General features: G+C 41.7%; 1 protein-coding gene and 1 pseudogene across 2 annotated transcripts; one reads left to right on the forward strand and one right to left on the reverse strand.

Moving 5' to 3' along the window:
• Positions 1-6373: 6373 nt before the first annotated feature.
• Positions 6374-32025, forward strand: PGCKA1 (PDCD10 and GCKIII kinases associated 1). Its single transcript, XM_079699095.1, has 4 exons — positions 6374-6404; positions 13427-13476; positions 29194-29247; positions 30286-32025. Exons 3-4 carry the CDS (start codon positions 29216-29218, stop codon positions 31211-31213), a joined length of 960 nt encoding a protein of 319 aa, XP_079555221.1. The 5' UTR covers positions 6374-6404; positions 13427-13476; positions 29194-29215; the 3' UTR covers positions 31214-32025.
• Positions 32026-42564: 10539 nt separating this feature from the next.
• On the reverse strand, positions 42565-44737 carry LOC307057666 (lysophospholipase-like protein 1; annotated as a pseudogene). Its single transcript has 2 exons — positions 44732-44737; positions 42565-43293 (listed from the first exon to the last, which is right to left on the reverse strand). The product of its transcript is annotated as a lysophospholipase-like protein 1 (transcript).
• Between the last annotated feature and the right edge of the window lie 14760 nt (positions 44738-59497).

The raw sequence follows: 59497 nt of genomic DNA on the forward strand, positions 1-59497 counted from the left end.
AAATAAATGAAAAAGAAATGAAGGAAACAATAGCAAAGATCAATAAAACTAAAAGCTGGTTCTTTGAGAAGATAAACAAAATTGACAAACCATTAGCCAGACTCATCAAGAAAAGAAGGGAGAAGACTCAAATCAATAGAATTAGAAATGAAAAAGGAGAAGTAACAACTGACACTGCAGAAATACAAAAGATCATGAGAGATTACTATAAGCAACTCTATGCCAATAAAATGGACAGCCTGGAAGAAATGGACAAATTCTTAGAAATGCACAACCTACCAAGACTGACTCAGGAAGAAATAGAAAATATGAATAGACCAATCACAAGCACTGAAATTGAAACTGTGATTAAAAATCTTCCATCAAACAAAAGCCCAGGACCAGATGGCTTCACAGGCGAATTCTATCAAACATTTAGAGAAGAGCTAACACCCATCCTTCTCAAACTCTTCCAAACAATATCAGAGGAAGGAACACTCCCAAACTCATTCTACGAGGCCACCATCACCTTGATACCAAAACCAGGCAAGGATGTCACAAAGAAAGAAAACTACAGGCCAATATCACTGATGAACATAGATGCAAAAATCCTCAACAAAATACTAGCAAACAGAATCCAACAGCACATTAAAAGGATCATACACCATGATCAAGTGGGGTTTATTCCAGGAATGCAAGGATTCTTCAATATACGCAAATCAATCAATGTGATACACCATATTAACAAGTTGAAGGAGAAAAACCATATGATCATCTCAATAGATGCAGAGAAAGCTTTCGACAAAATTCAACACCCATTTATGATAAAAACCCTGCAGAAAGCAGGCATAGAGGGAACTTTCCTCAACATAATAAAGGCCATATATGACAAACCCACAGCCAACATTGTCCTCAATGGTGAAAAACTGAAACCATTTCCACTAAGATCAGGAACAAGACAAGGCTGCCCACTCTCACCACTCTTATTCAACCTAGTTTTGGAAGTTTTAGCCACAGCAATCAGAGAATAAAGGAAATAAAAGGAATCCAAATTGGAAAAGAAGAAGTAAAGCTGTCACTGTTTGCAGATGACATGATACTATACATAGAGAATCCTAAAGATGCTACCGAAAAACTACTAGAGCTAATCAATGAATTTGGTAAAGTAGCAGGATACAAAATTAATGCACAGAAATCTCTGGCATTCCTGTACACTAATGATGAAAAATCTGAAAATGAAATCAAGAAAACACTCCCATTTACCATTGCAACAAAAAGAATAAAATATCTAGGAATAAACCTACCTAAGGAGACAAAAGACCTGTATGCAGAAAATTATAAGACACTGATGAAAGAAATTAAAGAGGATACAAATAGATGGAGAGATATACCATGCTCCTGGATTGGAAGAATCAATATTGTGAAAATGACTCTACTACCCAAAGCAATCTACAGATTCAATGCAATCCCTATCAAACTACCACTGGCATTTTTCCCAGAACTAGAACAAAAAATTTCAAAATTTGTTTGGAAAAACAAAAGACCCCGAATAGCCAAAGCAATCTTGAGAACGAAAAACGGAGCTGGAGGAATCAGGCTCCCTGACTTCAGACTATACTACAAAGCTACAGTAATTAAGACAGTGTGGTACTGGCATAAAAACAGAAAGATAGATCAGTGGATCAGGATAGAAAGCCCAGAGATAAACCCACGCACATATGGCCAACTTATCTATGATAAAGGAGGCAGGAATGTACAGTGGAGAAAGGACAGCCTCTTCAATAAGTGGTGCTGGGAAAACTGGACAGGGACATGTAAAAGTATGAGATTAGATCATTCCCTAACACCATACACAAAAATAAGCTCAAAATGGATTAAAGACCTAAATGTAAGGCCAGAAACTATCAAACTCTTAGAGGAAAACATAGGTAGAACACTCTATGACATAAATCACAGCAAGATCCTTTTGGACCCACCTCCTAGAGAAATGGAACTAAAAACAAAGATAAACAAATGGGACCTAATGAAACTTCAAAGCTTTTGCACAGCAAAGGAAACCATAAACAAGACCAAAAGACAACCCTCAGAATGGGAGAAAATATTTGCAAATGAAGCAACTGACAAAGGATTAATCTCCAAAATTTATAAACAGCTCATGCAGCTCAATAGCAAAAAAACAAACAACCCAATCCAAAAATGGGCAGAAGACTTAAATAGGCATTTCTCCAAAGAAGATATACAGACTGCCAACAAACACATGAAAGAATGCTCAACATCATTAATCATTAGAGAAATGCAAATCAAAACTACAATGAGATATCATCTCACACCAGTCAGAATGGCCATCATCAAGAAATCTAGAAACAATAAATGCTGGAGAGGGTGTGGAGAAAAGGGAACACTCTTGCACTGCTGGTGGGAATGTGAATTGGTACAGCCACTATGGAGAACAGTATGGAGGTTCCTTAAAAAACTAAAAATAGAACTACCATATGACCCAGCAATACCACTACTAGGCATATACCCTGAGAAAACCATAATTCAAAAAGAGACATGTACCAAAATGTTCATTGCAGCTCTATTCACAATAGCCCGGAGCTGGAAACAACCTAAGTGTCCATCATCGGATGAATGGATAAAGAAGATGTGGCACATATATACAATGGAATATTACTCAGCCATAAAAAGGAACGAAACTGAGCTATTTGTAATGAGGTGGATAGACCTAGAGTCTGTCATACAGAGTGAAGTAAGTCAGAAAGAGAAAGACAAATACCGTATGCTAACACATATATATGGAATTTAAAAAAAAAAAATGTCATGAAGAACCTAGGGGTAAAACGGGAATAAAGACACAGACCTACTTGAGAACGGACTTGAGGATATGGGGAGGGTGAAGGGTAAGCTGTGACAAAGCGAAAGAGAGGCATGGACATATATACACTACCAAACGTAAGGTAGATAGATAGTGGGAAGCAGCCGCAGAGCACAGGGAGATCAGCTCGGTGCTTTGTGACCGCCTGGAGGGGTGGGATAGGGAGGGTGGGAGGGAGGGAGACGCAATAGGGAAGGGATGTGGGAACAGATGTGTATGTATGACTGATTCACTTTGTTATAAAGCAGAAACTAATAAAAAATAAATAAATAAATTTAAAAAGAAAAAAAAAAAAAAAAAGGGGAAAAAAGCAGGACGTGAAGTTGTTTATATATTGTGTAAAACAGGTATGCAGTTCTTGGATTGGAAGAGTAAACACTGTGAAAATGACTATACTACCCAAAGCAATCTACAGATTCAATGCAATCCCTATCAAACTACCACTGGCATTTTTCACAGAACTAGAAAAAAAAATTTCACAATTTGTATAGAAACACAAAAGACCCCGAATAGCCAAAGCAATCTTGAGAAAGAAACGTGGAGCTAGAGGAATCAGGCTCCCTGACTTCAGACTATACTATAAAACTACAGTAATCAAGACAATATGGTACTGGTGCAAAAATAGAAATATAGATCAATGGAACAGGATAGAAAGCCCAGAGATACACCCACGCACATACGGTCACCTTATCTTCGATAAAGGAGGCAAGAATATACAGTGGAGAAAAGACAGCCTCTTCAATAAGTGGTGCTGAGAAAACTGGACAGCTACATGTAAAAGAATGAAATTAGAACACTCCCTAACACCATACACAAAAATAAACTCAAAATGGATTAAAGACCTAAATGTAAGGCCAGACACTGTAAAACTCTTAGAGGAAAACATAGGCAGAACACTCTGTGACATAAATCACAGCAAGATCCTTTTTGACCCACTTCCTAGAGAAATGGAAATAAAAATAAAAATAAACAAATGGGACCTCATGAAACTTAAAAGTTTTTGCACAGCAAGGAAACCATAAACAAGATGAAAAGACAACCCTCAGAATGGGAGAAAATATTTGCAAATGAAGCAACTGACAAAGGATTAATCTCCAAAATTTACAAGCAGCTTATGCAGTTCAATATCAAAAAAACAAACAACCCAATCCAAAAATGGGCAGAAGACCTAAATAGACATTTCTCCAAAGAAGACATACAGATTGCCAACAAACACATGAAAGAATGCTCAACATCATTAATCATTAGAGAAATGCAAATCAAAACTACAGTGAGATATCATCTCACACCAGTCAGAATGGCCATCATCAAAAAATCTAGAAATAATAAATGCTGGAGAGGGTGTGGAGAAAAGGGAACCCTCTTGCACTGTTGGTGGGAATGTAAATTGATACAGCCACTAGGGAGAACAGTATGGAGCTTCCTTAAAAAACTAAAAATAGAACTACCATACGACCCAGCATTCCCACTACTGGGCATATACCCTGAGAAAACCATAATTCAAAAAGCGTCATGTATCAAAATGTTCATTGCAGCTCTATTTACAGTAGCCAGGACATGGAAGCAACCTAAGTGTCCATCAACAGATGAATGGATAAAGAGGATGTGGCACATATATACAATGGAATATTACTCAGCCATAAAAAGAAACGAAATTGAGTTATTTGTAGTGAGGTGGATGGACCTAGAGTCTGTCATACAGAGTGAAGTAAGTCTGAAAGAGAAAAACAAATACCGTATGCTGACACATATGTATGGAATCTAAAAAAAAAAAAAAAGGTCATGAAGAACCTAGGGGCAAGACGGGAATAAAGACACAGACCTACTAGAGAATGGACTTGAGGATACGGGGAGGGGGAAGGGTAAGCTGAGACAAAGTGAGAGAGTGGCATGGACATATATACACTACCAAAAGTAAAATAGATAGCTAGTGGGAAGCAGCCGCATAGCACAGGGAGATTAACTTGGTGCTTTGTGACCACCTAGAGCGGTGGGATAGGGAAGGTGGGAGGGAGGGAGACGCAAGAGGGAAGAGATATGGGGACATATGTATATGTATAACTGATTCACTTTGTTATAAAGCAGAAACTAACACACCATTGTAAAGCAATTATACTCCAATAAAGATGTTAAAAAAAAACAGGTATGCAGATGGACATAAACTAAAACAAATCCTGGGAAGAAAACTGAACATCTAACACAGGTTAGATTGCTATGATTACAGCTGGCTTTTTTCTTCCCTTTTCCCAAACTTTGTATGTATTTGTGCATGTTTGTGTATAATCACATCTATTTTATATATATGTATTTTACATATAAATATGTACACATACAAACATCTTTTTTTTTAATGAGAAAAGATCTTTAAGCATTTGGCAAACATTGGAGATATTTATGAGCAGAGCAGCTACAAAAGAAAAAAAAAGTTTTTATACTTAAAAAAAGTACTTAGACTTTGTACCAAGGACTAAACTTTAAAATCCATCAATAGATGAGTGAATTTTACACTTTATACTGCAGATGACCGTGCTTTACTGAAGTAACTAGGGTCGTTCTTTTTTTCCCCGTAGAGATTCTAGATATCAATCACAGTTTTGTTTTCCCTTGGTTTAAATGGCATTCCTCTTTGATCATTACTTCGCACTGGGAAAAGATATTTCCTTGTGCAAAGTAGTGGTTAGCTTCTTAGAACCTCAGACAACAAAGGGCCCCTGTGTGAGGATGCAGGAATTCGTCTTGGAATACAGGGAAGGCACCCAGCTGAATCGTATCCAAGGAAGATGCTGCAAAGCTTGCAAAGCTAGTTCGGAGAAAGGAGCCCAGCTGGAGATCTTTTCTTTCTATTCAGATATTGGCCCTGCTTGAGGGGTGGGGGTGGGGGGAAGCCCATAAAAGGAAACCCGAAAACAAGCCTGAATGCATTTACAAATTACAAGGAAAAGTTAATTCTAGCAAGCAGCGTTGGTGCCAACTCAGGCTTATCATGTTTAGAATTTAACTCCACTTGGGGAGAAACTTTGTTTTTCTTCTCATGGAAGTTAAAGAAGGCAACAGAGATGGCCTGTATGGTGTAAGTTCTGAATGAAAAGTTGTCTGTGGCGTCAGTCACAGGCTGGCTCAGTTCCCCTCGGCCACCTCTACTCTCGGCCCACTGTGAGTCCCACGTGTTGCTGCCAGTTATTGTAAACTGCGAATCTCATCAAGCCGGGCCCTGAGCATGGCATTCGCAGCCCTCGTCTACCTAACTCCTGGGGGTTTATGTGTGACCATCTTTTCCACCACCCACAAGCCTCTTCCCCTCCAGCCACCTTCTCATGCCCTTCAACTTCCCCTCGACCTTGGGAGGGTTTATAGAACAACACGTAGTACCTGCGGGTGGACGCTGGCATGTCCTGGGCTTTGGGTAAATGCCAGTACCCTTCCCCCTTCTTCCCTTTGCCCTTCTTTGAACTTAAATTCCTCTTCCTCTCATAGGTACTAAAGTTCCTGGTCAATGATAGATCCTTCCTCAGAAGCCAGGAATCAGGGCAGTGATGAGAAGAAATGAGAGGTGAGGAGAGTCAGCCCTCTTCTTCATTGAGGACCCCTCTTCACCTGTAGATTAAGAATGACGAGAAGAATAGCAACTGCCATTTTTGTGCTTCTCCCACCGGCTTATCCAGATTCATGCATTATCTATAAACCTCGCATCTGAAAAAACAAAGGCCCAGAGAGGTTGAGAGATTTGCTTGAGGCCACACAGCTATAAGTAGTGGAGCTAAAATTCAAACTCAGGAGTTTCTGAGTTCTCCAGGACTCTTCCCTCTTTTCACGGCACAGAAGTGCTTTCCCAAAGGCTCAAAGACTATTAGTCACCAGCAGCACTTGCCCCCAACATCTGTGGTCAAACAGTATCAGGACATGTAAGAAAGACCCGTTTCTAGTTCCACCGGTGGCTCCAATTGAAAACTAAACTTGGAGTAAAAATTCCACTCCGTGTACAGATAACTAGTTAAATATCAAACTCAGCAAGGCTCTACTTACTAATAGACCCATGGAATGTGATCCCTTCAGGGGTTTGATGTACTTGAAAACACTATAAAAATCACCATTTAAGAACCTGTAGACCAGTACCATCTAACAGAATTTTCTGTGATGAGAAAAATGTTCTGTGTCTACCCTGTCTGATACGATAGCCACTAGCTGCATGTGGCTTTCAAGCACTTGAAATGTGGCTGGCTGGTGTAACCAGGAACTGAACTTTTAATGTACTTAAGTTTTAGTAATTTAAATAGCCACCTATGGCTAGTAGTTACCATATTGGGCTGTGTGGCTCTAGAGTATTCTGACAGGTTGATTGCTGGTCCCCACATTGTCATGATGCTTTGCCTCTAAGCTCTATTATGTCACTGGGTCATAATTATTTGTTTTTGTTTTGTCCACCCCACTAGGCTGTAAGCAGTCATCCTCCTAAATCATCTCTTTTTAGCACATGACCTGGCCCACAGTACTAGGCACTAAATAATTAATGTAGGTTAGATAAACGGATGGGAGTCAGCTTTTTTCAAAAGCATCATTGTTATTGCTTGCTATCATCTGGTTTACCCTTTCTCATGACTTTGCTCTTAGGACTAAATTGGTTCCCAAATCTTCAGATAAAGCCCGGACTGCTTACTTGTGAGCGCAACTTTCTTTCCTCAAAAGAAATCACTTCTTTCACTGATTATTTTGGTTTTTTGCCTCAGTTTCTCTAAATGAATGTTTCTATTACCATTTCTTGATTTTTTTTTTTTTTTTTTTTTTAGTGTTTCAGACATTATATCTCCCAGTGTGGTAAAAGATGGTTCAGCTTCCATCCCCTGTCCCACCACATGTAAGAAATGTTCCCACTCCCTACTGAACGCCCCCCTCCAGTTTTAGTTAGATGAATAACTAGTATTTATTATAACTGTGTAAATGCAGTTCACAGCTAAGCCAGGTAGGGAATTATAATTATATTTCCTTTCCTGAACATCTTTTTCTCTGGAGGTAACAAATGACTCGTTTTTTTCATCTGTTCAGTATTCTACATCCTTACCACTGATTTGACCCCAAAGTCTTTCCCTATTGTATATATCTTTCTCTGTGGGACACTTCAGTGATTCTATCAATTTCATCTCTTAAAAGAAAACTGCCCAGAGCCTTCTCATCTTCTCCAGTCAGAATGAGCTGTCCTCCAGGCTGTGCACATTGCTGGCATTCTGGGATCTCCCATCACCATCTTCCTGGGGGTTACTTTTGTCTCTCTCCTGTGTTTAATGCCCTATTTCCTGTATTCCTTGCCTTCCGCTCTTGGTTTACTACCTCATTTGTTTGTTACATCTTCTAATAGCCTCCTTCCCAGGAAGGGAAGGTATATGAATGGTAAAATTTTTGAGACCTTTCTTATCTGAAAATGTCTTTATGGTACCCTCTCACTTCATTGGTAGTTTGGCCAAGTTTAGATAATGTGTGTGTGTGTGTGTGTGTGTGTGTGTGTGTGTGTTTAAGAAGTCTAAAACCATTCTGATCCCCAGCTCTTTGTATATGATCAGTTTTTTCTTTCTTGAAGCCTGTAGGAGCTTTACTTTTATGTCAGTTCTATTTAATTCTTCATGTCTTTATCTCCTTTGCGAATTTATGAGATTTCCTCATGTTTCTCTTCTAGACTCTCCATTGAAATATTCATTTTTGCTGTCTTGTTTTAATTCCCAAGAACGTTTTATTGTTGTTCTCTCATTTTTTTATTGAAATATAGTTGATTTACAGTGTTTCAGGTGTATATTCAGTTATACGTGTGTGTGTATGTGTGTATGTGTATATATATATATACTTTTTTAGATTCTTTTCCATCATAGGTTATTACAACATACTGAATATAGTTCCCTGTGCTATACAGTAGGTCCCTGTTGTTTATCTGTTTTATATATAGTAGTCTGTGTCTGTTAATCCCAAATTCCAAATTTATCCCTCCCCTCCCTTTCTCCTTTGGTTTGTTTTCTATGTCTATGAGTCATTTTCTGTTTTGTAAATAAGTTCATTTGTATCATTTTTTTTTAGATTCCACATATAAGTGATATCATATGATATTTGTCTTTGTCTGACATTTCACATATAAGCAGTATCATATGATATTTGTCTTTCTCTGTCTGGCTTACTTCACTTAGTATGATAATCTCTAGGTCCATCCATGTTGCTGCAAATGGCATTATTTCATTTTTTATGGTTGAATAGTATTCCACTGTATGTATGTACCACATCTTCTTTATCCATTCCTCTTTCGATGGACATTTAGGTTGCTTCCATGTCTTAGCTATTGTAAACAGTGCTGCAGTGAGCATTGGGGTGCATGTATCTTTTCGAGTTAGAGTATTCTCCAGATATATGCTCAAGAGTGGGATTGCTGATCACATGGTAACTCTATTTCTGGTTTTTTAAGGAACCTCCATACTGTTCTCCATGATGGCTGCACCAATTTATGTTCCTACCAACAGTGTAAGAGGGTTTCCTTTTCTCTGCACCCTCTCCTCCGCTGAAGTCTTGAACCCCTCAAAGTCATCCACGGGGGTTGGGATCAACTATTTCCACACTCTTGTGTATGTTGATATCTTGACATCTTCCCGTGGATCACAAATGTTCTTAATGGCATCTAGAATGGTGAATCCTTCGCAGACTTTTCAATTGACTGTGCCCAGATCCATCAGAGCAATCACTATCTATAGTAGTTATAGCAGCCTTTCAAGTCATATTTCTTAAATAATAAGACTAGAAAGTCAAAATTACTTTTTGATCCGTGGGCTGCCGAGTGGATGTTGTGTTAGAAGACATGAAAACAACCTTAATCTCATTGTCCATCTCCATCAGAGCTCTTGGGTGACCAGGTGCATTGTCAATGAGCAATAATGTTTTGAAAGGAATCTTTTTTTCAGATCAGTAGGCCTCAACAGTGGGCTTAATATAGTCAGCAAACCATATTGTAAACAGATGTGCTGTCATCCAGGCTCTGTTGTTCCATGTATAAAGCACAGGCAGAGTAGATTGAGCATAACTTTTGAGGGCCCTAGGATTTTCGGAATGGTAAATGAGCATTGGCTTCACCTTAAAGTCACCAGCTGCATTAGCCACTAATAAGGGGGGCAGCCTGTCCTTTGAAGCTTTGGAGCCAAGCGTTGACTGCTCTCTAGCTATGAAAGTCTTAAACGGCATCTTCTTCCAATGTAAGGCTGTTTCATCTATGTTAAAAATCTGGTGTTTAGTGTAGCCACCTTCATTAAGTGTCTTGGCTAGATCTTCTGGATAACTTGCTGCAGCTTCTACATCAACACTTGCTGCTTCTCCTTGCACTTTTATGTTTTGGAGAAGGCTTCTTTCCTAAACCTCATGAACCAGCCTCTGCCAGCTTCAGACTTTTCTTCTGCAGCTTCCTCACCTCTCTCAGCCTTCACAGAATTGAAGAGAATTAGAGCCTTGCCTTGGGTTAGGCTTTGGCTTAAGGGACTGTTGTGGCTGATTTGATCTTCCACTCAGACCACTACAACTTTCTCCATATCAGCCATAAGCCTGTTTCACTTTCTTATCATTCATGTGTTCACTGGAGTAGCATTTTTAATTTCCTTCAAGAACTTTTCCTTTGCATTTACAACTTGGCTAACTGGTGCAAGAAGCCTAGCTTTCAGCCTATCTGAGCTTCTGGCATGCCTGCCTCGCTAAGCTTAGTTATTTCTAGCTTTTGATTTAAAGTGAGAGACGTGTGACTCTTCCCTTCACTTGAACACTTAGGGACCACTGTAAGGTTATTAACTGGCCTAATTTCAATATTGTTGTGTCTCAGGGAGTGGGGAGGCCTGAAAAGGGGAGAATGGGGAACAGCCGGTTGGTGGAACGGTCAGAACACACAAACATTTATCAATTAAGTTCGCTGTCTCACATGGCTGCGGTTTGTGGCACTGCAAAACAGTTACAATAGTAACATCAAAGATCACTGTAACAAATATAATAATAATGACAACATTTGAAATAATGTGAGAATTACCAAAATGTGACACAAAGTGAGCAAATGCTGTTGGAAAAATGGTGCCGATAGACTTGCTCAACGCAGGGTTGCCACAAACCTTCAACTTGTAAAAACAAAACAAAACAGAAAAACATGCAATAGTTACGAAGCACAGTAAAACGAGGTGTACTGGGACTTCCCTGGTGGTCCAGTGGTAAAGAATCCGCCTTACAATGCAGGGGATACACGTTCGATCCCTGGTCAGGAAACTGAGATCCCACATGCCACAGGGCATCTAAGCCCGTGCACCACAACTGCTGAGCTTGCATGCCTCAACTAGAGAGCCTGCATGCCACACACTACAGAGCCCATGCACTCTGGAACCCGCGCACCACAACTACAGAGCCCACGCATCCTGGAGCCCGTGTGCCACAACTAGAGAGAGAAAACCCGCACGCCACAACTAGAGAGAAGCCCATGCACGGCAATGAAGAGCCCGCGCACTGCAACAGAAGATCCCATGTGCCACAACTAAGACCCAATGCAGCCAAAAATAAATAAATAAATAATAATAATAAAACGAGGTGTACCTACACTGTAATCCAAGGCAGAAAGTGATCAGAGCTGTCCAAACAGTTAAAGATTCTGTGGAAATTAAAAGAATGGAGTAATTACCTTTAGGTGGGATTTTTTTAAAATCTTCATGGAGTTTTGAAGGATCAGTAGAATTCTGCAAAATACAATGGGCATGGAGGCATGCCAACTGGAGGGAACAATATGTGCAAAGTTATAGAAATAAGAAAAAGTTTATATAGACATGTTTAGAAAACAGTGAAAAATCCAGGTTGGCTGGAAATAGTAGTGGCTAGAGGAGTTTCAGGGATAATCTAGGAAGGCCAATTGGTTCCATATTGTGGCAGGTCTTGAATGCTTAGCTGGGGACATTAAAGATTGGTAGGCAATGCAGAGCCAGTTAAGGCTTCTTAAAGGGAAGTGACTTGTTGAGAGCTATTCTTTGCATGCCTGGCTCCATCTCATTCTTTGAGTCCCAGTTTAAATGCTCCCTCTTCAAAGGTCCATCCCTCACTCTAAGGAGGTTCTCACCTGCAACTCCAAATTGCCACATCCTGTTGGTTTCCTACAAAACACGTGTAGGAAAGTTGTAATATCTGTCTACCAACCACATGGCAAGTTCCAAGTTCTTTAAACACCAGCCAATCCAGAATATTCACTCTCCCACACATAGGGCTGGTCATTCTGTAGGGCACACAGCATGATGTCCCATTCACTGCAGTTCAGTGGTGCCTGACACACAGTAGGGGTTGAATTATCTGCTGACTAAATAATACCCCATCCTTTCCTGACTTCTCTTTGTCACATTCCCTCTGCCTAGAAGGCCCTCCCTCCACACTTCACCATCATCATTTTTCTATCTGCCACAGTTCTTTCCACCTTTCTATGAATGCCTAGTTCAGGTGCTGTCAGCCCAGTTACACAACCTCCCAATCCTGAACCCCCTCAGCTCTTGTGTTCCTTTGATGGCATTATGTGCACCCTGCCTAATATTTTAGTGATTTGTAACCTACCTTTTCTTGTCTCCTTGACCTTCCCAATAGATGGCTAGCTCCCTGAAGGCCTGGACTTTGTCTTTCTTGTGTCTTCCTTTTCAAATAATATTTGAGTTGAATTATAAGTACTTGGTAAAAAGAATAACATTCATGTGACATTTGAGCAATGTATTAGATTTTAAGGAATTATTAAACAGTAAGAAGTAATACTGAGTGAAAAGACATTGCTGACAGAAAATGAAATTGAATTTCCAAAAGGATATAACCATTCTAATGTTATATGATAAATTTAAGGCAGAATTCATTATCCCAAAAGGTTGTTTACTTGGGAGTGGGCTAAGAGCATTTCTCTAAAAAGTTTTGTCTATGTATAGTGAATTATTCTAATAATCACAGAGAAGTTGGTAAAAATCTGAACATTTGCTTTACTTTCTTAAATTCTATACCTTGTTATTTTCATTATAAACAAAGCTATTTTCTAAATTAAGTATTTTATTGAAATAGTATGCATATATTCATTGAAACTGATTGTTTGATATGTCTCCAAGAAGTAAATTCCTTGAATTATTTTTCTGCTTAGTTGAAACTTTACCCATCAGAGAAGAGGTGTATTGTCATGTAATGTTTATCAACAGCAATAACTAACAATAGCTTCTGGTTATTGAACAATTCCAACATGCCTAGCATGTGATAAGCAGCTTTCCTGTTGTGCCATTTAAATCTCACTATAATATGTTATAGATGAAACACTGACATTTGGGTAAATTGTTAATTGATCATTAATTGAGTATCAGGGGCTGGGCTGCAAACTCAGGCTGGCAAATTTCAAAGCCCTTGGCTGCCTGGGCTAAATGTTCTAGGCCAGGAATTCTGTTCCCACACATCACTGCCTGGGCCCCTCGGGAAATGCTTTCTACTTTGGCTTTCAAGATGCAACTTGGCTGTGAAAAGGAGGCGACTTGTAGACCTCAGTTTTCAACTTTCTTTTTTTTTTTTTTTTTTTTTTGGTTGCAGGAAGAGAAGTTAAACTTCTAGAGAAACCTAATGGACAATCTCCACAACAGGTAAGCTGTTCTTTTTTTTATGCTTTGGGAAGAAAGTCTATTCTTTCCACTTTCCATTACATTTTATATTATTCAGTCTTCCACTACAGTTCTTATTACCTGAAACATTAAAGCCAGTAGACAGAGCAATCCCCAAAGTCTATTCTTTCTGACTCATTCAGGTTTGAGTAGAATTCTGTTATTTCCTTTTTACTTTTGTCGTTTAGGGGATACAGTTTTAAAATGGGACAAATGGTATGACCCATACAAGGCTTCACACTGAAAGGTTTACAATATGGGGCTGAATCAAGAAGGCTGAGTGTTACCTTGTTTGAACTCAGCTAGAAACGTGCACCTCAGGCCACTCCAATTTTTCACCATTCTGCACATGCCCAAAAATGACCCTCCAAACACAGCAGTTATTCATCTGGGACTTACAATTAAATTTTAGCCAGTAGATAAATTCACAACTATGGAATTCACAAATAATGAGGACCAATTGTACACATAAAGCACATGGATTAACACCTGGTACATAGGAAGCTCTGTGTAAGTTTGCTGTTTTTATCATCATCTTCATTATTCTATGTTATTAAATATCCTGAGGGTCTTAGACACCTTTGAAAACTTTTAGGCCCAGGGAAATGATAAGATGCAGATTTATGTCTTAGATCATGTGACTTCCATGGGGCAAATGTATTATTTTAGAAGACACAGGTGGATGCAGGAGACAAGAGGATTTTGCAATAAATTCAGGTAAGAAAAAAGTGATAATGTTTTAGGACAAGGCAAGGGTAGTGCACATGTAGAGAAAAGAGTGGGCTTACTAAGAAAGAGACTGTAAGTGGTAGCATCCCTTGGAATGTGTTCCGGAACCCCACCAGCCCCATTATCTGCTCACCTGTGACCACAAGTCTTCTCCAATCTTTTCCCAAGATTACTCAGGTACTCCTTGCCTTATGTAACATGTTGCGTGACATAGTTTAATCTCATACTTTTAATACTCTATTAGTCATGTATTTATATGTCTGTCTTCCTTGCTAGACTGTGAACTCTTTTCAGCTCCCTGGAATCGAGTTCAGTACCTGTACATAATAGGTGCTCAGGAAACATTTGATGCATGAATGATGGATGGTGAGCCCTTTAACAAACTGCAGAGATCTCTACCTCTTTGTGTCCTAGTTACTAGCAGAGTGTCTTGTCCTCAGTTAAGTGCTCAGGGATATTTGAGACCTCAGAACCATGCTCAGTCTTTTCAAGTGCAAAAACTATTTTTACTGTACTTGAGAGAAACATTGGTGATCCAATTCTGCACATATAGGGTTTTCTGCAAACATGGGGCAATCTGTTTTTTCTTGTCCTCTGACCAGTCCATGCTTCCAGCCTTGGGTCCAAAAGCACATTTATAAAATAAGGTGGTTGGGTGGTAGGATGTTCTCTAAGATTCGCTGAGGTTTGGGCATCTAGGATACTGGGAATTACCCAGAACTACTTCATTGCAGGCATCCAGCCCTGTGCTGTGCTTGCTTTTAAAGCTATCATTATTTATAGCTTTACAAGACCGTATTATATAAACGTCTCTCCACGTCGCCTCCTCTGCAACTTCCTCATCATTTCCAGAACTTAACTTTTTCTAAGTGCTTCAGGTTTCTTCCAGGCTTCTCCCACCTCCCAGATAAGGCTACTTATCAACGTTGGAGACATACTGTGTGTTGGAGACACGCCTAATTCCCATGCGGTTTCAGGGAGAATTTGGTCAGAACATAACCCATTTCTATTCACAGTGTCTGAAAGTCATTAAGCCAGTGGTTACATAATATTCTCATAGACGATGGCCATGAAGATGAGAGCAGCCCACATTTACTAAGAACCTACTACTTGCCAGTCATACTTTGCCAAGCCCATCACATGGGTAAGCCATGTGATTCTCATAGGAACCCTGCACAATTAGATGTTACTGTTTCCCCTGTCTAATGGTTGGCAAAGCTGAGATTCAGAGAAGTTAAGCAGCTTACTCAAGGTCATCCAGCTTAGAACAGGCCAGTCCAGATTTTGACTCCAGAGCCCACTCCAGACTGTCTTCTGTGTCCTGGATCTTAAAATTCTTCCTCCTCTTCTTCTAAACCCATATATGATTTTATACATTTACTTTGACCAGTCCTTCTGTTAACGTGGCCATAAAAATGAAATCAATCATGCACTAATGCAAAAGTGTCTCAGATGTTTTTAAGCAGATTCCCTACTAAAGATTGGTGACTCTGAGCTTCCAATCAGCCAGAGTCAAGATCAGCCCACCAAGCTAAGTTGAGATGAGTTTTCAGATGATACGGTTACTATGGTGGTCAAGAGTATGAAGGAAGGGGGCCACTGAATCCCACATGAAAAAGACATAGAACTGCACATGTTAAGTGAAAACACGTCATCTACACTTCAAATTTTTTAAATCCTCTTCTCAAATAAACTCTGTTTGTACCATCTGAAGATTCTCCAAAGTGTACTTGTTCATATTCCCTGAAACTAAAAAACACCCAGAAGGTCATGGCCTGCCCCCATCTTCAGTTGAGTCTGAATCTTGGTGCTGTGGTCATTTATCCCTGATAATGGTCTGGTTTGGTTTGGTTTTCAATGATATGGTATATTGGTTCATCAGTGAACAAGATTCTACCCAAGTAGTAGAATTCAGGGTAAATACCTAAGCCCGTATCATTGATGATAAATTGTCATTTTAAGTGAGATTGTGTACGTGATTAGTTGAGCTCTCTATAACGTCTCTTTCACTTCAGAGCTGTCTGTGATAATTTGCATGACTTCCTCAAGGCATACTTCAAAAGCAATTGATAAGCACATGGTGATATCTGGATTACCAACTCTAAGAGTTTTAGATATTTGTCTTAAACTGTTGAATTAGAGACTCACTGAAGGATTTAGGGGCATATTAAAAACAAACTTCCTGCCACTACATTGATAATGGGGAATGGGTTAATACGGCCAGGTGCCCATGTGAATAATAGGAGATACCCTTCGTATTTTAGCAGACATGAGGAACACCAAAACATATATTAACTGCTGTCACCCACATGCGTGAATGATGTTGAGTACTTTCACAAGATTACTAAAAATAGTGCGAAGGTCCATGTGTCCCCTATACTTTCTCCAGTGGCAGTTTTAGAATATATATAGGAAGAGTTTAAGAGCTTGGAAGGGAAGATAGGAGACTTGTCTGAAAGTTACATTACACAGCAAACAGACTGATTTGGGGTGGGAAAGGGAAGAGAACTTGATGGAGTTGATGGAGGGGCTAAAGTCCCTTCCCCAGCCACTGTGGACATCCCCTCCCCTGTCAGGTATGCAACAAGCAGCAACCTATACAATAGATAATACCAATTTTTACAGAGTCCAATACTGTTATTGTATATTACTTAATAACTTAGCTAGAAAGCCTTTGACCGGGATATAATTTGTATTAGGCAAGGTCCAGCCAGGAATGGGAACTCTTCCTTTCAGACAGAGGGACATTATAATAGTGGGTTATGTGGGTATTGGAAGAGCTGGGAAACCAAATGAGATGGTGAGACAACACGGAGATGGTCAAGGCAGGGAGACATTACCACCCCAGGATGAGACACAGAACCAGATGCTGGGGCAATGGCTGGAGCCATTGTGAGGCACCATGGTTCTCCCTGGCACCGTGGAGGGTGGGGCTCTTGGGCATCTATTGCTGTGGAGGAGATCTGGCCACTACCAGGATGAACAGCATACTGTCCAAAGTAGAGAGAAAGGGAAACATACCCTGACATCCCCCTTCCTCCCCCTCTAGTCTTCCACCAGCACCTTCCACTGGTGAGACTACCCAGATCCAGAGGGCAAGGGTTCGTCAGCATTACAGTGCCTTGAGAAACTGAGTGAGCTCTAAGAGCAGACAGGCAGTGGACCAGCCCAATGTCTTGGGTTTGTTTCATCTGTTCCTCAGTTAGTAAACATTTAGGTTGTCCAGATTGATCCCCTATTATTGGACACGTGGTTTAACTTTTTCCTGTCATAACACCCATAGAGAAGGATAAAAGAACATAAATTTAAAAATGTTAAAAAGGAAATTCTGAAAAACAGACAAAATTTTTAGAAACTTAACAGGATTGTAAACTGCACCAATTGGGAGTGCAGTTGGCAGTAGTGACTACAGGTATTAGTTTCGGCCAACTTGGTTTGGGCTGTATCATCAGCCACCAAAAGGGGCCAGTGGTAATTGTAGCCACCTCACTGTTGCCAGGAACTGCCCAAGCCACAAGCCTTCTTAGGGTGTTAATCCTTCCCCTTTAAGTAGAGCTCACCTAGACCAACCAGCAACATAGCAAAACAAAGAGCCCTGCCTGCCTTCATTTCCATAAAGCTGTAAAGCAGGAACTCTCAAAGTGTGGTCCCCAGAGGGCAGCGTTAGCACCCTGGGAGCTTGTTAGAAATGCGAGTTATTGCCTGCACAGACCCAGGAGGATGCCTTATGGACCCCGTCACCCACATGCGTGAATGATGTTGAGTACTTTCACAAGATTACTAAAAATAGTGCGAAGGTCCATGTATCCCCTATACTTTCTCCAGTGGCAGTTTTAGAATATATATAGGAAGAGTTTAAGAGCTTGGAAGGGAAGATAGGAGACTTATGGACCCCGTGCCCTCTGCCTCTCAAAGTGCTCACCAGGATCCCCGCCCCTGTCACCCATACACCCTAGTCTTTATTCAATAATGAGCTGCATCTCATCTGATCCAGACAGGAGCCTACTCCCAGGAATTTACAGTCCAGAGAATAGGGGCATAGCTTCTCAAACTTTCCCTAGAACTGTTCCCACCAAGAGTACAGGAAGAAGGAACTGGTCTAGAGGGCTGACCATAAGCTACCAACAGAATTTGAAATTTTCTGCAGAGCAGAAATTGAGACACAGAAGTAGAGAAAAAACGTATGGACACCAAGGAGGGAAAGCGGCTGGGGGTGGGGGTGGGGTGGGATGAACTGGGAGACTGGGATTGACATGTACACACTGATGTGTATAAAATGGAGGACTAATAAGAACCTGCTGTATAAAAAAATAAATAAAATTAAATTAAAAAATAAATGTATATGAAATTGCAAAGAGCTAAAAATATCCAAAAACATCTTTTAAGGAAACAAGATAGAAGAACTTTCTCTGTTATTACATATTGCAGACCTAGAGTAATAAGAACAGTTGTTTTGGCAAAAGTAGATCAATGACACAGAATAGAGAGCTTAGTATCAGCACTAAGTATAAATGGATACTTGACTTTTTACACAAATATTACTGCAGGTAAGTGTAAAAAACTCACAAAATTTAAATAAACTATGCAGGCATAATTGCTATCAATAGTTTTTTAAAGTAAACAACAACAACAACAACAACAAAAAGATGAATGATAACTCTATTCAACAACCCTCACAGAATTTCTCTTATTCCCTATCTTCTTCTATTCTGTTATAGCTACTGTCACGTGCTTATATCAGGTTTTTTTCCCTTCTTTACATTCACTTTCCTCTCTCTAAAAAAAAAAAAAAAAGCCTTCTGTTTAATTCTAATAATTCATGCAAATTTTGCCTTTTCAAACACAATATTCTGAATTTATTTTAAATTAAAAATAATGAGCTTCTTCCACAAAAACTTTCAAATTGGGCCGTATTTATTTTATAGCTTATCTTTACCTCCTAGTTCATGGCCACTTACCCTCATCCAGAAGATGGGGCCCCAAGACCAGCTCACACCATGGGCAGCCCACGGGGCCTGGGGCAGCACAAGAATGTCCATAGGGAAGGAGCAGTGAAACGGGCAGGCCCAGCAGCATCAGAGCTAACACGGGAGAAACTGAACCCCTCCACAGCCCATAGGCTCTATCCTCCGGAAGCCTCTTCCACAGAATTATTGTCCAGAAAGACAGATCCCATTTGTGTGAAAAGAGGCATCTATAGAATTGCCAGAGTTTTTTGACCCCGCCATGGTCTGGCCAGACTACAGAATAAATCCCATGCCCAGCCAGAGCTGGAGGAAACCCTGCCATAAGGTGGTGCCATGGCCACCAGGACTTAACACAATAATTGTCCGAATATTTACCACATCACCTACTCCCTAACTTCACCACATGGCAAAGCACCTACACTATTTGTGCCTTTAATTCTGTGTTTGAGGCCTTTCCCATACCAAGTCCATCCCTTGAAATTAAATTAAATAACCACTATATACTGCCATCTGGTGGCCAATAGATGAAACCACACCTATGAAATTCTATCAGAGCCCAAATCAAGAGGATCCAATTCCCTTTTGCAAAAGCTAATGGATCACAAGCTGCTCCTTATTGTGTAATGCAGTGGACTCAGAAAACAACAAAACCTACAAGAGGTATTATATTAATATAATATGAAATATATAAATATTATATAAGTAGTATATAATCAGGCAGTAATAATAATGAAAACAATAACAACAGCATTAATAATAGCCACACTGTACCACTTTCTAACTTTTATGTCCATTTACTTATCTATAAAATACTCGCTTCAAACCTTTGTGCAGTGTTGGTGGGACTGTAAATTGGTGCAGCCACTATGGAAAACAGTATGGAAGATCCTCAAAAAATTTAAAATAGAGCTACCATATGACCCAGCAATTCCACTCCTGGGTGTATATCCAAAAAAGAAAATAAAACGCTAATTTGAAAAGATCTATGCACCACAATGTTCATAGCGGCACTGTTTACAATAACCAAGATATGGAAACAACCTAAGTGTCCATCAACAGAAGAATGGATAAAGAAGGTGTGATATATATAATGGAATATTATTCAGCCATAAAAAAGAATGAAATTTACATTTACTCATTTACAACAACATGGATGAACGTAGAGAGTATGATGCTTAGTGAAAAGTCAGAGAAAGACAAATACTGATATATAAATATGATATCATATGACAAATATATATGATATCATGTATATGTGGAATCTAAAAAGTAAAACAAACAAATATAGCAAAACAGAAACAGACTCACAGATACAGAAAACAAACTAGTGGTTACCAGTGGGGAGAAGGAAGGGGGGAGGGGAAAGACAATGGTATGGGATTAAAACTATTATGTATAAAATAGATAAGCAATGAGGATATATTGTACAGCACAGGGAAATATAACCATTATTTTGTGATAACTTTAAATGGAGTACAATCTATAAAATATTGAATCACTACACTGTACACCTGAAGCTAATGTAATATTGCAAATCAACTACTCTTCAATTAAAAAAATAATAGGGAATTCCCTAGTGGTCCAGTGGTTGGGACTCGGCGCTTTCACTGCCATGGCCTGGGTTCATTCCCTGGTCAGGGAACTAAGATCTCACAAGCCGCGTGGTTCGGCCAAAATAATAATAATAATAATTACTGGTTTCCACCTTAAAGGATTATTGTAAAGTAATAATCTAAGATTCATTCAATTCAATTCATTCAATCTTAAATTTCATTTAAGAACTGAAATTTCTTAAAACAGTGCTTGATGCATATTAAACACTCAAATGTTAACTACTTGTAATCATTAATGAGTACTGGCAAGATGCCAAACATTACAGTAAATGCCATACATACTTTTATCTCATGTAAATTTCAAAACAATCCTGATAAGCAGGAACTGTTATCGTTCCCATTTTGCAGATTAGACAGCTAAAGGTCGCAGAGGCTAAGAAATTTACCTAGAGGTCACAAAGCTAATAAATGGTGGAGGTAGAATTGGAACCCACAACTCTGGCCCTAAATTACTCATTTAACCACTGTGCTGACTTGCTGGTGTGATAAATCTTCTCAGATGCTTATACGTCTCGCCTCACGCACATACCCCAGCCCTGCCACACACACACACACACACTCCCCCAGCGCATCCCAGTGAAGGAGGTCCAGCAGGTGCTCCTCCTCCTCCCTCAGAGTCCCCCTGACCTGAGTCCTCGCCCCTCCCGGGGAAGTTGCTGTTACACACACTATCCCCATCTCAAGGCTCCAGGGCGTTGGTCAGCAGGACCCTATGGCAAAGAAGCCAAGGAGACCTTTTCAAAGAGCTGCAGACCTAAGGGAATGAGATGAGAACTTGGGGCCTGAAGGAAGGAAACAGGAGGAGAAGCTCTGTGCATTCAGTCCGGATCATCGGTTGGGGTGACTGTGGACTTGGGACTCAAATGCAGTCCATCAGTATTGGGATGGGGTAGTTCACACACCACTGAGCAGAGCTCCCCACCTGCAAAACGGTGATGTTTGTGCCTGCCTAGTCTCAGTGTTCAATGATAACTGTGTGTGAGCCAAGTCAGAGAGAGGGTCATGAGGGGAGGAACCTTCCTTCGCTGATTCACCATTTCGATTGTTAGATTTGGAAGAGAGCTTTGATGTCATGGACTCATTGGGCAGGTAAAGAAACTGAGGAATCAGGAGATTACACAACTTTCCCACATCCACATGGTTGATGATGAAGCCACTGCTGGAAGGTGGATTTCTTACACCTGGCACAGACTTTGGCTGAGTTCACCCAAAACACCACCCACCACCTGGCAATAATTAGTTTGGGGCGTAAAACCCCTCCTGATAATTAGGACTGTCATGACAGTTGAAGTTCCACAAAACACAAGTTCTGTTGGTTGTTAATATCTTTTATGGGGGAAAAAAAAAGCTCTGTGGTCAAATAATTTTGGAAAATACTGAGTTAAACAAGGTGAAATCGTTCTTTTTCATAACTATGAATGCGTTCATCTTTCATCTCTGCTGTTTCCAAACCTGTTTGACCAGGGAACCCTTTGGCAGGGGTTTGAACACACCTCTGCACAAATATTCCATCAAACCCAGTTCTAAGTGATGCTGATACATATATGGTAGCACATTGACTATTGGGAGTGCGTCAAATGGACTATTTGATGGTGCTGATAATAACAGTCTTCTTATAGTCTTTCCAGTTCTCCAAAATCACTAAAGTTCAACCTCTTTAGGAGAAAAGGGAACACACCAGAAAATTTTGACCCAGAGAGTTTTCAAAGCCTTCCCGGAAAGGAGGATATGATTCTGCTGAGGAAAGAGATTGGGTAGTAGTCAAGAATTATCTTCTTGTCCTTTTTCCACTATAGATTCAATACTGTCTGTGGAGTTGGGCAGGCAGTCTTCAACTTCTTTTATAAAGCACCTGGTGGTTTCTTCAGTGTGTGGTAGTTATTTTTATCCAATCCTCTTGAGTCTAAGAGGTCAGTACCCAGAAGTGACTCACTACATATTTTTCAACTTTACCTGCTGACCAGATTAAGGTGAAATCCTGGACTGTTTTCTAAACACTGGCAAGTTGGTTTTTCAAAACAGAGTTGAAATTTAAGCGTTTAATTTTATTATGTCTCTTCCAAACACTCCAACTTCTATCAACTCAAACCACTTGCCAGCAGCTGCTCTGAAAGCTCATATTGACTAGAGCCCTCGAAGCAGGATGTCCTTGACCCTTGGATTTACATAACTGTAATTCCCAAGCTGGAAAGAGGAACGACGGTTCCTCCCATCTCTCTCAGTTCGTGTCATGCACTTGGCTTTTGGTTTTGGACCACTGGGTAGAGTGAGATTGGATCATGGAAAAGGTAGACCTTCTACTGGAATAACTTATAAAAGCTTATACTCACCATTCATTCATTCACACCTGTCACTCACCAGTCATTCCTTCATTTGAATAACAGGTGTGATGTGCTCCAAGCAAGCTGGATGCTGCCCTGGATTAGGCATTGCCTGAGAGGGGCTTGTGTTCAGTAAGGAGGCCGACAGCTGATGAACACCAGTGCCCTAGACTATAAGTCCCCTTCTGAGATGGGGCAGCCCAAGAACAGGAAGCATCTTTTCCTTCAGTGTTCTAATGCCTGGGGCTGGATATTGAGGAAAGGTCTTTAGTACATACTCAGAATGACAGCTAAATCCAGAAAGGCCAGTGGGCTTTTGATGAGCTCCTTTCCAAGACTTTTCTCCATGTGCTTCTTTATAGGGAATAGCTTAATAGCAATGGTTTCCTGTAGGTAATGGGTCCTAGCCCAGGGACAAGCAGAGCAAGAACAGACATCAGATCAGTGCTTTTTTTTTTTTAACTTCCCACTTTTTTTTTCCTTTTAACTTTTGATTTTGACATCATATCAGACTTACTGAAAAGTTGCAAGAAAAGTACAAAGGACCCTCATAAAGTCACAGTCCCCAAATGTTAGCATTTGCTTTATTTTTCTCTCTTTCTCTACACATACACACACAATCTTTTTCCTGAATCATTTTAATAAGTTACAGGTACCATGCCCTTCTACTCCTAAATACTTCACTCTGAATTTCCTAAGAACAAGGGCATGCTTTTATATAACTCCAGAACAATAATCAAAATCAGGACATTTACATTGGTTTAATACTACTACCTAATCTACAGACCTTATTCAGATTTCACCAGTTGTGTCAATAATGACCTCTTACAAAAAGATCATGATTGCATTTGGTTGTCGTGTCTCTTCCGTCTCCTTTATTTTTTTTTATTTTTTTATTTTTTTGCGGTACGCGGGCCTCTCACTGTTGTGGCCTCTCCCGTTGTGGAGCACAGGCTCCGGACGCGCAGGCTCAGCAGCCGTGGCTCACGGGCCCAGCCACTCCGCGGCATGTGGGATCTTCCAGGACCACGGCACGAACCCGTGTCCCCTCCATCGGCAGGTGGACTCTCAACCACTGCGCTACCAGGGAAGCCCCCGTCTCCTTTAATCTGGAATAGTTCTTTAGTCTGTCTTTGTTTTTCATAAAGTTACATTTCTTTAAAGAGTACAGACCAGTTGTATTGCAGAATAGCCCATAATTTGGGTTTGACTGATGTTGCCTCCTGCTTCAATCCAGATTATACTCTTTTGGTAGAAAAATCACAGAAGTGACTCTGAGTTCTCAGTGTATCACATCCGAGGCTGCTGACTAGTCTCGTTACTCACGATGTTACCCTTGATTATTTGATTTAGGTGCTGTGAACCAGGTTTCTCCACTGTAAGGATACTATTTTACCCCTAAGCGTATGGTGGGGAGCTACTTTGAGACTAAATATCCCATTCTCCTCAAATTTTCACCCCCTGGTCTCAGCATCTGTTGATGATTCTTGCTTACATCAACTGTTACTGTGATGGCTGTCAAATGGTGATTTCTCTAGTTCCATTATTCCGTGTATGTTTGTTAGCTAACTGTCTACTTGTAAGTCAGAGCTTTCCCCTTTTCAGATTTATATCCTAAGGATTCATAGACCCTTGTTTTATTCAGTGGATTATAATCCTTTATGTTAGTATTTATTCTGATGCTCATGTTGTTCTGTTTTTGGCCAGTAGAACCCCTGCAAGCTGGTCCTGTGTCCATTTGACCTGTCCCTGTCATTCTTTAACATCATCACTATTGAAAGGCAGCCCTTTCCAGCTGGGTTGAGCCTTTTTTAATATTCCTTGACTTCCTGATGGATACTCAGTCCATTTCTCTGTCTGGTTGCAAAACTCCTGCCTCCCCTCAGTCTCCCCATTTCTCCCCGCCTTCATCACTAACTCCCTTGTGAAACCAGATTTTCCTGCAAGGGGACTTGACTAGTAACTGATGGGGCTTTAACATGCCCATCTTCAAACACAGTACTGTGTAATTTCAACACGAAACACAGGACAAGAGTCAGCCTCCAACACAGGAGTCCAGGAGCAGGCAGGCGCCAGCAGTGGCTGGACACACCATCCTAACGGTGTTTGCTTTTCTCCTGTGCAAACCAGATGATGGTTGCGAAGGCTTTGCCTTCTGCTTCTCTGTTGCTCTTTTACACTCCAAAGAGAGAGCAAATTCTGATTCTGCTCCATAATAAAGGGCCCCAGACAACTGAGTTCTCACCTTTAAGCCAGATGTTGTCAAAGTGAGGGGGGAGAGAAAGAGACAGACTGCCTGTTTTGAATTCGGTTTTACTTCAGAAGAGCATATATTTTTTCCCCATGTCCGTGTGCCACGCTGGACCTGGAGTATTTCCTTTTTGCACCTGGAGATGGGAGACCTCCTCACTAAAAGCAAGATGTGGTGTAGCAGGGACACATGAAAAGAGAAACAGATCAGGTTTGATGTTAGGAATCATCATAGAAAGAAGAATCACTGTAGACACAGGCAGGCAGGGGTTGTGTGTAAATGCATTAGTCCCCACCCTTTTCGTCAGCGGTCACCCAACCTTTGACGTTGGAGCCTATCTCATTGAGAGAAGGAATGTCGCTGGGGAAGGAAAACACAGGGTGGTGAGAGAGGGCAGGACCTCTAACCAGGAAGAGGCTGCCTCCGCTGGGCTGGGGAGAGAGAGGCACAGAGCGTGGCCCTCGGTACGGGACCAGGTCTGTAGGAACCCCAGGGGGGTGCACCCTAAAGGGAGGCAGCGGGTGGCGGGGGTGACTGTAAACTTGACTTGAAAGGGGAGAGTCATCAAAACACCTTTTATAACTACATGGCTTTGAAGAAAAATACAGATCCTGTGGTTTTCTAGGGAAAGGGGTGGGTGGTGAAAGCCACAGATGACATGTCAGTTCTCCTAGAAACAGGGAAGCAGAGGCTCTGAAGTTGGGCTCTTAAATCTCAGCAGTAATCTCACTTCCGGGCAGGTTACTTGTGTGGCCACAGCGCAGCAGCAGAAGGTGGGGACAGCCAGCCAGCCTGGCGAGCATGCCTCAGGGTCAGGATGACCTTGGTCAGCCTCAGAGACGCTGGGAGAGCCAGGTGTCGCTCAGGACAAGCCTCTTTCGTTCTTTCTGCTTTCCAGAAGAAAACCTTCGCTACCTACGACTCTGGAACCCACCTGCCTGACATTTTCAGTAATTCACATCTCACGATTGCTTCGATTACATTATTAAGACCTGTAGTCTGCCCCTCTCTCAAACACTCCAAAGCCCTTTTTTTCTTTTCTTTGACTTTTTTTCTTGCCTCCTATCCTCCTGACTTTTTAAAAACAGATTCCAAGATAAACAAAGGTACTGCAAGCATGGAAACGCCAGATTTTGAGGGTGCAAGTGGGGAAGGGAGGGGCTGATGGTGGGGAGGAAGCGCACAGGGGGCTCTTGAACCTGTTATCCAGCTGATATATAAATTATTTGCAGCAAATGGACATAAGTGGGGAGCAGAGGCTGGAAACAAAATCCTGGGCTTGGAAAATGGGGTAATTACATTGAGAGTGCATTGAAAAAGGAAAAGGTTGTACACATATTGCTGGCTAAGCCACCAATGATTTCTCTCTCTGTGGAACTCTTGTTGTACTTGGGGTGTGTGTCTTTCAGTTGGTGCCACAGCTGATAGAAATATACCATTTGGCCCTTATTCTGGAAACAAGTATTACTTGGTATTGTTAATGCTCTTGTTTGTATGTGTATGTATGTCATGACAACTAGATTCTTTCTTAGGTGCAAAGCTTCTGTCTTTTTTTTTAAACATGCTGTATCCAGACAAAGCTGAGTAATAAGTATATGCTTATTATGAATATTAACTCGTATAATCTCCAACAATGCTATGTGGTAGATGCATCATTATCCCCATTTACAGATGAAATAGCTGAGGCCCAAAGTTACATGGCAGAGCTGGGACCTGAACCAAATAATCCAGGCAATCTCCCCATCTCAAATCTGTAATCACATATGCAAAGACTTTCTTTCTTGATCACATGAGGTAACAGTCACAAGTTCCAGAGATTAGGATGTGGATGTTGGATATCTTTGTGTGTTTGGCCGGGGGGGGGGGGTGTGTAAATCTAGTTTCCTCTAACCAACCAACTAGTCTATACTTCTTAAAAAGCACCAGTAATTTTCTCTGTGGTTAAAGGCTTATGAAGTAGCATCCTGGGAAATTCATCCATGATTGAAAGGAAGGAGAGAGAACAGAGGAAGCAGTGACACAACTGACGATGAGCGATCCCTCTCTCTCCCTAGCACATGCATCTTATGGAGAGAAAGGGACTAGGGCTTTAGATTCTGTCACTGGCTTGTCTTCTTAAAGGTTGTAGCTGTTAGAGATGGAAGATGACTTAAAGTTTCTTCCATACTAATTTTTAGGATTTTCACAGAAAAGACCAGAACAGTGTGGTCAGTTTTACATGAAGAGAAGGTTTTATTCAGAGGGCAATCATGAGGAAAAAATGCCACTTGGGAGAGGCCAGGGGACAGGGGGCAGGTGGGAAATGAAAGAAGCAAAGACATGAGTCCATCTGCCACCAGCAAGCCCGAAGGGGCGTGTCCTTGAACTGCCAGAGAGTGGAGTCCATGGCTCGTAGCTGGGATGGGACTCGTGGTGGGAAAAGCAAAACAGGAGCAGTTTAGTCCAAGTAAAGCTTGTGATGATCCCTCGAGCTCTAATCTCCTCGGGTCTGTAACATGGAACGTATAGATCAGCTGCCGTATCCTGACACCTTTTAATACTGAGTAGCTAATCCCCTGGCGTGGAAACCTCTCCACTCTCTTACACCATCTGCTGCTGCACGGGGGCTGCACCCTGGTTAAGTCCATGTCGCCTGTGGAAGGCAATGGAAGAGAAAACGCACAGATCCTTTTTAGTCCCACCTTTCTCTCCCTAGCATTCGTCAACCTGTTTTTTCCTCATTTGCAAAGTGGAGATGGCATAACTCCCAGGGTTGGGGAAAGGTCTGGCACAAGAGACAAGTGTAAATAAATGTTTGAGAACTCTGATTCGGTGATTTTAGATACGTGAAGGTATTCCGGGTAACCAGTGCCCTCCCTGAATCACGTTATCCTTTTGCCAAAAACTGTAACTCTACTAACTTTGAGTGTATCTTGGAAAGAAGAAGCAAACTTAATTCCTATTAAAATGTCATTCAGCCTCCGCGGCCCAGTCCAGGCCGAGAGCGCCCGCCTGCTGCTTCTGCTCTCCGCTCAAGCGCCCGAAGCTCGGCCGGAGAGCGGCGGGGCCGCCGGCGGGGCCGGGAGAGGAGCGGGCGCCGCTGGCCGGGAAGGTGCTGGAGACCGCGGTCCGCGGTCCGCATGTTGAAGGTGCAGCTCCCCGCGTTATCTTAAGCAGCTCCCAGTCCCCGAGAGCATTACCGGGATCGCCCAGCTCACAGTTTCAGAATGGCTTTGGTTATTGCCTTTCCTCGGTGTACTTGCACTACCTTGCGGTTCGTCCATTCCTCCTGAAGAAAAAGCAGCAGAAGGATAACTTGATTAATCTTAAAATACAAAAGGAAAATCCCAAAGTGGTGAATGAAATAAACATTGAAGATTTGTGTCTTACTAAAGCAGCTAATTGTAGGTGTTGGCGTTCTAAGACGTTTCCTGCCTGTGATGGTTCACACGATAAACACAACGAATTGACTGGAGATAATGTGGGTCCACTAATACTGAAGAAGTATAATAGTAATGAATTAGGATGGAATTCAATTCTGTGCTGTAAAATCTTATAACAGTATTTTTCCATTCTTTGTTTATAGAAGATCTTTCAAATAGTAGTCTTAAGTATTGCTACTGGTTGAATAATTATTTTTGCCAATTTATTTTACACTACTGTTTATATTTGACACTTTGTATATTCAGTCATTTATATAGAATTAAATCGTACAACCCTTTCACTCTGATTTCAAAGAATTAATGTATCTTCCTACAATAAAATGAACACTTTTTATTTTTAAAATAAAATAAAATGTCCTTCACTCTGTTCTCTCCTTTTTATGCCTTTTTTTCCAGATGATAACAAAAAGTAATCCAGATGGGGTGCAGGTGCTGTAAAATGCTACAAAGGTAACATTGAACAAAATGTCCCATCCGAATGGAGGAATTTGTGATTACCATGCAAGCACTTTAAACACCCTGCATGGGTTCAATGCATTCACCCAGCTTGGGGCATGACCACCATTGCCAGGAAATTAAGAGTTTGGAACCACTTTAATGTCATTTAAAAGAACACGAGGCCTGGATTTTTAAACTTTTTTTGAGCAATGCTCAGAGTGTGTTGGGAACGCTGTCTTTCTCTGAGGCTGAATTTGGTTTGGGTTGAATTTACATTTCTCCAGAGAGCTTCAATGCAAAGAAAAGTTTGAGTTTTAGAAGGTGCCTGAAATGGCATCACTGAAAACACCTCAGTCTCATATGTGCTTTTAATTTTGTCCAGATTCTATTTCATAAAAATTTGGGCAACATGAATATAATTCTGTATAAAATAAAGGGGAAAAATTAACTGATGATTTTGCTTCCTTAACAAAACTATCTTTATTATGTTAGCTCTATTCCGTATCTATATCTATCTATATATAGATCTATATGTAGATAGATATAGGTATATATATACACACACACACCTACATACATATATAAGTTTTATTCTATTATAATTATAATCTGATATTAGGCTCTATTCAAAACAATATTTATTGTAAGTATCTTTCATGCCAGTCCAGACTTCATATTTTAATGACTACATAATATTCCATTGAGGGGTTGAACCATCAGTTCTTAACCAGTTATTTTCCTGTTGTTGGATATTTGTTTTATTAATTTACATTTTTTTGTTTGTTTTTCAATTTCATGACCCACTTTGCTCTGTAACTTCTTCCTGCCCTTTTTTGAATCCCTTCTTAAGATCTATTTCCAGTTGGTAGAACATTTTTATACCAACTATATATATTTAATGAGGCACACATATAGACTTAAAGAGTAATCACGGAAATTAACAGGAATCGTAGAAAACAGCGGAGCCTGTAGTAGAAATATTAATAATGAAAGTTAGTTATTAATAAAGTTAATACTTAACCCCACTGGTCTCCCTTCTTCTCACCCCAGCTATCTCTTCGATCCAGTTCAAGTGCCCTCCCCTGGTTACGTCAACGAAGTAAACAGCTGCAAGTTAGATGAAGACGATGCCGTTAAGTTAAAAGGCAAACAGAGCCTCGAAGTGTTGGTACACAAGGATGACCCTCCGAGCGAGAGCTCCAAGAGGACCGCGAGCAGGACCCAAACGGCTGTTCCGCAGGAGCCCTGCGGGCCGCCCCAAGGACCGCTTCTCCCGGGGGACACGGCGGGGGGACCCTGCGCTGAGAAGACTGGCAGGGCCGTCAATGGCCTCGGCCCCGCTGCGCAGCTCGCTGGCGATCCCGGGTGCCCCCAGGGGGACAGGGGCTCCTGGGCCAGTGCCACAAACAAGGGTCACACGACTCGGCCCTTCCTTGAAGGAGGAAGTGCCAGGCAACCGGACTGCGTGCTGCTGGCTTCAGGAGAGACCCGTGTCATCGGAAATGGCGACTCCAGCACGTCTTGCGCGGCAGGGCACCCCGCCTGGGAAGTCCCAGACCACGTCCTCCATATACCCGCCCCGGATTACCCTCCGCTGTGGGGCTCAGCCGACGACGACGCTGATCACGTTGATCGCGAAGAAAAGGACTGCCTTTTCAAGAGTCACACGGAGGAGGAGCCCCGGCAGGGCGCTCACCCCGGGGCGGGGGAGCGTGGTTTCAATATGCCCTTCTCGGTGAAGAGGAGCTGGGATTCGTTAAACGAGGCCGTGGCAACTGAAGTTCTAAGTGTGTACTTTAAAGAAGAGGATCCTGCTCAGGACGTGCCTGTGGTCGATTCGAGAAACGGGTGGGAGGAGACCCAGGGCTCCCCTGGAGATGCGAGTGGGGAGATGGCGGATGAGGACGCGGAGGTGGCCGAAGCCCTGGCCGCTTTAGAGGCAGCTACTGCGGGAGAAGATGTGGATGAGGCAGAGTAGGGGAGCGGCTTTGCGCCGGCAAGGAAGCCAGCGTTGCGCTGGGCGTATATGGGGCTGGGTTTGCTCCTTAGACACAGAGCTGATGACTGCAGCGCAGATGGGTGCAGCCTTACCGGTGGTTGACACCCAGCACCTGTTCTGATGGCTGTGAGCGCCTGGGCCACACCGCTTGTTAAATATGGAGAGTACCACCCTCTAGATGGGCTAAAACTCGAGACACGAGAATAAAAGAGTGGGCCACAGTGCTCGTGTCCACAGAGCATGCAGACATTAAACAGCCTGCTCGGCACCCCGCACGACTCCCCCAGAACATCTGGTGCAGATGTCCCTGAGGATGCGCTGATGTCCCAGCGCTTCATCCCAAGGGCACAGATTCACAGAACATTCTGTTTGACTATAAATTCTCTATCTTGCTTTTGAGAGCCAAACGTTATACCCAACCCGAGAAAGGTAACTACCCCCACTTAAAGTGCCTAATGTATGGTTTACCTTCAGGGACAATCACCCAGGGAACTAATAACTAACCACTTGTTGGACTGAGGGTGAAGCTCAGCAGCTTTCAGGGTGGAGCACGAGCCGCCCGTAAACACATGGTTAGTCATTAGCTGTGATATCAGGACACCTTGACCTTAATTTTTTTACATTATTACTTTTTAATCTCCTTTGGAATTGGGGAGTCTGGTCAAAATAATTACTTAAACTGCTTGTGTCAAATTCAGGTTTTAAGTTCATGAGATTTGGAGCAGCAAAGAGATAGATGGAGTGTTTTGTGCCATGTTAATGTCTGATTGTGATTAAAATATAGCAACATATGTGTCTGTGTGTCTTAACTCAGAAGTGCTTCTAGGGCTTCCCTGGTGGCTCAGTGGTTGAGAGTCCGCCTGCCGATGCAGGGGACACGGGTTCGTGCCCTGGTCCAGGAAGATCCCACATGCCGCAGAGCAGCTGGGCCCCTTGAGCCATGGCCACTGAGCCTGCGCGTCCGGAGCCAGTACTCTGCAACGGGAGAGGCCGCAACAGTGAGAGGCCCGTGTATCACAAAAAAAAAAAAAAAAAAAGTGCTTCTAATTTTCCCAGACTGAGCATTAGTGGCCCTTGATGTTTCTTTCAATTTAAACAGCTAGACTATTAAATTACAGATGAGGAGGAGACTAGGTTGGTTTGCCAAGAAAGGCTTTGACTCTCTGTCTCTGTAGTTCAAACTCTTGATACCATGATTACCTGTGCAGATGTGACCTTTAGGATGAATAGCCCTCTCTGGGTTTCAGCCTTCTAATTTATAAACAAGGACAGCCATTTAGACATGGCTTGATGGAGAATTTAGAGGATGGTCAAGAGTATTTAGAAAAATACAAACATGGAGGATGCTTTATTATGGTGTTTCATAACACAGGCTCTGAAATCTGACCTTGGTTGGATTTCCAGCTTTGCATGTGACCTTGGGCAAGTAATGTATCCCTTCTATTTGCCCATTAATTGAGAATAATAATAATATGTATTTCTAGAGATTGTCATAATGTCATCACTCCATTTTGGTAATTATTCAACATAAACATGATTTCTGAGCCTAACAGACAGACCATTTCCCTGGGTTTGCTTGATGACAAGCCATCTCTACATATTAGGTCACTCAGAGCTTTTAAGGGCTAAACTGTTGGCATTGCTAATTGCATTGTTGGTTTACCGTTCTATTTAGTACACCAGATGCTTAATATTTCAAAGTGGTTCCTTCAACAATTTCCTAAGTGTACCTGTTGGGATCAGGTCCAGCTGCATGTGATAAATGTCTTATAAAAATAGAGATTTATTTACCTTTTATGTAAAAGAAGTCTGGAGGTAGCAGTCCAAGCTGGTAGAGGATGCCATGGTATCAGCGACTTATGTTCCTTCTATCATTTGGCTTCCTTCTCAAGATTACTGCATGGTCCACAATGGCTGCTGGGGCTCCAGTCACTCATTTGCTTTCCATGCAGGAAAAAGAATAACGGGTCAGAAGATCTCACTCCCTCTCTATTAAGGACCTTCTAGAAGTGTAATTCAACCTTTCCACTTGTTTCTCATTGGTCAACATCTGGTTACTTGGTCTCATCCAGCTGCCAGAAAGGCTAGGAAGTCTTACCTTTCTAGCTATGAGCATGGCTTTCCCAACTAAATTCAGGATTCAGTTACGGAGAAGGGGGAGAATGGACGTTGAGTTATGAGATGGTCTGCTTACAATCTGCCACACCAGGTCCTCAAAACACAAAAGCCCGGGATAGAGCTGATTTGCAAGAGATTGAACGATATTATTTACAGTTAGTGTGACACAGGAGGGGTCTGAACCTTTGGTTCAAGGAGGAAAGAGGACTGGACAGCTACAGCCTTCCCAGTTTCCCATGGGTATCTCCAAAACAGAAGGATGAAAGAAGAAAAATCAGACAAGGAAAGGGGAAGGTGAGGTATTCCTGCAGACAAGTCTCTTTCCCTGGCACAGAAACACACTTCTGCATTTACATGTTTACCTAATTTTACATTTTAGGACTGCTACAGAGAATTCACCATGATTAAAAACTCTCGACTTTTAAAGATTCTTTATATGTGAATAACTGCTTCAAAAACTTTAACAGAATTTCATGTGTTTTGCTAAAAGCAGCCCTGGCCCCAATATCTAGGCTCCACCAAAGGACATCAGGGCAAATGTCAGAATCTTTAGGTTGAGAAGAAACTCCAGATTTTAGCTTTTTCCCGCAGCTTGTCTAGCAGCTGAGAATCCTGCTCTGTGTAGTGTCTTCTTTCTGCAGCCTGGTGCCACCCCTTATCAAAAGTGATGCTGGTGATAGTGATGCTTTTCAAACATTCTGGACAGTCTGACAGCATAGATGCACTCTGAATGTAAGGCACTGGCTTTGATTAGAAGTGGACATCACAATCCAGAAAGGAGGGGATATATGTATATGTATAGCTGATTCACTTTGCTGTACAGTATAAACTAACACAATATTGTAAACCAACTATACTCCAATTAAATATATACATATATATATATATATATATATATATATATATATATATATAAAGAAGTGGACATCACAGTCTCCTTGATCTTAGCAAACTGCATTGCATGGATATTTACCATGTTAAATCTTGATTTTGATATAAGATTATTTCTATATTACATGTAGTTTTCTTGAGCTAGGAAGTTACATTTCACTTTTTACTGATAGTTGAGCTATCATACAAATATGAAATTAGATGTTTTTCCCTGATTTCCAAGGCAGATGGTAGCATATCATTATAACTGTAAAAGCAGATCCACAAGGGATTAAAGAGAATTTCAGGTTCTTAGCACACGCCCATTTGTCCACGTTCAGTAACTGTTAGCCAGTCACCGTTTTCCTCTTTCTGTCTTCCTCTGCCCTGACCCTAAGGGCAAGATTATCTCTTTTCTTCTTTTTTTTTTTAAATTGAGGTATAGTTGATGTACAGTATTATATGTTTCAGTTGTACAGCATAGTGATTTACAATTTTTAAAGGTTATACTCCATTTATAGTTATTATAAGATATTGGCTATATTCCCTGTGTTGTGCATTACGTCCTTGTAGCTTATTTATTTCATATGTAGTAGTCTGTATCTCTTGATCCCCAAGGCCTACCTTGCCCGCCTATCCCCCACCCATTCTCATCTTAACTCTTCATCAGTATCTCCCAGCAGGAGGCCTTAGGAAGATGGAAGGAAGCACCAAATGCAAGTACATGAGTATAGATCTGACTTCCTTAGTTTTGTCATCTGTGTGCAGTCACAGGAACGTGGCCTCTGCTCTTGAACTTTATTCTGCATCAAGGGGACTCCTATTTGTACAATGAGTCTTTCGATGAAAATGTGGAAATTCTTGCTTTCTGTTTATTCATTTTTTCTTCTAGAGTAAACCTCATTCCTTTTAAAACCTGCTATTTTAGAGCTGGTGATAATTAAACAGAGACAAGCTGACATTTATTTTTCATGGTAAACGCTTTCTCTGTTAACTTACGGAAATAAGTTGCTCATGTATTTCTGTACTAAATTTATAAATTCCTCCAATGTATTAGGTTATAGTAGACATATAACAGGCTGACTTTTGAAGCACTCTCAGCCACTCTAAGAAACAACATGCTAGGCAAATCTATTAAATATGCTTGGAGTTGACCATTAGCAATTTTTTTTTCAACTAAAGTGACTATAATAAACAAGCATCTTTTGCCTAGATCTAGGATGGTGTGTGGCACAGGTGAGACTCAGTACATTATTTGTTGAATGAAAGACTAAAAGCTTTTCACATGTAGTGGAGGAGACATCATGCAGCTGATTAAGATTCCGAATGCTAACTGTGAGATTGGGACATATTGTGATAAAGGTATAAATGCAGGGCTGTGGAAGCACAGTCTAGATGAATATGAGAGAAAATAAATTACATGTATTAGTCACGCATTTCACTCCAGCGGCCCTGCTCCGTTTGAATAAGGAGGCTGCCTGGTGGTCTGTGGAAAGATGGGCACAGAGTGGAATTGAGTAGCCAGTGGAGATTTGGTCTCCGTCACAAGGTCATGTTACCCTGAGGAACTTACTCCCAAACTGAGACAAAAACCTTAAGAAAACCAATGTTTGGGGCCAAGCAGTGGGAAACTTGGCTTACCACATTTTTCAGTCATCTTGAACTCAATCTTTCAAATCCTGGAGGGGGAAGAAGGAAAGGGTGTGTATTTGTGACATGAGACTCAGGTGTCACTTTTCTCTTGGCGCCTCATGGTAGAAAAAGTACATGGGGGTTGGCTCCGCGATTAACCCCTGCAGCCATGCGTGGTGACCTCCAGGTCTTCAGAGGTTCTGACCACACAGCATGGGCCGGGCACTCACATTCGTGTCCCTCTTCAACCCTAATCAACCTGGGGTGGAATCAACCTGTGCCTCTTGCTCATTGTATGACCTTGGGTTTAAGTTTCTTAACTTTCCTGAGCCTGAGTTTCCTCATCTGTAAAATGGGGATCCTTCCTATATCCCAAGTGGAAGGCAGACATTCTCAAATTTCAGGGTGCTTGTTTTATAAAAGCAGGTTTCTGGGTCTCAGCAGGTCTTGGGTGGGGCCCCAGCATCTGCATAGTTGATGTGGGTGTTTCTCCAGCCACACTTGGAGAAACTCTGAGACTAGAGCATGACTTGCCACACTTTTTTGATCTTGCACCAGTTATCAGTAAAAAATGTCACACTCCTACCCCTAATAGAAGTATGTTTACAAATAAATGTACCGTCCTCTTGTACTATGCCATATACTCTGTAGAGCAGTATTAACATAACAAATATCAATCCGGGTTTTAATATTTTCTTCCCATACCCCTGGGTTATGTGAAACCGACTTTGAAAACCACCGATTTAGAAGCTCAAATGAACTATCTATAAAAACACTCTAAATAGACAAAACTGGACTAAGATTTTCAACAAGATACACGGCCTACATGTGCATGTGAGCCATACACTTAGAATACAAGCAAACGTGAAAATACCTCCCCAATACCACTCATTGCTAGTGTTCACCCTCATCTCACACTTTGAGCTTGATTTTTTTAGGAGACTTCTGTATTTTCAGCTTTGAAGCATTTTGGAATAGTTAATAGGAAACAAGGGTAAAATATGACCCAGAGACCAGAAGGTAGACAAAGAATTTTACTCATTTCCCTTATCAAATCTACACATTCCCAATTCACATAAGTGAGACAGTTGGAGGACAGGCTGATTAGAATATTTGTTTAGTGGGGCTCTTGCTGTTTTGAAAACAAAGCCATAAAGTTTTCTCTTGACAGCAGTTACCAACCTTAGAAGAAAATCCCAAAAAAATAATTCCATTTCCAGGTTCTACTCATCCTTCTTCATTCTCCAAAATAGCTCTAAAGCTATCAAGATTGGTACATATAAACTTTGGTCCTTGAATAAACAAGGGAAGATTTTTACAGGCCAAAGAGAGTTGCTGATCTCTTCTCATTAATGTGCTCTCCCTGTCTTAAACGTTCATGCCTAGAACAGAATCAAAAGTTTTAAATTACCCATTTATGAAGCCATATGATCATAGGCTCTAAGATTTTCATGATGTCAGCCATTGTCCAGGAGACAAACCAAGAACTGTACAGTATTTAAATTAAAAGTTTATAGAGTTGGACTTCCCTGGTGGCTCAGTGGTTAAGAATCCACCTGCCAATGCAGGGGACACGGGTTCGAGCCCTGGTCTGGGAAAAGCCCACATGCCATGGAGCAATTAAGCCCGTGCGCCACAACTACTGAGCCTGCGCTCTAGAGCCCGTGAGCCACAACTACTGAGCCCACGTGCCACAACTACTGAAGCCCATGTGCCACAAACTACTGAAGGCCATGCCCTTAGAGCCCATTCTCTGCAACAAGAGAAGCCACCACAATGAGAAGCCCGCACACCGCAACGAAGAGTAACACCCGCTCACCGCAACTAGAGAAAGCCCACACACAGCAACGAAGACCCAATGCAGCCAGAAATAAATTAATAAAATAAATTAATTTAAAAAAAAGAAATGGACTAAAATTATTTTTTAAGGTTTATAGAGACAAATTTTATAACAAGAAAAACATATCTGCAGACACTTTCAAAATAATTTGCCAAATAATACAGTTATTGATATAGAAATTTTATTCAGTAATAACTTCTGAGAGACAGCAAGTTATGGTTTTTTTTAATAGGTGCAAATATAGCTTAACTTTTTTTAAAACTACCATTTCTTAAGCATTTAGTACAGTTTCAGTTCTGCATATGCATCATCTTTCTTAAGTCCACCATGACCCTATAAGTTGTAGGTATGATTATCCCTATTTCACAGATGAGGAAATGGAGGCTCAAAAAGCTATCTAATTCATCCGTGGTCACACAGACAGCCAGTGGCAGAATCTCAGCTGAACTCAGTTTGAACAACAAGCTTCCTTTTAAGGAATAGGTAATACAGACTCTCTGTGGAGACAGCCATGTTGCCATCAGAAAAAAAGAAGGGCTGAATCAAAATGTGAAATTTCTAAGAAAAAAAAGCCTTTGGTCTCCATGATTTCAGGGAATGCAGCAATCACAACAATCAAGTGAATTCTGAGATCTGAAAGTTGGGGGAACTTTAAACCAAGGTGGTGGAGATAAGAACAATCCAATATTGGAAAAGTAAACTTACATGTATTGTCAATTGGGAAAGAAAGGTTTTTGTTTTTTGTTTTGTTTTTTTTTTTCTTTTTCTGGTTCTGAGGAAGATTTTAATAAAGAATTGAAAAGTTAGTCAAGGTCTTATCTGTAAAATCTCTGAGATTGTCTACGACCAATGATATTTGTGTTTTTACAATGATCACATGAACGGCCAGTGCAAAATATCTTGAAATTCCTTTCCTCAGTATTGTCACCTGTAAAATGGAAGTGGTGGCTATGCCTCCCCTGAGCTGTAATGCAACTTACAGGAGATACAGAATATAAAGTGCTTAGCACATACCCAGCACCGGGTAAATAATAAATGTTAGATGTGATTCCATTACCCAGTGAAGGTCATCTCACATTGGACCACATTTTTATGAGTAGCATTTACACTTTTTTTTTAATAACTAAATTTTGATTTCTATGACCACCAAAGCTTTCTGCACCACTTCTAATCATGTTGAATTATTTCTAAACTAGATAAGTCCTTTTCTACCTACATTATTAACAATCATCTCAACGTAAACATGCATCTTGGGGGCACTTCAAATTTAATACATTTTGTATCCTCATCATTATTATTTATTTTCATTATTTTCATCATTTAACCATTGGAGGATACACAGTAATTTATGCCTAGTCACAATTTTGTCATGCTATGTTTGAAATGAATATTTGAGGCATTAAAACTAACCTATTTCTTTAATCCTCCCTTGCCACAAATACATTTTTATTAAATAAAATGCATTTTTAATGCAAGATAGAAATCTTGGGTTTGGTAGGGTTGGTTAGTTATTTCAGAGGGATTGTTTTGTTAGGTGTTTTTTTTATTTGGCCAACATTAAGATATTCATCCATAATCAAACCCAGAAATTTTGTAATTTAGGTTTCATGTTATGATTCCAAGAGCATTTCTCTATAATTTCTCAGTTAGAATGACTTGCAAATAAAAAGAAGTCAAGTTCTTTGTAAGACTATACCACATTCATGTCTTATCCTAAGAGTGATAAGATAAAATGAGAGCCTGAACATGCAGAGAAAGAACAGAGCCCTTGTCTTGTAGATCCAGCTCCATTTAACATTGGAGCAATGAGATCATCCTCTCACTTAAGGTATTTGACCTGATTCCAGAAGAATCTCAGGCCCAGACAGAATCTTAGAAGTTGCCTCTTCTACCTGACCCTTCCTACTCTCCAATCGCCCCCATCCCCACCCCAGATCTATCTTCAATGTGAAGCAATTTTAATGTGGCAAAAACATCAAGAACCCACACTCATATGGCCAAATACTCATCACTCAATCATTTATTTCACTAAAGAGGGACTGAGTATGGCAACTCCAAGGCAGCTCATTGAGTCAGCGCTGGCTGTGTCCAGCCCCATGCTACATGCACTACCTGCCCACACTCTTAATAATCCTGACGGCCTCCCTAAAAGGCACATATTATCTTCAGTCTATTATCTTCAGTTAGAAGATTGGGATCTGAAAACCTTAAGGTCACAGATGGCCAGAGTCATCTGAATGCCAAAGTTGTGCTCTGACGGGAGCTACAGTCGCGAGCCCTATGGCAAATCAAGGAAAGATGGTGGAAGGGAGGTTATCCTAAGGCAACGAAGTCCGGAGAGAGTTTGCAAGAGCATTTCAGAGCAGATGCCACACCAGGGCCGGGGCCCCTGGCTATGGATCTGAGGCAGCGCTGGGCAGCCTCAGCTGTAGGGCTGGATGTCTGATACTCCTCGTGTATCTACTTTTCTGAGAATAATTGCACCGACTGTGGGGTTTTGTGATTGTTGTCAGAAGTGATACAAACTCAACCCAGAGGAGGTAAGACAAAAGAGGGATGTCCTTGGAACGTTCATAAAGCTCGGACGGGCAGCTGGGCCTCAGGGTCAAATGAATCTAGGCCTTGGCAGCAAACCAGGACTGCCTCTCTTCCCTCTGCATGTTCCCTTCCTTTCTTCAGACCAGCTTCCTCAGCACGGCCTCAGTCACATCCAGCTGCAGTCAGGGCAGCGGGGCACCTGGCTGGGTTCTAAGAGGGAGGAAAAGAGTCCTCCAAAGGAGGGGGCATCATCCCAGAAGGGAGAGGCGCTGGGCTGATGGAGTTTCAGCTGCCCCCTGCACATGCTACCTCTTCATCCTCAACTCTTTTTTCTATCTCTGTGCTTCTGCCTCCCCCAAATTTGGACTCTCCTCTACTCTGTGGTTCTTGCTCCACGAGGCTTCTGAACTCTAACTGTGGTTCAGCAAAAAGTGTGCTGGCTCAGCTCCACACTTGGACAGAGCTGTGTGTGCTTGGCCTCTTCACAAGCCACCTTGATCAGCTGTGGTGGGACAGATACACACAGACCCTTTACCAAGCTACCAAGCTTGGCTGCTGACGATGACGGTGCACTCCATCAGGGTGGCCATGGAGACCATGGCAGGCACCATGACTTTGCCTGCATTTTCCTAGTCCTTAAAAGTCCTGAGAGATAGGTCATTTTACAGCTGAGGAAACTGCATCTCAGGAGGTAAGGTAAGGGACTTCCCTGGTGGTCCAGTGGCCTAAGAATCCACGCTCCCAATGCAGGGGGCCCGGGGTTTGATCCCAGGTCAGGGAACTAGATCCCCACATGCCACAACTAAGAGTGTGCATTCTGCAACTAAAGATCCTGCATGCTGCAACAAAGATACTGAAAGCTGCAACTAAGACCCGGCGCAGCCAAATAAATAAATAATTTTTTTAAAGAAAAGAAGGTAAGGTAATTTCCCCAACATTGCACAGCAGTGAGTGTCAGAGCCACGACTCAGAGCCAGCAGCAAAGGCCGGGGCCACTGCTCTGAGACCGCACTGCTTCTCACAGCCACACCACTTCCATGGCAGGATTCAGGGCATGGGGTCTCCTCCAAAGTAGAACTCAATTATTTCTACCAGCATCCACAGGTGCAGGGAAATAAGTTCCCAGGTGAGAAACTGGGATTTCCTATGAGAAAGACAATAGAGACCAGCTAGTAGGGTCAGAACATGAGTTAGGAAAAATCCAAACTTCAATTTTTACTCCCATAAAATAGCTGATGATAATCTTTCATTTTTAAAGGTAGACTTTTGTTTATTTATTCATTCAGCAAATCATCGTGAAATCATGCCTACGTACTTTCTGAGCGCCCGGGCCGTGAAAGACACACCACCACCAATAAATGGCCCAGGAGCTATGCTTCCTGCACTTCTTGCATTCGGCCGGCAGAGGGGGCGAGTGCCAGCTCTGTGCGAGGAGGACAACCGCCTGCCTGGGCAGCAGCTGAAGCAGGTGGGCAGTGACACCAGCTGGGCGGCCACAGAATGCCGGGGACAGAGTCCCAGGTGCCCTTTCAGGTGTTTGGAGCCACCATGAGGGATCTCCAGGAAGATCTGAGAACAGTCCTGAAGAATGGTCCTGGGAGGATGAGAAATGAACAAAGGAAGCCCTGGATAGAACCTGCCCTGCAGAAAAAAGGGCCAGAGGATTTAAGAACTGGTAAGGACCTCGGGTGAAAAATGCAGTCTCCTTTGACCACAGCCAAGCCCTGAATGGTGGGACCCCACTTCCAAAGCACCAACATCCTGCTGTCCTCAGTGGGAGGGAAGGAAGTGTTCCTCCACACTTCCACTATATCAGATCATCAGGGTGGAGGAAGGCTCGATATCTGGATTTGGAAAGGAAGTGCAGGAGCATACAAGGCCGTGGACCGTCAGTCCCCTTGGCAAGTTCACCCCGGACCTGCCGGTGAGAGAGCTGAATCCTAGGGAGGATCTTAGAGAGAATATCAAAAGGCTGATTGATTAAGAACAAAACCTGTAACCCCAAATGACCCCTGTCTACTATAAAATGAGATTTGGGGGAATTCCTAACATCCTCCCTGGTGCATAAATTCTGGGTTTCCTGGTTTTCGAGAGCTGAAAATTGTAAAATCAGCTTTTCCACTTCCTTAGCATAAGCTGTTATTGATCATCTTGTTTTCAAGGCAAACACACACACACACACACACATACGTGAGAATTCAAAATCAGAATCCAATGAGGCACCCCAAAGATTGAAGTTTGCTGTATATAATTTTTTTAATATTTTAATTATTGTTTATCAAATTAGAATTTGGCAGTAAACATCACTTTTCATAAAGACATTACTTATGTATTAACAAATCAATCGATTCATTCGGTCTGGTAGCTTTGTAAGAATCCATGACTTCAGTTTTTCTAGCTCAGCTTCGCTTAACTCATGGTAAACACCTGGGAAACTATGAAACTTTGTGCTCACTCCTAGAGATTTTAACACTGAGTTTGTCTCTTCACCCCAGGAATGAAGAACTAACTCATCTGCAGTACCATGACACTGAAATAATTCAGAAAAGACACCATCACTTTTCTGAAGAGGTTGGTAAACAGCAGATGTTTTATTCAGAAAACTAGAAAGAGCAAGTACTCCTGCCACATCTTGATGATTTCTGTATGCTAAATGCATTGCCACGCACCCTCCCATAGAAAATCCTCCTACTGATATTCTGTTCTTCTTGATACCACTTTTTACTTCACCATCAATCAAATCTGTAAGCACCTGACACATTACATCGATTCAAGGTGTTCTGGGTAGTCATTAGATATTTTAAATCTGTCAAACCATACACTGGAGATTCCTCCTTTCAAAGAAGTATATGACCTGGGAGGAGCTGTTAGATAACTTTTATGTGTTGGAATGTTAAACCTTGATTTAAAACTTGCTTGATCCACGTTCTCAATCCTTGTCCAGAATCACCTGAGCCGTTCAGGAAGATCAGAGGGGCGCTGTGCCTCGCAGCCGGCAACCCATGCAGCGGGGCAGACGCTCTAAACCCGACAGAGCCGCATGACTGCCTCCACGACCCTGCTGCATATAAATTTTAAGAAATTTAACCAGGATATGAAGGAAAGATGGAATGCAGATGATGACAAATGACTCTGTGTTAAAACTGAAGCACACAAGCACGCCCAAGGTGTGGGGAACAAAGGCACTGACCTAAGTAAATTTGGCAAACAGGCTTCTGGCTGGATTCTCTAAGGCTCAAAACTAGAAGAATAAGTACACAGCATAGTGCTCTAGTTGGAAACCTATTTCTCACAGGGGTATGTATTCAAACTACTTTACATGTATGCTAGGGCTGAGACATTGTATAAAAATATTATAGATTGTAAGAGCCAGGTTTCTTTACTGTTGGAGAAAAGTCACAAAGAAGGAAAGTGGGAAGGTTAGAGGGAACCCTGTGGAGCTAGACTGGGGTCAGAGGCAGCAGTCATGACTCATGCTTTTGTTCTAAAGACAGTTACATAAATAAAGATGTGTGTATATGAATGGGTTAGTAGAGTGTGTGTATGTATATGTGTGCCCAGAAGCAGTAACACCCCAGTATCAATGAGCACACCTAGTGCTCTGATCTCTATTTCTAAACACCATTCTCCAATAAAAGGAACCGGGGCTCCTTGATTAGTTAGTGGTGGATTCCAAGGCTAAGACAAGGAAAACACAAGATGAGAAGATGAGCCTGGGGCATCTCGTGGTTCTAGAAAGTAAGAAAGGGCAAAAGGGATAAAGAGGAAGGGTGAAAGAAATAAAGAGAAGGAGCCATATCAAAAGGACACAGGCACCAACCTGAAAGAGCCCCTCCCACAGTAAAAACAGCTGCAGGCAAGATCCACCAATGGATGGTGTAGTGGGTTGAACTGTGTCCCCTAAAGAAGTATGTTGAAGTCCTAACCCCAGGTTCCTGTGAAGATGATCGTATTTGGAATTAGGGTCTTGCAAATGTGATCAAGTTAAGATGAAGTCATCCTAGATTACAGTGGGTCCTATATCCAATCACTAGTGTCCCCGTGAGAAGACGAGAGGACAGAGGCCCACACCCAGGGAAGACGGTCATGTGAAGACAGAGGCAGACAATTGGAGGGAAGCAGCTACACAGCATGGAACGCCAGACTGCCAGCAACCACCAGGGGGCAGGAGGGGGGATGGGACAGGTTCTCCCTTGGGAATCAGAAGGAACCAACCCTGCAGACACCTTGATTTCAGACTTGTGGCCTCCTGAACTGTGAAAGAATAAATTTCTATCGTCTTAGGCCACCCAGTTTGTTTTTTACAGGAGCCCAAAGAAACTAATACAGGTGGTAAAATTAAAGGGTGAAGCAGAAATAGGGTATGTGCCTAATCTCAAAGTATCTCCCCTCAAATACTTATTAATTACAAAGGGAAAAATAGTGACTTTACCAAAATGAAAGCTGGTGGCCACCACCTTGACCAAATGGTGGAGGTTGACATCACTAGCGATACATACCGACATCATGGCCTCCCCCACCAGCCCCCGATACGGAGCAACGGGAAGGGCGTCCTTTGCATAATACAAACCCTCAGTCTAGTCAGGAGAAACAGCTGGCGCACTGAGGTTGAAGGGCACTCTACAACATGACTGACCAGTACACGCTATAACACGTCAAGATCATGAAAAATAAGAAAAGACTGAGGGAAAATCACAGGTCACAGGAGATTTAGGAGGCCAAAACTAAATGCAGTGGGAAATCTGGAACAGAACAAGGATGGTAGTGGGATAATTGGTGAGACCGGAATAATGCTATGCCTTAATTTGTAGTATTATACTGACGTTAATTTCTTAGTCTTTTTTAAAATAAATTTACTTATTTTATTTATTTTCATTTTTGGTTGTGTTGTCTTTGTTGCTGCGTGCAGGCTATCTCAAGTTGCGGCGAGCAGTGGCTTCTTTCGTTGCGGAGCATGGGCTCTAGGCGCACAGGCTTCAGTAGTTGTGGCGCGCAGGCTCAGTCATTGTGGCACATGGTCTTAGTTGCTCCGCGGCATGTGGGATCTTCCTGGACCAGGGCTCGAACCCTGGTTCGAATCCCCTGCATTGGCAGGCAGATTCTTAACCACTTCGCCACCAGGGTAGCCCTAATTTCTTAGTTTTGATCATTGTTCTGTGGTTATGTAAGATGATACCATAAGGGAATGTGGGGTGAAGAGTATACAAGAACTCTTTGTACTGCTTTTGCAACTGTTCCTTACATCCAAAATTATCTCCAAATTTTAAAAATACTAATCGTGGGTGAGGATGGAATTACTATGGGGGGAAGGAGGAATCCAATGGGGAAAGTCAGCCAAATGATCACTTGACAATTCAGACGTAAGAAATCAGGCACTATGATATTAAGCTCGATAAATTATACCAACCACAATTGTACTTTCAGTACCCAAGGCACCAACAATTGGATCATTCAAAAACAACTCACTGTGTTTAACGTTTTTATTTTTAACTCTGCTTTGGTAGTACAAAAGTCATAGAAGTACAAACCAGACAGTTAAAAATACATTTGACACTCGGTGAAAAATTTCCTTTACAAATTTTTACATTGAGGTGGTAGCCAACTCATTTATTACATCAGAAGTTAGTCCATCATTAGTGTTTTATATAGTAACTTTGTTGTGGGTCTCCAAGCCTTCTACAGGAGGAAAAACACAAAAGGCCTGTAAACATCCGTTGCTTTGGGAACACTTAAAGATTCTTATTAGGTAATATAAACCAGTAAAAAGCATACATGTTGAAAATATTGAATGCTTAACTTTTGGCATATTTAGAAGCCAGTCAGACAACAACTGCTCAAGTATTAGAAAATATTTAAAACATACTTTTGGTATAAATACAATTTAAATATTTTGAGTATTCTCTTGCCTGTTGTATTGCTATTAAAAAAAAAAAGTGATCTGACCTGAATAAAATTATAAAATAATTAAAGCTGAAGAATATCTTACACTTTATCCCTCACCATTCCAGGGGCATAATATTTTTAAAACAAAAAATGATTCCTCTTTATAAAACTAAAACTATTGGTCTAGACTGCACGCATATTATTTACACTAATACACCCCCCCAAAATTCCTATATTGCTACTTTCTGGACCGCCATGAAATTTATTTCCATATTGCCTTCCCCTGGTCTACTGCATGTATGCACGTACACATGTACAGCTTTTAATTAGTTGTCAGCAAAAATTCACATGAAATTGAACCTACCATTCATTTAAAAGGTTAGAAATTTTTAGTCTGGTGCCAGAAAAAGAATGGATACTTTAAAGTACATTTTCATGGGAATCATCTTTTGGGAGTCAAATGAGAATTGTGCTTTCTTTTTGAAATAAAGGAAGTGCCAAGGCACCATACCAACATGGAGGCAGGTCTTGAAGATTTCCCTATACCTGGACTCCCCAACCTCTTGGCCCAGACCTCCCATAAATGTACTACTACCTTCACCTCTGGGTTCTTTGAGGTGTTTTGTAAACTGTAAAGCTTTTTTTTTTTTTTTTTAAGTGGGGTATTCCACACCTACAGGGGAAAGTAACCCTCAAGAATCCTTTAAATAACAGACACTAGCTACAAGATGGAGAACAGGAAGAACACCAAGGAAAACATACCAGAGGAAGGTGTGGGTCCATCTTGCACCAGAAGTGGAGATTGTCTTGTTTTGTTTTAGCCTTGAGTTGTCAAAACAAGACTTTTTTTTTAGTGACTTTAAACCATTTCCCCCTTTATTCAATGGCTAAATAAGATTTGCTTAGCTTGAGTTAAAACAAACAAAAAAACAACCAAAACTATCAATATTTTATAAGTGACCTAGTTGTGGCATGATGGTAGCAGGTCAGTGCTGATTTCTCGTCTCTGAATCCAAAGTCTAGCATCCGGTTCCCTCTGACTCCATGATCTCTTGGAGGATCAACTGCCCAGGGTTAGACTATATCTTCAAGGAGCTTTCACTACCAAAGATTCATCTTTTATCTTTTGTAGCAGTTAAACTGTAAGGGGATCGTCTTACAACCAGTAGCAAAATGAGATCTAAGGGTTGGGGGAACAGAAGCACAGGCACACAGACATGTGTGTACATACACACATACGCACACACAGACACACACACCCTGAGCATTAGCTCAGACTATACACATATAGTTCCACTGTACACAGTTATCATACTGGAAAAATTGCAGTGTGTACACCAAGGCCACAGATGGGGGATTGGGAGGGGTGGTGGTTGGGAAGACAAAAACATGAGCTCTTTTCCTCCCTGGAAATGTAATAAATTTTTCATCAGACATTTTTAAACCAAAACTTGTTTCAAAGCAAACTGAATTCTGTATCCAGCATAGCAACAGTATTCCCTTTTAGCTTTCATCCACATGGCTGCAGACTCCACCATAGAAATTGTATAAAAGATAAAAAAATAATTCCCTAGGCAGCTTTATATGTCATAAGTTTTCAGTCTCTTAGAACTCTTCAAGTAAAGTCACTCCTGCAAGAGAAAACAAAAAAGGTAAAGCTTGGCAAGCATCATATCACATGTTAATCTGGCCTAAATATTTAAGAACACAGAGGAATTGTAATCCATCCTCACCCCGTCCCACCCCATCCCACTGCATTCCTTCCCCCATTACACATTTCTTCTTTGAAATCAGTCTAAGGAAATTTAAGCACGAAAATTTCCAAAGGACATCTTTATTGAGGTTTTATAAACCAAGAAAGAACAGAACTTGAGAACCACAGTAGCCTGACGGCATCAGTCTGTCTTAATACAAGTTTCTGGGGTGACTGGTGGGCATTCTCCCTGTGAGTCCTTTAGCACTTCTTCTCAGGAACCTGTTCCTTAACTCTTCAGCTACGTTCTGTCAAGTAATGAGCAACAGGGGGAATGTGCTCAGTCACAAGGAACCCTGTATGTGTCAGGTAATGTGACTTTCCCAGGCCACACCAAATTGAGTTAACTCTGCATCTCCATTCGGCAAAGGGTGCAGCTTGGCTGGGACTTCACTGGGCGAGTAAGAACACAATGATAAAATGCTCAATCTTCAGTCTTCGTTGTACCTTGGAAGGCTCTGTGGTACGCGGGCCTCTCACTGTTGTGGCCTCACCCGTTGTGGAGCACAGGCTCCGGACGCGCAGGCTCAGCGGCCATGGCTCACGGGCCTAGCCGCTCCGCGGCATGTGGGATCTTCCCGGACCGGGGCACGAACCTGTGTCCCCTGCATCGGCAGGTGGACTCTCAACCACTGCGCCACCAGGGAAGCCCATCTGTATTATATTTTTAAGTTCTTCTAACAATTGGCCCATGTCAACATCTGTGTTTACATTACAAATGAAGCCCCCTATAAACCTGCAAAATAATTTTTTATTTTTCAAAGTTTTGTGTTTGTTTTTTGTTCTTTTATAGTGGTCTCATCTACGTGACAGTTATGTACCCCTTTACTTTCCTGTTTTGAAGACCCAGGATAGGATTAAAATTCTACACTTGACTGTGTATATTGAAACATACATACAATGCAGGCAAACCTACACCAGGTTAAGGAACAAAACTTTCTCTTGTCTCCCCAGATTGTGTTTCCTATAAATGCTAAACAAAAACAGAGATGAAACCAGCTTACAGAAATATGAAGAAATAGCAAAAAGTCAGTAGGTTGTCTTCACTGAAGTGTTACTTTGTACTTATTTTATAGCTCATCCTTCACATGTAGCCTAATATTATCTGTATTATCCTTTTCTGTCACTATGTCATTTATAATAATCATAGTGTGTGTGTGTGTGTGTGTGTGTGTGTGTGTGTGTGTATGTGAAAGAGAGAGAGACAGAGAGGGATCTCCCAAACTAAATGGGTTGGGGAAAGGACCCTTACCCCCCTTAGCTGAAAAGGAAATAAAGCATTGTCCTCTAAAACAGCAAGAACCAAGTTCTTAATTATAAATGAATAAGTAATTCCCTGCTCTGCATTGCTACAACCTAGCATGGCTAAACTATGGATTTGTACAATAAAACTGAACAAAGTCAAGTCTGGGAATACTGTCATTTGAGAGTCGATTAATGTGGAAGACACTAGCAGGGAAAAAAGTAGAAAAGCCAGAGATGGAAAAATAGAAAAATCGTCCTAAGAGGAAAAAAAAAAAAAGCTAAAAGATAGGAGAGAATTTTCCCAGTAAAACTTCAAACTAGGCCATTATCTAGAAAAAAGGTGTTCAACTACTTTTATGTCTCCTCTTTTTATCAGCGGCTCCCTTAGACCTGGACTGTTTTGCATCAAGGAAAACAAGAAGGTCAAGAGCAAGGGATGTCAGAATGAAATGTTTCATCACAGTAAGAGTTTTCATTCCAACATAGTAGAACTTCCCATTTAGAGTTCTTTGCACAGGTTTGACCAAATTTAAGGAGTGGGCATGTAAGACCAAGGCTGGGCTATGAAGGAGGGGTCTGGAGCCAGTGGCCTGTCCCCAGATGCAGACCCCTGTGACTAGCTGTTGAACCTTGGCCTCTCTGCAGCATCCCTCGTAGGGCTGTTGGGGGTTTTACATAAGATGATATATGTACAATGCTTAATACAGGGCCAAGCAGTCAGTACCCTCCTAAAAGTTAGCTATCGTGACCATTAGCAGCATCCCAGCACAGTGGTTCTCTTCCACAATGGCCTTCTGCAGCTGGTTAAAACTGCACTGCACACAATATCTTTGAAAGAGAATGTGAAAAATACAAAATGCTGCTTAAAAGTCTTCATTACTAATACCAGAAACAAGGCAGAAAAAAGGAACGGTAACCTTTTCAGGCTCTATTGAAAACTACCCAGCACTGATTCACAGTTCTGGGCTCTCTGTCTTCACACACATTAACAAAAGGGAAGCTTTGACCAGCACAGCAGCTCTCAATTTCCAGATAAATACCTGTCTTATCTGAGTGGTAATCTAGAGGAAAGAAGATACCACATTTTATACAGCTTGTAAATTTCCAACTGCAGCCTTATTTCTGGGACTGTGTCATGGTGCATTTGACATTGTTAAACTTCTTCTCATTTCATTCTACAGCTGTGAATATGACCACATTGATAAACAAACACATACTTTAAAATAGTATTTCTTTACCACAACACATTAATATTAAAAGGTGCCTCCTCTACAGGCACACAGCAGTCAGAAACCAGGAGCAGGCTGGCATGAATGCTAGGGAAGGCTAGCAGCAGCGGACCAGAGGGAGAGAAAACACTCCACCCACCTGTTGTTCTCAAGTCTTATCACCATGGGACCCCACCATATTTAACAAGACTGATCTATCTTTTTTGGGTGGGATAGGGTGGGAAAATTTGGTGATTACTGTCTTACACAACTGAGTGCTCAAGCTGGGAGAAATGAAGCAAAACTTCCTTCCATTGAAAAGACGATTCAGAAATCCCAAGTGTGACCACGTCCATCATATAACAAGACTGATGGAGAGAAATTAAGAACCTCAGAAAAAATTTATCTGGAAAGAAAAGGTCATCTTTTCTCTAGAGTTAACTGCTTTTTACACAATTCTAATTAGATAAAGCTAGAATTCCATTATGGTGTTAAGGTTCCACAGAAGCCACAACAGAGCTTTGATTAGGACGCATATGTGCCTTGTTAAAAAAGGATTCTCTAGAAAAAAGGACCTGGTCCCTTTAAAAATGAGAACCATGTCTTAAGAAACTAGAAGCCTAAACAGATTAATGGACAGTGAACACTAAGACCTCAAAGGACAGGGGATTAAGGAAGGAAGACTATCTGATTAATAACAATAGTGGCTGACATTTACGGAGTGCTTTCTATGCACCAGGCACTGCAGTGCTAAGCGCTCCAGATTCAGTAACTCAATCTTTTCAATGACTCCATGAGTCAATGATGATTCTCATTTTCATAAGTGGACACTGAGGCTTGCAGGTTCAATAGCTTGCCCAAGGCCACACAATTAATAATAAGAAAGCAGTGATTCCAGCCCAGGCAGTCCCACCTGGAAACCACAGTCGCCGCCACACCAATCACGTGGAGATATCCACCGAGCCATGAGGTCTTCTGCGGCCTGTCCTTCTCTGTTCTTTCCTGAATAACGCCAATGGGAAACTGTGCACTCCTTGTAGTTTTGAATTTTCTCACATGAGATTTGGATCTTACTGGGAAGTCTGAAGGTTGCTCTTTCCTGAGTTATAGCTTCACAACAATTTAAATGTGTTCATATATTTAGCAATAATGGGCTTCCCAAGTGACAGTAGCTGAATGTTTGTGATTTACCAACCCTTGGGATGGTGAGAATCAGAGCACTTTATTCCAAGTAAAATGTAATTGACATCAAAAGTTATTCTGTATCTGGAAACACGAGGGTTCTCCTGGGAAGGATTTAAATGCAATTCAGCAGTTCCCTCTTAGTCTCAATAAACCTCTGATTCAACGTCTACGCTAGCTACGGGTAGAATAATTTAAGACTCTGAATGGTCCCACCTCTTTCTAGTAAGGAAAACAAAACAAGTTAAATGTTGCCTCTCAACTGCCTTGTGAGCAAGAGTCCAGCTACCTGCATTTAGTAAGCCTCTACCTGAGTGTCAAACAAAACTACAGCATCTTATAGGTTATGTCTAACCTGCCTCTCTGAGCCTCAGGAAAATTAAGAAATATCAAAAACCATTAATTTTTCACACTTTTATTTGCTAAGTGTTTAAATAGGTCTCACCTGACATAATATTATAATAATAACATCAAGTATTTGGCTATTTAGCATTTGCTAAGCGCCAAAGAACAACATCCCTATGAGGTAGGTGGTATTTTAAACCCACTTTACAGATGGAGAACTTGAGGTATCAGAGGCTAAGGAAATTGCCCAAGATTACACAGCTAAAAAGTGCCCGGCCAGGACTTGGGCACAAGGAGTCTGGTTCCAGAACCTATACTGTGGAGCTACTATAGCATCGTACATCCTTGCAGAAAATAGACAACTTACAGAAAACAGGGACTACTATTTCCTTAGCTATTTAATGTTAGTAGATTCAAAGTCTCGAGTTACAAATGAAGAAAAATTAAAATCCTGATTATAACTATTAATTCCCTCTTCTATCTCGTTCTAGGCCAAAATGTCGCCAAAGGCATTTTGTTTTCTGCCTCCCTCGAGCCCCTTAGGTCTGCCTTTTCGTCCTCCGAAGTCTCCGTGAGCCTCCAGTGCTGCAGTTTCTGCGGCAAAAAGGCAGATGTTGCAGCCCTCCTTGCTAAGCCTTGTCAGAGGGCTGGCAGGGCCACCGGGGAGGACAGATAAGCTCCCTGAGGGGTCACCTTCTGGTCAGCACTAGGGAGGCGCCCTGGAGCAGACCCTGCCGAGGGAGATAACTGAGGAGAGGAGACAGCTTTGGTGGCAATTCAAAACAAAACAAAACAAAACCCTCTGGGCCCTCATGTTATCTAAATTCTGGGAATACTCACAAATATGTTTCAGTCTCTTCTGTACACAGAACAAGGCTGTGGAGGAATAACTTAGAACATCAGTGTTGATGACAGCAAAATATGTTTTTAGGTCCACCCAAAACTCTCAGATTATGTCTATAAATGTTTCGGGGCTATTCCCAAAAACAAAGAACAAACAGGACATACGCCATTTTAAACATGTCCAGCATTTTCACTCCTCATGGCTCAGTCAATGTGGGAGCATAAAAAATAGTCCACAGACCTTATCAGTCATCAGTTTCAATAAAAAGCAAGGTGCAGACAAGTATCTAAGCTCTCATTCGTGGAAGGGCAAAGGAGGGGGCTGTAGACACATATATATGTTGTTTAAGTAGGTATACGCATAGAATAATCCTGAAAGGATATAGAGGACACGGACAACCGTGGTCCCCTGTTGGGAAGGGGACTGAGAGGTGACATGTGTGTGGGGGGTAGAAGGGGCGTAGACAGGGTGAAGACATTTTTTTTAAATCCTGCAGCCTTTTATGATGCTTAAATATTGTATCGTGTTCATGCCTTATTTTTCAATTTTAAAAATGATTCAATTTCGGGCTTCCCTGGTGGCGCAGTGGTTGAGAGTCCGCCTGCCGATGCAGGGGACACGGGTTCGTGCCCCGGTCCGGGAGGATCCCACATGCCGCGGAGCGGCTGGGCCCCTGAGTCATGGCCGCTGAGCCTGCGCGTCCGGAGTCTGTGCTCCGCAACGGGAGAGGCCACAGCGGTGAGAGGCCCGCGTACCAAAAAAAAAAAAAAAAAAAAAAAAAAAAAAAAAAAAAAAAAAAAATGATTCAATTTCAAACACTTGCAATATCCAGGACCTCAGAGACAGTGAAGGGACTGAACTATCAGGAAGCCCAAGTCCAGGCTCTGGAATAAACCATCTGCATGACCTTGAACAAGGTACATAATGTCCTAGGGCCTCCTTACTCTAAAACTAGGGGACCAAGGGGGCATGGGGAGAAAAATTACTACAAAAACTAGAACAGAAGCTCCATGAAAGCATGGCCCTTGTTTGTCCCTTTTCCACACTGCTGCATCCCTAAGGCCTGGCACAAAGTAGGGGCTCAACAAATACTTTTAAAAGATGTTCATTGTACTTGAGTTGACCTGAACTAGCCATCACAGCTCCTCTGAGATCTCGAGTCTATGACCTTAGTCGACTTGTTAGAAAACAGAATAGCTCACAAACCTGGACTGACCCAGGCACAGCTCTAACAGCCAAAAGACATCAGATGGTCCCCATAGGAGACCAAGCCTGGGGAAGGCTGATAATTTTGAAATGATCACTGCTGTGAGTTACCGGGCTAAACTGAATGCAGATTTTTTTCTTTGTTGAAGCAAAGCTCCCTTGAACTTCAAAGCCACTGAGCATATCGGCCCCAAAGTATGGATTTCTTCCCACCCAAGCCCTCTCCCTCCCCAGCCCAGGGATATGGGAAAACTTCATCCTTCTGAGCCTGGCTCTTCCACTGTAAACTGGAGAGATGAGATGAGATGATCACCCATGATCCATCAGGTTGCATTTAAATTTCTGTCCCCCACTCAGCTCTTCTCCTCATCTGTCTGGTTCTACTGCCTATGCTTTGCACAGACAGTGAATGGTCAAGGACAGGCATTAACTTCCCTCCACTTCCATATTTAAGATGGACTCAATGGGACTGGTCTTCCATGTAAGAACAACACAAGTATCAAAGTACTGCTTTTACTCTTTAGAAATGTATTCAGCCATTTCTAAATCTAAATGGTGGTCCCATCCATGCCTATTTGAGGTGCAGCTTCTGTTTATAAAGGCCAATGAATCACATTAAGGGGCTTCCATCAAATTTGTGATCCTTCTGCTTAAAAAAAAAAAATATATATATATATGTTTTTTGCCCTGAAAAAAATATAAGCTATGGAGAAAAATTAACTCGTGATACCTAAAGTTTCTCACCATCCTCTCCTTCCCTGGAGCATTAACAAAAGAATGAGCCATGCAGAGGACTGCAAATAAAGCAACACATCATCAGGGGAGGCCACCACCGGACCATCGCTGCACTGCCTGTCACCAGAGTTCAAAAGCAAAAAGGAGAAAAGCTTGCCTTTCCTCACTGTTAGAGGAGGAAATGAAAAGGCCCCGAAGATCTGGAGAGCTGACCTTGTGCCTGGCTGTGGTCCTGAGGAGGGAGGGAGCATGATCCATGAGTCTTGGCAAAAAGGAGACTTTTATCCCAGAGCAAAGCCCCAGCCCAGCAGTAGCACGGTGAGGTGAAGCAAATTCAATCCACACTACCTCTTAATATAACCCCTCCTCTGATCTGTATAATAAAAAGAACTTACGTTGCAACACTTTTCAATTGCCTTGTTACTAATTCTGATTCCACCTCCAGTAAGAGGAGCATGTTATTTCTAAGGCCCTCTTAACACACACAAGAAAATGGCCCAAATTCCTAAGGGACTTGCCAAATAGCTATTTCTGAGATGTCATCAGACTCCAAAGCTCTAATGTTCTTAAGAAGTAAAAAGGGAGTTACAGTATCTAAAAGTGATGCTTGAGGAATGGGCTCATAACTAACTAGGACCCCTGAGAATGGGATGGAAATTATTGATAATAGTGAATAGTGAGTTAGTGAATACTAACTCTGTGCCAAAGCCTGATTTAAGAACTGTACACATGTATTATGTCATTTACATCCACCACTACACCCTACACCACTTTAAAGATGAAGAACCTGAGGCTTGGAGAGGTTAAGTAACTTGCTGAAAACAACCGGTAGTTAGTGGCACAGTTAAAATTAAACCTAAGCAGTTTAAAACTCAGCTCTTAATCACTAAGCCAAATGACTGAAATAAGAATTAATAGAATAGCTTCAATAATAAAACGATTTAAAACAGAGATATCTAATATGATGAATTTCTGTTTTGATAAAAAATGTTTTCTGTAAACTTACCAAATCAACGTTTTCAATAAGATACTACCATAAACTGGAAAGGGGGGTAGATACTTCAGAAACATGTGTGAGAGAATGCTTACGATGGCATCATTTTTAAAAAGCAAAAGCCCAATGATAAAGAAGACAAGGCAGTGGCATTTGGAGGCTGAAAGCAATTTGATTTATTTAACTTTGAAGAACAAAAGCTTATTCTTCTAAGAAGAAATCAAAACGCATTTTCTGTGGAAAAAAGAAACCATTTTAACTGCATTGCCAAAATAAATCAGGCAGAGTGCAAGTCAGATGTAGCTACAAAAAAGAACTCAGGCAAAGGAGACAGGGGGGAAATAATAAAGGGGGGGAAGAAATGCCAAACAGCAGATTTTGTTTTTTAAAGAGAAGGAGAAAGAGAGAGAAATCCTAGGTCTAGTTGGTGGTATCAGCCACTGATTTTTTTTTTTAAAGAAGGAAACCTAACCAATGAGTAGATATGCATTTGCATTTGAATATTTGAATCAGTTCTATATTAAAAACAAGGCATTCCAGTAAAATAGCTTGGCCAAAAATCCAAATTTAAACAAAAATATTTTTCAGGAAAAAAACACAACTCTAAAAACTGTATTAGACAGTACAAAAGGTATATAACACTCCTGTCTTATTGTATTAGTTACATCCCAGTGCAGATCTTCCTATTCAGCTCAGAACCAGAGATCTTCTGGGCCTAGAAGGAAAAACTTCAGGATCTCTCTTGTTGGAAAATCAAGTCACATTAAATGGCCCAAAAATACTCTTTTGGAGGATGAGAAATATTAAGAAACCAAGCAAGAAAAATTTTCATAAGTACATACATATTTTTGAGTGTCAGTGAATAGTCCCTTCCCTCCTTTCTCAGAGTCCATTCTCTGTTGGGCTCATCAGACATCGTCACTCAGCAGGTCCCAACCTCAGCAGGCTCTAACCACAGGACCTGTTTTTCCTTGGACCTGGCTGAGCGGTGAAGTCTGGGACTCCAGGAGCCAGACTGCCTGGGTTGGGCTCTAAACTCTACCACATTCTTGCTGGTAACTCTAAACAAGTTGCTTCAACTCTCTCTGCTTAAACTGGCACCTACTTATTGCTGTTGTGAGGATTAAATCAGTTAATACATGGAATATGCCTTCTAAAGCATGCCTGGCACATAGTAGATACTCAATATGCAGCACGTATTATAATTAAATTAGTCCATCGGCATTTGTGATACTATTCTATTTTGAGTCTGTTTGAAATTTTCCATAATAAAAATTATTTTTTTTAATTCCAAAATTAATTACAATTATGTTGAAGGCTCGGAAAACACGTCCCCTTTCTAAGGTCACTCATGTGCTCGTTGCACCTTTGGAGGGCACAGCACCACTGAGGCCAATGACATGCCAGATGCTCTCCTGGCACTCACCTTCAATCGATGGATTTAATATCCTATTTCACATTCAAGGAAACCTGGAGTAAGGGCAGTTAAGGACAATTTCCAAACGGCAAAGCTATGATGAGAGCCCAGGTCTTCTAATCAAATCCAATGCTCTTTCACAAAATCCCAGTAAGAAGATTGTGTGCTTTGCAGAGAGTATCAAGTTGTAAACCAGTTAGATGTGGTCAGGATTTTCAGATGACTGGATCAAATCCAGATAGGACAGAATTTGGACCAAGAAAACTACCTGAGCAATTCTAATTCTTTTAACCTTCCCAGATCTTGAGTGCCTCTCTCCGGTCAGTAGTGGCCAAAACCTGCCACGGCACTTTAGCAAGGCTGGAATCTGGCTGAGCCTAGCCCAGGATCACATTGCGCCTCCTGCCCGAGGGCAAGCAGTGTCTTCTTACCCTCCGTCTGCTCCGTCTCTCAACACACTGCCAGGTTGATGACTCATATGCAGAACTGTCATTACAACTCATGCTTTCTCTTTCTTTGCAGCTAAACTGTCTGGGTCTTCCTCACCTTAGACTTGAATAGTCACATACTTCTCGTCCCAGAAGGCAAGTCCTCCTGACTTCAATCAGAATGTTTCTCTAATTTACCAAAGTCACTCAGGATTCCAATTCTAACATCTAAGGTACCATCTACTCTGTTGCTAACACTTCCTGCAATGATGGAAATTTTCTGTATCTGCACTGTCCCGTGCAGACACAGTATCTGGCAGACCCTAGTCATCTATGGCTACTGAACACTTGAAATGTGACTAGTGCAATTGCAGAATGAAACTTTTAATTTTAATTAATTTAAATTTAAGTCGCCCACAGGTGACTAATGGCTGCCATATTAGACCACCAGGTTCCAGATCATTGGTGGAGATGTTCCTCATTCATGGATCTAGGGCTGCCCCTTCATGAGCACCCCAGGATGGCAGAAGAGTGCAGCTGGTCTTAGAGTCACAGACCTCAGTTCAAATCAGCTCCTCTTTCCAGTTATGTGATCCATAACATGTAATTTACCCTTTCCGTGCACTGGTTTCCTCATCTATAAAGCTGGGGTAATAGTATCCATCCCATTAGGAGATGTTTATAATGGGGACATGTGAGATACATCTCAGTACAACACCCAGAAGACTAGAATACTGAATTGACATTAGCTGCTTTTATGATCTTCACCATGCTCTTCCTTTTCCTAAATTCCTCTTGGTTCCCTTCCCAAGGCACCAGTAACTGGCTGAGAAGCCAAAGACAGACTTTTCTGCTCCATGTCTCTTCTTTAAAGAAAGCCTCTGTTGGGTTCCTCAACTCAGGGGAAGGGGCCAGATCTTCCAAAGGGCGGAAGGGCAAGAACCAGTGCTGGAAAGCTATCAGAGCCCCTACGTCTTACAGAATTCAGGAGCACAACTCTTCCAGATGACTTCTGGATCATCCTCAACCCCTCTGAGCCTGGGCAGGTTATCAGAAGCTTCACTCAAAAGCCCCTTCTCCACCAAACTGGCCACTTAAAATAATCAGTAGACTGAGCATTTCCTATCTGCCAGGCCCTGGGCTTCCCATGTTATTTCCCTGATATCTCATTCCATCCCTCAAGGCAGGCAGCATCATTTTTATTTCCCAGTGAGGAAAGTGAGGCATAAAAAAGCCCAAGCACCTTGTCCAGGTCCCAGGGCTAGTGAGTGGGGAACGGGGACCTGAACCAGGCAGCCTGACTCCAAGGCTCAGGTTCAACCTTGCCGTTTCCCTGTACCTTCTAGGACCTGGCTAGTCTCCTCCCCCTTACCCCGCCTCCCCCTCCCTTTGGAAGTGGAACCTCTTCTGCCATAACATTCAGGCTCTGACGGTTCCATTGGAGACTTTGGAGCTGGTCACTCCTGAGCCCTCACACTCATCCTTTTACATATAATAAGTAACATGAAAGGGATGAATGGGACTCAAGCCAGAACAGAAAGCAAAGAAGATGAAGGCTAAGCCAATATCAAATTATCACAGGCTTTTTTTATTTTAAAGTAATATCTCCCAAGGTTAAAACTGCCAAACCAAGAAGCATTCACATTTGCTTTTAAATTGCTTCAAAATATTTGGTGGAAAGAGTAATACTTCTACTGGGGGTATTTTAGAACTGTGACACATCAAAGAAAACTGGTTTCCAACTCAAAGGAGAAAAGCATTGCTTCGCTTGCTCAAGCCTTTTTCAAATCACAGTTTACCTAGAAATGACGACAAGATTATATTTCATTTGGCCTGCGTGGTTGTTTAAAGGATTTTTAACAAGCCACCAACATTTAAAAACCTGTTGATTTCACCTGTAGGGGCTTCCCTGGTGGCGCAGTGGTTGAGAGTCCGCTTGCCGATGCAGGGGACATGGGTTCGTGCCCCGGTCCGGGAAGATCCCACATGCCGCGGAGCGGCTGGGCCCGTGAGCCATGGCTGCTG

The sequence above is a fragment of the Hyperoodon ampullatus genome, assembly GCF_949752795.1.
Source record: "Hyperoodon ampullatus genome assembly, chromosome: 1".
Taxonomy (NCBI): Eukaryota; Metazoa; Chordata; class Mammalia; order Artiodactyla; family Ziphiidae; genus Hyperoodon; species Hyperoodon ampullatus.

Bases quoted from the DNA above. Each gene is read 5' to 3' on its own strand.
- PGCKA1 (XM_079699095.1), top strand. From the start codon at position 29,216: ATGGGGTGCAGGTGCTGTAAAATGCTACAAAG. The intron at 29,248-30,285 runs GTAACATTGAAC...TTCTCACCCCAG, and splicing joins TGCTGTAAAATGCTACAAAG to CTATCTCTTCGATCCAGTTC.